The following is a 65,485-nucleotide window of genomic DNA, read 5'->3' as shown; positions in this document are numbered from 1 at the left end:
AGTGGGTGAAAGCCCAAAGCGTTCGTCTCCCAGACCCTGGGGGGTTTGGTGAGCTCCAAAAGTATAATAGGGGGAGGACTGCAATGGAGCCAGTTTGGCCCAGGAAGGCTGTACCCAGTGTTAGATGATGAGCTGCCCACTGGGAAGTCTAAAACTAGAGTGAATACGGACCGACAAATGGGGTAGCTTGGTAAAGTGTTCAAGAGCCAGCTCTAGTTCCCCCAGGAGATCGAGTGGCCGATGCTCCCAGTCCAAGTGTGGGTGGCACTACCTACTTGGATACCTGGCGTGGCTCAATGGAACCTCGCTCTAAACCCATGGCTAGAGCACCTAAAGGCGGAAGGTGGGGAGAGTACCCATGAGGCCCGCGTAGGGCTACGGTGTTCCGAAATGTTGTCCCAAAGTCCCAGACTGTGGAAAGGAAGAGGAGTAATCCTCTGGAGTAGAGACCAAGATATAGTCATGTGGCGAGGAAGTCCTAGAGGACTGTGGGACTTAGTGGTCAGGCTTGTGGGCCTCGATCCAGTGGCAGTATTGCGGCCAGAGCAGAAAGGGATTTGGTGGGGACCGGAAAAGGGATATTGGGGAAGGTTATTCCCCATGTCTGTGGGCATCCTAAGGATGCTAAGGAGTGGATCTGGGATGATCACTCATGGACGGATGGCCCAGTCTTGGAGAGACAGGATTACAATGCAGGTGGTGTTAGACCACCGATGTGACCAAGGTGAATGAGCATGGCCTAGCGTAACGGGCTCATATGTCGGTGGTACCTTGGGGTGTCGGTTATGGGATCGGACACGTGGAGCACTTGGACCAAGTGCAAAGGTTGAGTGGCATGGATGCCATTTTTGGGGCTAGCAAGCCCCAAGTCCTAAATGGGACTTATGGAGGTTGTGAATGAGACTCCTCTAAGTGGTCGGAGGTGCGGTTAAGTGAATAAAGTAGAATGGAAAAATTTGTCGCTTACAACTTGGTATCAGAGCTGTTCCTTAGTCTGACTTTTATTGGTGCTCAAGTATATCACCATTGATATTGCCATCAGAAGGTCCTAGGAGTGGGCCTATCCTTGAGGAGTAGCATGTTGAGAGGACATGGCTCTCCACTCAAGTTCATATGTGAACTTGGGCGCGATGTGGTGGATAGAAAAGGGGCCAGTAAGGGAACGACTTTGGGATCTTGGGAACAGTATAAGGGTGTCGCGAATGTGACTTCGGGTATCGAAAGATACTTGTCGACCAGTCCTTACGGGCACTCTTTCCTTACTGCCATGACGGTAGGAGGTCGGTACTGCTGGTTCCCTTTATTGGCCCCTCTTGTCCAAGTGTTAGTAAACTGGACTTAGCATCTGTACTTGGCCGGATGAGCATAAGGAAGGAATTCCTAAGTGTCTATTTAGCCAAGCATACTTGGCCCGGCTTGTTAGTTCTCTTTTGCTCTGTCTTGCACTGGCTTGGCAAGAACCCTCGCATATTGAGACTAGTCCCTCAATATCGCCGGATGATAGCTTACCGTGTCTGCCAAACACCCTCGCTATCACGCCCTTTGTGTTGGTCTCATTTCAGTCCCGAATGCTATTTATGGAAGGTGTCTAGATTAGCTCATTTGGCATATCTACGGAATATAGAGATCGGTCTGAACACAATGGTGTTCATCCCATGTCCAAATTCGCAATCTAAGGACATTCCATATTTAGTAAGTTTCGGACTTGTCCCAGAGACTAACTCCTGGTACTAAGGGAGGCTTGGGGTGAAAGCCCAAAGCGTGTGTCCCTCAAGGGGGGGGGGGGGGGCTGTGGGGGGTTCCAAATGTATAGTAGGGATAGTGGTTGGAATGCATGTCCGACCACCTGAGACATTAGTTTGGCTCCCGCTGGGCTGTGTCGCTCCTTGTTCTGCGTCCGGCTTGGGTCTAAGCCCAAGCTCCACGCTGCTCTAGTCGGTGGAGTACCCTCCTTCTCGCGTTAGGCCACCGGTATGCCAAAATTGTGCCAGACTCCGTCTGACACCATTTTGCGTGCAGGTGCTGGATACGGGGAGCTGGTGCTCGTGGGATTGTACCGGACCCTCGTTTCGTAGCGCAACGGGCTTGGAGTTCGGCTCCAAATTCAGGTGCGCTACAAAGGGTTTCCTCAGAGAGTTGAGGATGTGATCCAGATAAGCGTTTGACTTAGCAAACTGCTTGATGTAGTTGTGGTAAACAACTACAGTTGGGATCACGGGAAAGATGCGGACTCTAGAACAATAAAGGAGTCACAAGATTACCCTTATATAGTTGAGGCTGGTACTCATAAATTTGAGACTGAAATTGGTGACCGTGGGAGGTCAAATACAGAAGAGGACACAAGTCCTCGAAATGGTAGCTGGGGTTACCTCTAATAAATGCTGGAACAACCCAAGGAGTTGGGGGTGTACTTAAAGATGAGTTGCTATTTTCATCACATGGACAAATAGTCCTAAGGGGCAAACGTTAGCCCCAAGAAAATCATCAAGTGTCGGAGTAACACTTGCAAAGATTGTCCTTGTGAGTAGGACATGAATACAACAAGTTGTGTTCCAGCGAGTTGGCACCTCGAAGACTAAGACCTTGTAGGTTGTTGGATTAGGAAAGTCCAAAATGCTAGATGACTCAAGTGGAGTCAGGGAATGGTCCTAAGGGATTGGTTGAAGCATTTGGACTGATTTGTATGGTCTCCTATGAGGTATGGGTAGAATCATAAGATCCAAGTATGAGAACAGTAGGTATCTCATTGATGGCAGAATGTGCCATACTAAAGTTGTGGGAAAAATGTTCCCAGAAGAAAGCAACTTTGGCCTAGAGTTGGGTGCAAACACTATAGTGCGGTGCTAACGGATAGTTAGCATGAGGAACAACTATATTGGTCTTGGCAAAGACCTAAACACTAATAAGTAGTGTCATAAGAATAAGCTCGTGGGGCCAATGGTGTGGAGGCACCAAATATGCCAAGGTGTGATACCTTGAGGTTATGTTGGTGGGTTCATAAGAACCCCTTGCCAAGGGAATCTCAACGGAAATGGGAATGGCATAGCCTAAGCTGGAAGGCATGTGGTAGAGTGTGGTTGTCAAGACCCCCAACAAGATCAAGATTGGAAAATACAAAAGACAAAGAGAAAAGCTAGTGGAAACAAAGAAGAGGCCTTAGACTGGCGTTAATTTAGATTGTGGAGAAATGGAACAAGGCTAACCTATATATACTATAGGTTGATGAAGCTCCACCACTCTTGGATCGTGGATGGCCTAAATATAGCTGAGGTCAAGGAGGCACCACATCAATATCAGGAATGTGGCTCGAGACTTAGGAATCGTACAGGGAATCAGAGAGTCGGGAATAGGGAAGTGTCTCGAGAGTCAGGAATAGGGAAGTGTCTTGAGAATTAGGAATGTGGTCTACAAGTCAGGAATCCGGCGAGAGTCAGGAATGTGGCAAGAATTGGGGGATTCCTGATAGCACCCCCTCCTCAAGAACGAGTGGAACGAGGGTGTGAATGAGAACGACAAGAAGGATGAGATGAGCGGCGAGGGATGGGAGATGGAGAAAAAGAATGAGGACTGGGACGAGAAGGATAGCGGCGGTGGAAGTCCTAAACAAGGTCAGGAGAATGAATCAAGTTGTTTGCAGGTTCCCAAGTGCGTTCTTCAGGTCCGTAACCCTTCCAGTCGATCAGATAATAGAGTTTAGACAGTGAAATCTTGGAATCAAGGATGTCCTGAACCTCATACTCAAACCCATCCTCGAGCTGCACTGGTGGAGGTGGAGGAATGACCCGATTGGGAATAGGACTGGGAATATAAGGCTCAAGGAGAGAGGAGTGAAAAACAGGGTGAATTTGATATGAGGAGGGAAGTGCAAGGCGATAAGTGACAAGATTAATGATGGTAGTGATAGGGAAAGGACCGAGGCGTTTGAAATCAAGTTTTGGACAGGGCCTGGTGGTAGAGATATTTTGCCTGAGGAGCCAGACTTTATCCCTGATATTGTAAGGGGGACAATCCTGACGATGGACATTGGCAAATGTTTTATGAGATTCCTAAGCACAATGGAGGTGGAAGGAGATGGAGTTGTGGATTTCCTGGAGGTTGGAGACAAATGCCTCAGAGCGGGGATTTGAATGAGAGGATTCGGATGGAGAAGGAAGTGAGAGATTGAATTGAGGATTTCGGCCAGTTTGCAAAGAAGGGGGAAATTCGAAAAGAGGAGTGAACAGAGTTGTTATAGGAGAACTCAGCAAGGGGAAGGATATCGAATCAGTTATCGTGATGATAGTTGATGAAGCACCTCAAAAATTGTTCCAACGTCTGAATTGTTTGCTCGGACTGCCCATCAGTTTGAGGATGATATGCCAAAGAGAGGTTGGCCTTCACTCCAAGCCGCTGCAAAAACCGTTGCCAAAAATGAGAGATGAACTGAGGCCCCCGATCCGAAACCACATCTGTAGGAATCCCATGAAGTCGGAAAATTTCCCTGAATACCAATTTTGCCATGTCCTCGCCCGAAAACTCCTTGGTACATGGCAAGAAGTGCACCATCTTTGAGGAGCGATCCACCACGACTAAAATGCTGTTGAAGCCTTCAGAACTCGGAAGATCACTCAAAAAATCCATGGAGATGGATTCCCAAGGACCTGAAGGGACCGGAAGGGAACGAAGCAAACTTGAAGGACGGTGGCGAGGTACCTTATTTTGGGCGCAAGTGTCACAGGAGGTAACAAAAGCTTTGATGTAGTCGTCTATGTGAGGCCACCAAAAGTCCCATGCAACTAGCTCATAGGTTTTCGCAATGCCAAAGTGACTAGCAGTCGGGCTATTGTGGCACGCCATCAGAACCAACCTTTGAGCATCACCTTCAGGAACGTAAAGCTGCTCCCCACAGTATAATAAGCCATCTAGGAACTCAAACTCGTCAAATCACCGGCAGTCGGGAGTCACTGGGTGTCCAGCTTGAAGATGGGGAAAAATTTCGTTAGCGAGATCATCGGATTGAAGATCGTTTCTAATTGCATTCATCAAGGAGGAGTCCTGAGGGGCCAGGGAAATTGCCATAACTTGAAGCCAATCAGGACCGAGGATAACTTGATCCTGTTGATCGAAGGCAGGATTACCAGGCCTGAGACTGAGATAGGAGTGCCTTGAAAGAGCATCAGGAAGGCCTTGAAGCTTTCCAGTCTGTACTTGATAACAAAGTCAAACCGACTCAAGAATTGTGCCCACCTTGCTTGACGACGGCTTAAAACTCGGGAAGTGGCAAAGTACTCGAGATTTTTGTGATCCATCCAAATTGTTGTTTGATGGCCCGCCCCTCCAAGAAACGGCACCACTCTCCAAAGGAATCCACGATGGCAAGGAGCTCCTTGTCGTGGATTTTGTAATTGATCTCCGCAGGCTGGAATTTCCGAGAATGGAAAGCGACCGGATGAAGTTCTTGATCTGCTCCGAGTTGAGACAGCACAGCACCGATGGCAAAGTCAGAGGCGTCAGCCTCGATGAAGAAAGGTTGTGAGGAATCAGCATGGATCAAAACGGGTGCAGAACTGAAGGCTGCCTTGAGTGTGTCGAAGGCGTGCTGGGCAGTAGCAGACCAAGAGAAGGGAACATCCTTGCGAGTGAGATGCGTGAGAGGAAGGACAATGTCAGAGTAGTGATCAATGAATTTGCGGTAGAAGTTGGCGAAGCCAAGGAAAACCTGAACGTCCGACATTGATTGTGGAGGCTCCCACTCAAGAATAGTTTTGACTTTGGCAGGATCCATCGTGATACCCTCAGGAGTGACAATGTACCCAAGGAACTCCACAGACTATTGATCGAAGGAACATTTCTCAAGCTTCGCGTATAGGCCGTGTTCTCGCAGCTTCGCCAGCACCTTGCATACATGTTCGTCGTGCTCCTCCTGAGTTTTTGAGTAGATAAGGATGTCATCGAGGTAGACGATCACCATTTGATCAAGAAACTCCTAAAAGACGTCGTTCGCCATGTGTTGGAAAACTGCTGGAGCATTTGTCAAGCCAAATGGCATGACAGTGTACTCGAAGTGGCCATAGCGGGTTCGGAATGCAGTCTTCCATTCATCACCAGGCCGGATCCGGATCAGGTTGTATGTGCCACGGAGGTCAATCTTGGTGAAGAAGCGGGCACCGCCGAGGCGTTCCAACAGGTCCGAGATCAGGGGCAACGGATAACGGTTCCGAACAGTCACCTTGTTCAAACCTCGGTAATCGATGACTAGCCGCAAACTCCCATCCTTCTTCTTGACAAAGAAGACAAGCGCTCCAGCCGGGGATTGCGAATGCTGAATGTATCCCAAGGCAAGGTTCTCATCCACGTACTCTTTGAGGGCCTTAAGCTTGGACGGGGATAACCCGTAGATAGGCCCCCATGAAGGTGATGCTCCTTCTTGTAAATCAATGGGACAGTCATAAGGCCGATGAACAGGCAGTACACTAGCTTTTTTCTTGTCAAGAACATCCCCAAAATCATGATACTTCTTAGTAAGACTGACAGGAAAAACATGCAAAGCAAAAAGGAAAATAGGTTCTTCATGAAGGAGTTCTTTCATAGTGATTGTGGAGATAGGAGGAGGTGTACGACTAAATGGAATGATGAGACGAGGATACTGTCCAGTGTAAGATGGAAGAGAGGAAAAAGAAGAGGGTGAAAACTTCGTAGAGTCAGGAACAGAACCCCGATTTGAGTTTAGGGAACTTTTCCTGATTCAGACTCGATGAACAGCAGGGGAAGCCGTGGGAGATGGTGATGTGGGAGAGATGAGCTGTAATTCCTTCTAACAAATCTGAGGTTGATGTAGTTGGAACCAAGGAAGACCGAGCACCACAAAGGAGGACTTACTATTGATGATGTTGAAGGCGATATCGGTGACAGTGGACCCGATGTGTACTCGAACGGGCAACGTTTCCCTAAGTCCAGAAGATGGAGACACAAAATGCCCGCCAATGCCTTCAACCCTCAGATCCTGTATGGTAGGAGAAAGAGGAATGTGATGTCGGGCAACAAAGTCCGTGTCCATGAAGCAGGAAGTTGCACCCGAGTCCAGTAGCGCCAGAGCCTTGAGTCCTGATTGTCCGGTGAAAGAAAGGAGGCATGGGACACGGAAGTTGCGGGAATTGATGGTGGCTTTAATGAAAGGTGGTGAGGAGCTTGATAAAGAAGAAAAATGATTTTTATTCGGGGAGTCCAAATAGACAGCTCCTACTCTGTTTGGACAGGGTCGTTTCCCGACTACAACAGAGGTGGACTTTGAGGCAGAGTGAACTCGAGCAGACGGGGAGGCTTCTTGGGACACACAGCTGCTTTGTGATTAGGATCAGCACAGTAGAGGCAAAGATTATGAGATATTCGACGTTGCTTCTCAGCAGGACTCAACTTCCCTCTAATGAGTCGGGGAGTACCAGAAATATCCATCGGGACCGAAACAGTAGGTTCAGAAGTATGCCCCAAAGACTCAAGCTGGGATTCCTGAGTCTAGGACGGAAAAACAGTGGCACGGTGACTTTCCTGACGACGTTCAAATAGATGATTGTCACATCGAACAGCTTTGTTGATGGCGTCCGACAGGTCCTTGGGATCCTCCATGGTGAGCAACAAATCCTTGACACCGTTGTTGAGGCTGAAATGAAATTGGTCAATCAGAGCCCGCTCATCCCACTGAGTGTCCAAGGCAAGGAGTTGGAACTCTATAGCGTAGATCAAGGCAAGACGAGTCTCATCTTTGTGGTAGCAGCCCAAACCCGATCTGTCTCACCAAAACATGCTTCGAGCTTCTCTTTGAACAATTGAAGATCCATCAGCTCTGGAACCACGACCCCTTTCATGCTCTTCTCCAAAAGAGGAGAAAACCATGACAAAGCTGCATCTTCGAGCAACGTCCCAATCACGCTGATTTGAGACTCGGGAGTGGGGTACCGCCGATGTTGAAGTGCAAAGATCAGCTCCATTTGGTTCAGAAATCCGCGAAGCTCCGAACGCTTGCCTGAAAATTTCGCCGGGAAACTCACCTTCGGTTCAGGAACTTTGCTAGATCCTTGAGCCGAAAGTGAAGCAAGCTCCTGCTGCATGCGAAGAAGGGTCGCCTTCAGCTCAGTATTCTCAGACTGGATTTTTGCAAGGACTTCGGCAAAGAAATCAGGATGGCTTGGAGACTCCATCGGCAAAAAGAAAGAAAGAAAAAAAAAAAAAGGAAAAAAGACAAAGGCAATCAAACAATCAAAACGAGCTAAACCAAAAGCAAAAAACACAATCTGAATCAAACTATCAAGACCCCCAACAAGATCAAGATTGGAAAATGCAAAAGACAAAGAGAAAAGCTAGTGGAAACAAAGAAAAGGCCTTAGATTGGCGTTGATTCAGATTGTGGAGAAATGGAACAAGGCTAACCTATATATACTATAGGTTGATGAAGCTCCACCACTCTTGGATCGTGGACGGCCTAAATATAGCTGAGGTCGAGGAGGCACCACATCAATATCAGGAATGTGGCTCGAGACTTAGGAATCGTACAGGGAATCAGAAAGTCTCGAATAAGGAAGTGTCTCGAGAGTTAGGAATAGGGAAGTGTCTCGAGAGTCAGGAATAGGGAAGTGTCTTGAGAATCAGGAATGTGGTCTGCAGGTCAGGAATCCGGCGAGAGTCAGGAATGTGGCAAGAATTGGGGGATTCCTGACAGTGGTGACCAAAACAATGATGGAGGTGTGGAAGCACCAGCAATGAGTTGTAGGACTTGACAACTATTAGGCAAATAAGCAAAAGGTGCAAGATAATTGGTTAAACTGATAGAAGGTAAAAACTTCTTAATAGCATAAGAAAGTTAGATATACCCTTATGGGGGATAAATTGCTTATGTTGCGAAATAGTAAGTCAATGTCGTAAAAGGGAATGCTCATTGTCAAAGAGGCCATCATTTGGGACATCCAAACACTCTAGAACACCAAGAGGTGGTGTTTGATGTCACGAGAGCAATAGATAAGGCCCAAGGGACTAAGTCCCTAGCGAATAATGGATAGAAGGTGCTATCCAAATGTCCAAGGTTGCGAAGACGGGAGAAAACTGTCTACCTGAATTGGACAAAGCCAAAAAATGGAATTTTGGCAAGGCTAGTGATGGGCATATAAGGGCCAATAAGCAATAATATTAATCCCGGTGTGTGGGATTATAAAGTGAGCATACCTAGATTGAGGAACCACTCCCTAGGTTATCGGGTCAGTTCATCCCTAAGAATACTTGCTAAGGCATGATGGAAAGTGCAAAGCTATCCTCCTAGTCTTAAGGAAAATGACCGAAGGAAAGGTGTGAAGCCAAAAACAAGTAGTAAAGGGATAGAACCAAACCATAGGAATCGAAAGGTATAACCAAGGGTGGTTATGCCAATTGGGAGTGGAAAACCAAGTGGGGGCTCAAGTGTTTTGTTGCTAGCAACCGTGATGTCATGGAGAGTCTAAAATATGGAATTGTCCATGTTAGACTATATAGCAACTAAAAAGCTTGCGAAAAGAGAGGCCTTAACAAGCTAAGGGAAATAGTTCCTTCAAAAGTTTCTGAAGACGATTCTAGGTAGCTTAGTACCTAGAAAGCCAAGCGTAAATGGTTCCTAGAGCGTGCGAAATTAGAGTGGTGCAGCAGAAGCGTAGTCTTGAAGTTGGCCATGGGGCGAGGCTATCAAGGTTGGGGAAGTGGTTCCCGAGTGTTCAAAGAGAGGGCTTTGAACGAAAGTCGGTGGTTAAGGACTTTCACGCTTATGCATGAACTATATTACGGTGGCCGGATGACTTGCTAAGTGAGATTGGCAATTCAAGGGGACAAATCCCCTAGTTGAGGGTGCTAACTTCAAAAGGGGTAACCCATGGGACCGAGCATGGAAGAGTCCATGCATGATCACATATTTGTCAAGCAAGAGGACTTGGCAGTGCGGAGGAACTAGGTTCCTAAGCTGTGATCTATAGCGCGCTTTGACTATAAGTTGATGCACCAACATGGGGAGTCATGCCAGGCATCTTGGATGATGCCTTCCGTAGATGCATATATGAAGGTTGGGTTCGAGTCCCGACCCTCTAGTGCTTGGGTTTGAGTCCCAAATCATTAGGGCGTGGTGATGGTTTGGAATATGAGGACACTCATATTTTGGTGGTCATGGACTCTCAATGAGGAAATTGGCTTGGGCACACCGCCAAACAGGGGATGCCTTGGAGTCGTGATGCACGGTTAGATTGCTTAGAGTGAAAGCTTGGCATATCTAACTTGAACACTTTGGTGCAAAGGGCACCAAGGACGTGGTGAATGAGATGGGGACACCTAGTCTCAGTTGCTATGGATCCTTAGCTGGAAGGGCTGGCTTGGGTGCACCGCCAAGTGTGGGGGATGCCCCTAAGGTCATAGTCAACAACTTAGAAGGGTCTGGAAGACCTAGTTCCTATTGGTAGACCTATTAAGGGGTCAAGATGAGATCACTAAGTGATCTTATAGCTAAACAAGGACAAGGTCTTTGTTTGGGTTAAGGAATACGATTCCTAGTTCAAAGTGTTGATTTGAACTATTGATAATGGTGTGGTTTGGTCAAGGTGACTAAGTGGGAAGAACATCTAAGGGAAATGAGCTATGTCAATGATATGGCATAATAAGTCCGAGAAAAGTAGTCTCTATAAGAGATCCAAGGGAGGGTCTCAAAAGTTAGGCTGTGGATAGAGCCCATGGCAGAAAATATTAAAGAGACATATTAGGGGTGAACACCCTCTAGACTTGGCAAAGCAAAGTGCTTGTTATGGAACTGAAAGGAAACATTGAAAATGGAGGTAAGGATTCTATGTTGTTGGGTGCAATAATCAAGGATAGGAGCAAAAGATTAATGGCTAAGGAAAGAGCCATAAGAATCATGGGAAAGAATCCAAATGGCAAAGTTGGGTTGAGAACACTAATGTGTTGGGTGCTAACGGATTGTGGGAAAGGCAATGTTTCCCCAAGGATGGATTCCCAATCGCTTCGATTTGGAGAAAGTGGATGCTCCAAAGGGGGGAGCGGTAAGGTAGCCAAATAATAGGGCCGTGGGCAGCCCTAGCACCAATTATGATAACTGGAACTTAGTGCCCAAAGGTGGCACGATATCGAAGAGAGGATGATGGTACCCTCAAGTAAAGAACTTCCTAGGATAAGGAAGTGGAGTTGCACTATGTGCAACGTAAGGTGTCGGAGACACCTAGGAAATTGACTCGGAGAAGTCAAAATTAAAAGTTCCAAAGTGCAAAGGTTATGTCAATGGAATCTAAGACTACTCAAGAATGAGTAGTGGAATTGAGTTAAAGAGAGTGTCTCTAACGGGTTTAGCGAGAACTGAACCAATAAAAGGGAGCAAACCACCCTAGGTGGTCGAGTGAGTCTCTACGTTGGAAAGACTATACTCCTTAGAGGATGGACAAGGCATGGTGAGCCTTCGGGGTCAAACCATAGACAAATATTGGCTTGGTGCCAAGGATGGAAATGGTAATACCTGTGGGTGTTACTTTATAAAAGGGTTTACCGTTCGATGAGGACATCGAACTTCATCTATGGGTGGTGGAGTTGTGAGACACAAAATCCCTAGGCCCCAAAGTGAAGCCGAAAGGGCGCCACGTGGTAGTGGCTGAAGTGAAACCCAAACAAGCATAACACGTTTGGACTAAAAGCTCCAACTTGAAAAGGTCAAGAGTGGGAGTGGAACTCCCAACAAAGGGCTCGAGGAACAAGCACGGGGCAAGCCATGAGTGAGTCTCTAGAAAAGGGGACACAAGAGGACCAAAACATGACACGTGGAAGTGTCCAAGAAAGAGTCTGAGATGGACCCGAGATGGACCCGAGATGGAGTCTGAGATGGACCGAGATGGAGTCCGAGATGGAGTCCGAGAAGGACCCGAGAGGGAGTCCGAGGTCGAGACCGGGACCGAGCCTGAGCCCGAGTCTAAGTCCGAGTCTGAGTCCGAGTCCAAATCCGAGTCCGAGTTCGAGTCTGAGTGGGTGAAAGCCCAAAGCGTTCATCTCCCAGACCCTGGGGGGTTTGGTGAGCTCCAAAAGTATAGTAGGGGGAGGATTGCAGTGGAGCCAGTTTGGCCAAGAAAGGCCAGTTTGGCCCAGGAAGGCTGTACCCAGTGTTAGATGATGAGCTGCCCACTGGGAAGTCTAAAACTAGAGTGAACACGGACCGACAAGCAGGGTAGCTTGGTGAAGTGTTCAAGAGCCGGCTCTAGTTCCCCAGGGAGATCAACTGGCCAATGCTCCCAGTCCAAGTGTGGGTGGCACTACCTACTTGGATACCTAACGTGGCTCAATGGAACCTCGCTTTAAGCCCATAGCTAGAGCACCTAAAGGCGGAAGGCGGGGAGAGTACCCATGAGGCCCGCATAGGGCCACGGTGTTCCGAAATGTTGTCCCAAAGTCCCAGACTGTGGAAAGGAAGAGGAGTAATCCTTTGGAGTAGAGACCAAGGATACAGTCATGTGGCAAAGAAGTCCTAGAGGACCGTGGGACTTAGTGGTCAGGCCTGTGGGCCTCGATCCAGTGGCGGTGTTGGCGAATGCGGCCATGAGCAAAAAGGGATTTGGTGGGGACCGGAAAAGGGATATTGGGGAAGGCTATTCCCCATGTCTGTGGGCATCCTAAGGATGTTAAGGAGTGGATCTGGGATGATCACTCATGGACGGATGGCCCAATCTTGGAGAGACAGGATTGTAATGCAGGTGGTGTTAGACCACCAATGTGACCAAGGTGAATGAGCGTGGCCTAGCGTAACGGGCTCATATGTCAGTGGTACCTTGGGGTGTCGATCATGGGATCGGACACGTGGAGCACTTGGACCAAGTGTAAAGGTTGAGTGGCATGGATGCCATTTTTGGGGCTAGCAAGCCCTAAGTCCTGAATGGGACTTATAGAGGTTGTGAATGAGACTCCTCCAAGTGGTTAGAGGTGCGGTTAAGCGAATAAAGTAGAATAGAAAAATTTGTCACTTACAGAGGCTAGTAAATTTCCAAGTCTAGAATAAAAATTATAAAGGTTATAAGTGAAACTCCTTTAAGTGGTCAAAAGTGACTAAAGTAAAATAAAAAATTTAGTCACTTACAATGGGCCTTTTTCTTTTATATTTGAACTCTTATAGATCGTCTCTTGAGTTATTCCCTTTAATTGCTTGCAATCAATTGTGAGACACAAATCCCTAAGCCCAAAAGTGGAGTTGAAGGTATGCTATATGGTAGTCATTGAAGCAAAAGTCCAACAAGCATAACATGTTTAAACCAAAAGTTATAACTTAAAAAGTTGAGGGTAGGAATGGAATTCCGAATAAAGTGTTTGTGGAATGAGTGCAAAGCAATTGGTGAATAAGTCTTTAGAAAAGGGCACAAGAAGGACTAACACATGGCAAGTGTCGTGATATATGGAAGTGTTAGGGCTGAGTCCAATATAGAGTTTGAGAAGGGGAGTTTGAGATAAAGTTCAAGTAGGAATCTGAGATGGAGTTTGAGATGGAGTCCGAGTAGGAATCCGATATGGAGTCCAAGACAAAGTCTGAGAAGGAGTCCAAGATGGAATCTGATAAAGAGTCAGAGATAGAGTCAGAGCAAAAATCTAAGATAGAGTCTGAGAAGGAATCCAAGACCAAGACCAAGATTGAGATTAAAGTTAAGTCCAAATTTGAGTCCGAATCCAAGTCCAGAGGTGAAAGCCCAAAGCAATCATTTCCCAAACTATAAGCTCATGAGTTTAGACTTCTTAGGAGGTCACCTAACCCAATACTATTCAAACCCAAGGACACTTAACCTCAAATATCTCAAAACCCTTAGCCAATTGAAAAAGGGGGTCTTTCCCTTATTCTTATAAGGGAATAAGAATACTCCCTTATTCACTCTTATTCATGGGCTCTTTCCCTCTATATTTGAACCCTAGGATAGTAGAGGGATGACTCCAATGGAACCAATTTGGCCAAGAAAGGCTAATGTGACTAAGGAAGGGTATATCCATATGATGGTTGATGATATAACTACTGAGGAGTTTAAGGCTAAAGTGAATATGGATGAATATATAAGATAATCTAGTGAAATATTCAAGAGTCAAGTATAGCTCCCTCGGGAGATCGAATGGTCAATGCTCCCAATCCAAGTGTGGGTCACACTACCTGCTTGGATATCTAGTATAACTTATCAGAACCTCGCTCTAGCCACATGGTTAGGCACCTAGAGGCAAAAGGTGGGGAGAGTATCCACAAAACTCAAGTTGGGCCATAGTGTTTTGAAATATTGTTCTAAAGTCCTGGACTATAAAAAAGAAAAAGAGCAATCCTCTTGTGTAGTGACTAAAGATATAATCATGTGTCAAAAAAGTTCCAAAGGTCAATGGAATATAGTGGTCAAGCCTTCAAGCCTTAAATCAATGGCAGTGTTTGTGAGCACAACTATGGACAGAAAAGAATTTAATAAAGATCAAAGAAGGGATATTAGGGAAGGGTGTTCTTTATATATTTAAGCATTTTAAAGATGCTAAAGTGTGGTTATGGGATAAGCACTCATGGATGGATAACTTAATTTTTAGAAGACGAGACTATGGTATGGGTGGTCTTAATTATATCCAAAAAACAATCTTGATATTGCATTTTTTAACATTATCTTTGATTAAAAAATAAATGTAAGATTATAGCCGATAATATTCAGCTAAAAATTTAACATTACTTACATATTTAAAAAAACATTTTCTTTGTGTGAGGATCACAATAGCATCTTCTAGAGCTCTTTCAAGTGTTTCCACAACCAACCATAAATCTCTCCAATCCTTATTAAAATCTAAGCTTATGCACTCACACCACTAAGGATTCCAAAAACACTTTTTGAACACCGCTTTAACCTTCCCTGCCACCTCCTTCTCAAACAGATCTCTAAAAATCAGATCAAAATCCTTTGTCTTGTAGTGAAAATTTTATGCACCCAAATCAAAAGGAATATATTTTAGTCTTCTTACTCACCTTCCATTGTTTTTGGGGTTTGGATGGTACAAGCCCTAAATTGGTACAAATTTCCTTACTATTATATGTTAAAGGTAAGAAGCTAACATTTAGGCAAACCATACGTTCTACTTTATAATATTAGGTTTAATCTTCCCGACTTTAGCTATGGCGGACGAGGAGAGCTCCTCACGACCGCCTCGGCTGGAGGAAGGTCCTTTCAATCGAATCCTGGGCGCCACGGAGCACAATTGGTGCCGCGCGGTGGAAAGCGGCACGGGAATCACAGTCCTCGGCCTCTTGTTCTGCCGATCCGTGAATGTGGGCGTCTTCCAATGCGCGCTCGACGCCGTCCTGGCCAGGCATCCGCGCCTCCTCTCGCAGCTGGTGTGGATCGAGCCCGACAAGCCCGCCTTCCAGGTGAATGCCAATGCCACTGTAGCGATCCAGGAGCTAGCGCATGGCGACGACGATCCCGAAGATTGGCTGCTCCAGACGATCGAATCCGAGATGAATTCCAATCCCTGGACGGATCGCGACGCGCCAGTGCCGGTGTTCTTCGCTCGCCTCCACCGCCTGGGCGAGAAATCTCTCTTTGTCATCAGAGTCCACACCGCGGCGTGCGATAGAGCCGCGGCCGCGGTGATCATGTCCGAATTCCTCCATCGCCTGAGGGGTGATGACGAGCAAGAAGGAAAAGATGGCGATGGAGTGGAGGAGCTTGTCTCGATCGAGGACGCGATTCCCAGGGGCCAGGCGAACAAGCCCTTTTGGGCTCACGGCGTGGATTTGCTGGGCTACTCGCTGGGATCACTGCGCCATGCACTGCTTCCTTTTGACAACGTTGAAGAGCCCAGGAGAACGGAGCTCGTCCGAGCTTCTCTCAGCTTGGAGCACACCAAAAGCCTCACAAAGGTATGATCTTCTTCCATCCTTTTCGAGTTCTTCCCAGCTGTGATCTTCTTTGTTCCATAGTATTTTTTGCTTGGGTGTTCTCTTGGAGTTGCGAAGTTGAATTCCCTTCTTGGTTCATAGTTTTTCTTGCTGGTGTTCTTCTCTTGAGTTGCGTAGTTTTCTCGGATTTATCCTTGACTTCCAAGAGATTATCTTCTTGTTCCATGCTTTCATGTTCTATCATTCCTTCCTTGACTTCGAAGCTACGATCTTCTTGCTGCCTCTGCGAAACTCTCACTTGTCTCAGATAATTCGCGTCTCCACGATGTTGATGTTTTCTTCCTGGAAATAGTTACTTCCGAGCTTCTTTCCTTTTCGATCTTGTTTTCACTCCTGAATCGTTTTTCATAGTTTTGGTTGCTTGCTCGGGTGTTCTTCTCTTCAGTTGCGAAGCTTTTTTTGGCTCTATCATTTCTTCCAAGCTACGGTCTTCTCGTTTGTTCCTGGCAATAATTTCTTCCCAGCCTCTTTCTTCTTTCCATCTTGTTCTCACTCCTAGATCGTTTTTCTGTGCTTGTAGCGCTGCGTTCTCGAGAAAACCAACCTGTTTGGAGCTCTCGTCGCTGCTGGACTCAGGGCCACCACAATCTACAAGCAACTCGGCAATAGATCCGAGCACTTTGCGATCATCGGCCTCGTCGACTGCCGCAACCACATTGACTCGCTCTCACGATCCACTGCTGGTACGTTGTCAAACCAAAACTTCCTGTTCCCGTGACTTCGTTTTCCTTTCTAAAAGCCTGCTTTGCTCCATCCATCCAGGATTCTACCATTCGGCCATCTTGAACACGCATCACGTGAACCAAGACACGGGCTTCTGGGACCTGTCTAGGCGATGCTCCGACTCTTTTTCCAACGCCATAAAGAACCGCAAGCACTTCACCGACATGGGAGATATCAACTATCTCATGTTCCAGGCCTTGCAGCACCCGAACCTCACGCCTTCCGGGACCTTGAGGACGTCTCTCATGGTTGTCTTCCAGGATGTCATAGCTGACGAGTCGGAGGAGGAGACGAAACACACGCTTGGTCTGGAGGACTACGTCGGCTGTGCTTCCGTGCACGGAGTTGGACCCTCGCTTGCACTGTTTGATTCCATCCGGGACGGCTGCCTCCACTGCAATGTTGTTTATCCTGCTCCGCTGCACTCGCGCGAGCAAATACGCAAGGTCGTGGATGACATGATGGAAATTCTGAAGTCACAGCACGAAAGCTAAGTTAGGTGGGGTAAAAGAGTTTCAGACAGAAAACACCACTGAGTGCTTACCAATTCATCGTTGTCATACGTGACTTGTACTCTTCCTATTCCTGGTTGCCCAAGATTCAACGCAACGCCATACTTAAAGTGGAAGAGAAAGAGGAACACGTCAGGAATGAAAAGAAAACATTGAAAAGCCTTACATTGGAATAGAGAACTTGGTCTAGTTGGGAAGGGACTCCCAAAGTCCTGTGAGATCACAGTTCCCACCGGAAAGAACGATCCCAACGTTGGTGCAATGCTTGACAGCCGGATTCGAGCGGAACTTATCAGACAAAACCACCGCTAGACCGATGGCCCCGCTCGGCTCCACTACAACTTTGAGCCTCTCGTAGCACATCTTCATTGCTTCGATGATTGCGGAGTCGTCGACGGTCACGACTTCATCCACAAAATCACGAACGATGGGCCTAAAGGAAGCATTTTTAGACCTGGAAAGATATCACGTAACTGAAATACCAAGTGAGAGATCCAAGCGATGCTCGCAGTCCATCTGCTATGGTGCAAGTCTGTTTGTTCGTCTGCACTGAATTGGCTGCTTTGGAACGCGCGGCATCATCAGCACCGGTTGGCTCGGCGGCGATAATTTTAATCTCGGGCTTGATCGCTTTTGCAGCGATGGAAATACCAGATATCAAGCCACCACCTTCAAACGAAAGATGGAAAATTTAAGCTGGCTCAAAGAAGAAAAAACAAGGTTCATTACCACTTATCGGAGCGATGATCACATCGAGCTGCGGAACTTGCTCAAGAAACTCGAGAGCAACAGTGCCTTGACCACTGGAAAAGAAAACTCCAAGAACATCAGCGAGAAAGAAGATTGTCAAACTCACACCTGATAACTTGTGGATCGTTGAAAGGATGGACGAGAACCGCATTGGTTTTGCTCTTCACGGAGGCACACACGGCCTCTCTCGACTCAACGCTTGGATCGCACCACGAGATCTTCCCTCCATAGCGCTCCACATTCTCGACTTTACACTTTGGAGCATTTCGAGGCACGACGATGTGCGCTGGAATTCCTCGTAGCTTGGCCGCAAGAGCAAGCGCCGCCGCGTGGTTGCCACTGCAACGATCTAGAAACACTCAAGAACAAAAACTAAAAGAACATCGACAAGGAATGGAAGCTCGATCTTCTTACCTGCTGTGCGTCACGACTCCTCTCTCGGCTTGATCGTCCGAGAGAGAGAAGATCGCATTGGAGGCGCCTCTGATCTTAAATGCGCCACTGGAGGAAGAACCAAGAGGAGAACTCTACACTGGAAAAGCGAAAGAAAGGATTTTACCCGCGTTGGAATAGCTCGCATTTGAAGAACAAGCTCCTCCCGGCGAGCGCATCGAGCGACGACGACGTAATCACCTGAGTCACGCGGATTTGGCCCTGGATGCGATTCCTAGCTGCCTGGATCGAGTCGAGACTAGCAGCGTAATCCTCCACAGCCATGGTGGTGTCTTTAAACCCTAAAACCTTTTTCACTTTTAACCTTTTGAAATGTTAGGGCTCTTAAGACTTATCTGACCACACTTGCATTGATTTTTGAGCTCTCAAAAATGCCAACAAGCGACCTTGCGGCTTTTGTGTCGCAGCAGACTATCGCTCTTTTCGGATCTAAGTGCGTTTTTTTTATCTTTGTAGTGATGCATAGTAAGAAAAGGACAGCAATTGTGTTATACTTCTTTCCTCTTTCTCCCTCTTTCTTTGCAGCCTGCTCCTTTCGATCCTGCAGTGCCTCAATCACTTTCTGTCGGGGATGACCTGCTGCTCTTTTCTTAACTTTTTTCTCGGGCTCTCTATCTCTCTTCTTGGTTTCTTCCTATGGCGCTGGCTTCCCCCTCTTCTTGAGCTCCAGAGAGCAGTCGATGTCCTCGATCACGATGATCGCCTTGTTGGAAATCCCCATGAGCAGCTTCCTCAAGTCGGGCATTTCTCTTTACCTCAGTCAGCTCCATATCGTAGTCATCGTACTGCGTGTAGTTCGCTATGGCCGCGATGAGTGACGACTTCCCCGTCCCCGGAGGCCCATACAAGAGATACGCTTCCAAGCTCTCCCTACCCTGCTAAAGAACTTCTTGCTAGCCATGAACGACTCCAGGTCCTAGATGATCTTGTTTTTGAGCTCGGGATCCAGCGCCAGGCTCGTGGCGTCCATGTAACCCCAGTCGTCCGAGTTATGTTGGTGTAGAGCTGCCGGTCTTGGTTCTGTCGCTTCAAACTCTCGCCGAGCTTGATGACTTCCCTCATGTACTCCGGCAAGAGTATATACTTGTGCCTCCTGTGAACTTGGTTGGACAACGTACTCTCGGTGTGTTCCTCCGCTTCGATCGAAATAGCTGAAGCGTCCACTGGTGGAGGGCTCCATGACGTTGAAGACCCAGGAGAATGTGACGCCTTTGCACTTGTCCTCTAATGGCTCGCCCCTGGTGAGGTTGCGATTCGGCTTGCTAGTGGATCCTGTTTGGGTGTTGTTGCGGACGTACTCGGGGATCGAGAGCTCCGTCTCCCACCCCTTGGATGACACAGTTCTTTGAGCGTCGTGAGCGTCGCAGTCACGAGATTTTCTCTACAAGAAAATACGCGGGAGCTAGCTTCGTTGTGGCTTCATCTTCACGCCAACACCAAAATAAGAGCGACGCGTTACTCTCATTCTTGCAGCAGCAGCCGAGCAAGATGGCGATGGTATCACATCCGGATCTCTCATGGGCTCCATCATGATCCTCAACCAGATCGTTCCATGCCACGTCTGGTTCCTTCTGGAACCCAAGCTCAAGAGGTTTTGTCAAATTAAATGGCCTCACTAAAAACTTGTAGTAACCCATCCTTGTTTGAAATGCAGTTTTTGGAACATCTTTTAACTTGGCTCTGAAATGACTTCTTTGGCATAAACTTGTACGTGTCACCTAATGATGCTGAGGCTGCACAGTGGAGGGAAGTTCCTGAAGCCTTATGGCTCCGAGCAACAAATTTTGAAATTGGGATCGATGTCTTCTTCCATCGCATGTATATTATTACTACAAAAATCAAACATTAGCTTACTTACTTAACAATGTAAAAAGGGATATTAGTTATGTCACCTTTTGCTAAGCCTTTACGCTATTTAAATGCTCAAAAGGTTTAGGTTTTATTAATTTCAATGGAGAGCGAAAAAATGTTTATTGAGCATCTCTCAAGCCTCCCGGCTGAAGCTCAAGATTTGATAGTTGAAAAGTTTGTAGCACTGTGGGGACGGATACACTACCACAAAAACGAACGCGCTCTTGCCATCACCATGGAGACCAACTGGAAGGGCTACAACTTTGAAATCCAGCGCTGGGAGACTGGCATGGATGAAGACACCTTGCAAATGTTGTGCTCTTTGAGGATTTTGTGGCTGGCAGGCGTGTTTGACAAGGTGGAGGAGGTGAGATTTAGTATCTACAGAGTTGATCAACACCCAAAGGAGCATCCTTACATTTGGGAAGATGTCAACAAATTGCTATTTCCAGGCATGGAGCCTGAAATCTTCCAATACTTGGATAGTCGACAGGAAAATGAGTTGTGGATAGTTCCAGGAATGGAGGGATGGGAGGAGTCAATTCCATATCCAGGCCCGAAACAACGTCCAGATAGACTGCCCAGTGGCCGACCACATAGGCAACGAACAATAGAAGTGGAAATACCTTGGGAGGAGGAATCAAAAGTGTTGGTTTATGGATTGCTGGAATGAAAAAAACTTGGTTCCAAACGTTAAGGATAAAAGGACACACAATGTTACTATGGAGTGATTTTTAAAAAACGCTTAGCCTCACAAGAAAACATGGCTTCCTCTTGGTGAGCACTCCGGACCAGCTTCTTTGCCGTTTCTTTGCCAATAGTCACAGGCCATAGAGAAGAGAAAATGTCTCTCTTTTTCAGTTTTGGAGAGTTTTGATTTTCGGACGTGATGATGGTAATGGAAGATCTCCTCGTTGGAAGAGATTTTAGAAGTATAGAAAGCTGGATGACAACAAGCGAGCGTTGTTCCAGTTCTTCATCAAAAGATCGAGGATCTAAAGCATTGAAATTATAAAACTATGGTCAAGGATTTATTTCTCAAAGCAAAACTTGCAAAATATTGTTCGGCAAAAAATTGCAAAAAAATCTCTCTTGAGTCCATCAACCTTGCACTGGCTTGGGGCAAGAGCAAAGTCTCGCAACTGCACGTCCGGCCGCACTTGCAGAAGGGCTCGCCTGAGGCCACAGGTGCATGTCTCACACTTGCAGTTCTCACCGCATTCGCAGAAAACTCCGTCGTGGCCACTAGCACAGGATCAAAGGAGTTGCCAAACCAGCATTTAATCGATAGGAAAACAACCTTCGTCCAGCAGCACCCATTGCTGCACATCCGTGATCCAAGGATTTGTCGATCAATCAAGATCTATGGGCATGGATTCCCACAAGCACACCCCGCAGTGCAGCCGCAGGTGGGCGTGGTAGCAGCAGCGCCAGCAGCAGCGGTGGCCATTGCAAACAACAAAAGGTGAAGAATAAAAAAACATCTGTTAGAACAGTGAGGAACTTGATTGATACGCGCTTTTGCTAGACTGGATCATGCATTATGCAAGTACGCTGCCGCCTTTCATATGTTTCTTTTCTTCATCTGCGAGGAACCTCATGAGCCCATCGAAGCGAAGCTCCTCTTCAAGGAGTTTCGGGTTGTCGACCAGAGCCGTCAACGCATCGAGCAGCATGTGTACTCTTTGAAGTCGTGAGACAACCTGAAAACACGGATCAAAAAGCATGAACACGGCAGGAGAGACGTGAGCTTACAAATCAGACGCTTCAGATGCTCCGTCTTGGATAACGACTCGTCGTCATCTCCTTGCAGGTTGACACCCAACCTGAAAACCAAGCACACATGTACCTACGATTGGAACATTCACGTACGCGTTGAGAAGATCTCGAATCTTGGGAAATTGTGGACAATCGACGAGCTTTTCTGCAAAGAAAGGCGGAAGCGATCCACTGCCATGCCCTCCTCCCGCCTGAACGAACTCGAAGACCTCCTCGAAACATTGATGAAGCTTAGCCATCTCCCCCCTTCAGCAACATGGACGTAGGAAGCAGAGGAGAAGCCAATGATCTTAACCCAAGAAACTGGCTGCTGCTGCTTCCTCTTCTGAGGAGGATCTTGAGAGGCGTCAAGTCCCCGTCCAGCGACGAAGGTTGGCCTCTGAGTAGCTACTTGATGTTTAGCGTGCGAGACATACAAGCAGCACTTGCTCCTGCCTATGAGGCTCTTGCCAGGATTCACGCCAGGGGTCTCAGGCGAACATTGTCCCACACAAGAAGTCCCACGAGACTAGGCGTGGAGCGTGCCTGCAGTGTGTGGAGCGTCTTGTACGCGTCCACCTCTTAAGGAGGTACGTCTCCACGCCCAGAAGCCAGGGAGTAGTCAAGTCCCGCACCTTGAGAACCACCGGCTGCTGCTTGTACTTGGCGGAGACGACAGATGACTTAGCGTCTCTCTGCCACTTGCAAGAGACATCCTCCAAGTCTTCAAAGCTGAGATTCACCATGTCTTGAACGATTGAATGACATGACCTGTGCTGGACTTGAAGCTTTCCACCACTCGAGAATCCCTGGGCGTGAGCTTGGATAAGCTTAGCGCGTAATCACCAATCGACTGCTGTGGAGGTTCAGGTTCGTCTCTTGCCAGCTGAAGCAGAAAACCGAGTGCCGACCGGAGCGAACAGGTAAAGTTGGAGCGTGTCTCTTTGACTCATCTTGGCATACTGGATGGATCCAGCATCCACGACCACACCAAAACAAGCACCGGTGATCATCATGTACGTAAAAAGCCTCCTGTAACATGGATGAGTTCACGAACAAGGAAACCCAAGCCAGACCTTACAGCTTCTTCTACAGCATGATGGAAGTCGACAATTCCAACGATGAGAGGCCGATCTATTGCGCCCTTGACAAACAGGTCAGGCTGCCCGACTGTGTTGGTTCGAAAGCGGTAAGTGCTCTCCCCAGTCTGAACAGCAACCTTGAGATTGCCAGCAATTTCCAGCTCCTCCTCAAGATCCTTCTTTGCCCGCCCTGTAGGTGGATTGGACGTCAGCCACTCTTCCTTGAATTCCGCACAAAATAATCGCTGCTCCACCACCCTCCAATATCCCAAAACCCTAAGAAAATTCCGCGTTAATTTTCTTTAAACCCTAAAGATCTTTTTCCCCTTGGCACTTTTTTAACCCTTTGAAATGTTAGGGCTCTTCGATTATGGATCTTCCAGACGAGCTCTGGCAGCGAGTGATCCTTGGCGCCGTGGAGCGATCGCGGCTGGATTACAGGGATGTGTGTTTGATCTCGATGGCGTGCCGGGCGCTGCGACGCGTGAGTGAATTGGATTGCATTTGGAGGCTGCTTTGGGACCAGGAGCTGGGCAGCAGCAGTAGCATGACAGAAGGAGAGACAGCGGTGGCGTGGAAGAGGCGATTTGCAACAAGGTGAGCTTCTCCTAGCCTAGCTCTTGAGAAAATTTTCATTTTTTCTTCTCCAGGTATGGAAGGATCAAACTCTCCAGACAGAACGATTATAACCGGCGTATGCTGAGGATCCAGAGCCAGATCTTGCTGCTCCAGAGGGAGTACAAGACTTTGGCACGAGATTTTGTGCTTGAGAAGAGGAGAGTGGCATTAGCAAGTAGAGAACTAATCAGAGCAGACAATGCAAGGTAATGGCTTTGGATTGAGAAAGAAAGACCACTTATGTCAGTGCAGGCAAGCCTCGACTGCTCTTCAAATCTGGCAACCGCAAGCGGTAAGAACTCGACACCAGCAAGTGATACAGCAGCAGCAATTGGTGGATCCAGACAGTCACAGGCACAATCTCGAAATGGAGGTTAAAGTTTGCAGGGAACAAATGCAGAGGCTGCAAAGGAATCTTGTAAGTTTTCATGTGTAGAGACTGGCTTTTGACATTCCTCGAGCTTTTCACTGTACAGAACAGCAATAGAACGAAGCTTGCAAGGGCCGAAGAAGAACTCCGCTTGTTAAATTATCATCCAACCAAAGAGTGGGAAAAGAACAGAGGGTGTAAAAATTTATAGCCTGTTCATTCACTGAATAATCATTCTGTATCTACATGTATTTATTTCAAACGAAAGCTGTGGTATATATTGCCAAAGTTAATACAATTAAATTACGAAATTACTTTAAATAATAGTTAAATATCTATAGATTTGTGTCAGTAAAAATTGATTTAAATTCCAATGACCAAGATGGATTATAAAATTACCATATGGCAACATGTTAAATTAAAATTTGTTTAACAAATGTTAAACTATTAACAAAATATAATCATTTTATAATGAAAACCATAGTATCATGTATAATTAAAAGGAATAAAATTATCATATTTACAAGATCTATACATTTTTTTTTGCTATTGATCAAATATTAAACTATCTTTAAAATTCTAAATTACCTTTTAGAGGGAGACTTTGGACAAACACTACTAATTGTTAAAGTATAAATTTATTTTATATTTTGTAAAACTAATTAGATTATACCAAAATTTAAGAAAACTAACTTTAAAATAAATATAAGACTTACTGAAAATAAATCATTTGGTGCTTTAAATTGGTGGTAATAACTATTTAATTTACCAACTTTACAGTCTTATTATATAGCCTCTATTATCATTTTTTTTACCCATCATTGCTTCATATTTCAAATCCTTATAGTGCAGTTAACAAAGTAATATTTGCCCCACTTAATTGATATATCCCAATCAATGATATTGTAGTCTCTTAATTGCAAAGTGATATATGCACTTATGGTGTGATTATGTTGATATTGAACATCCAGAAAAAAATTTAGTTGAATTTTTTAATTCTATTACACCTTCTAGTCTTCCACCATACAAACTCTTACCTAAAAATGTTGTAATTCTTATTCTCTTAAGGAATATATCACTATGACACGTTATTCTAAAAAATGCTTTATCAATAGTTTTAGATTGTTAGATTGTGTTGTGGCCAATCAAAGGAGAGAAGACCTTACAACCCACGCATCACACTTAAGCTATTAAACATAGAAATCCCATTCAAGATAGAAAATAAAATTCAAAACACCATACCCCAAGGACATCTCGTGTTTCCAGACTCTTTTTAGTTTTACATTAAAGTATACAGCTTATACAAGATCTCTATAATATACAAAGAGGTCTTTTTAATGACCTTTGTAACTCATATTTGTATATTGATATGCATCTTAGCATTTGCTGGTATTTCTAGTATGAATTTAAAGAACCTCTAGGAGAAGATGGAATTTCAATGTTATAATCTGTTTTGACTGATAAAATTATGGGGCTAATACAATTATAGCCATGTAATTAGTAATTAGCTAGAAAATTGTTGTGAATTAGCCATTTAGATTAAAAAATGGATTATTTTTAGAATTATATAAAAAAAGGTTGCAACTGTTTTTGCATAGTCAGCTTAACTAATGTATCAAATGAATATAAAGAATGCTCTATGTATATTGTGTGGTCCCAAGAAAACAATGTTGTACAACTGAAAGAAAATAAGACCCTTCTTAAGAGTAAAAATTATTTTTTAAGGTTAACAGACCAACCTGTGAAATAATAAAACCAATATTTTAAAATAATATTCACTTTGTCCTTTATAGAAAAGAAACACATTTTAAGGGTATTTTAGAAATGCTCCCTTATTTTATCTATTGATGATTCCATCTTCTGTTTCTTAATAATGGGAGATTATACAATAGTTGGACAATACAAGAATATTTTATTTACATCCCTGAAAAAATGGGAGATGCGATAAATCCAATGATGAGCCCTTTTGTGGCCATTTAAACGTTAAATATTTTATTTATATTTTTTATCCTCAGTTGTGGACAAAGAAATGGTGTAATAAAAATCAATTTTCCTATGCGTTAGTGGCTGCCATGTTTCCTGACGAAAGCTAAACGGGTGAGATATTGCAGCTCCGCAGGATCATGGTGCCCTCGACTTGGATCCGAGCAGCGCTGAAACAAACGAGTACAATTAGCACAAGCAAATCCTCGAGAGCTTTCACGTAGCATGCCTGTAAGAAGCCCAGCATTTGCTCCTCGATCGTCCCAGCCATTGCCAAGGTTTCCACAAGCACTGGCCGAGTGGCTCCCATTCGATGAGCACGGCTCACAACTTGTTCCTCGATACTGCCAGGCACTCAAAACTTTAGAACATAAAAGCAAAAAGAATGAATCCTACTAAAGGCTGATTGAAAGAACCTGCGATCCCATATGGGTTCCATGAGAAAAACATGGGTGACGAAACTTAAGTCCAGTCCAAGAGCAGAGCTGCTATCCATCAAAAGGACGACGCATTTGGGGTTCTCTTGGAACGTTCTCAAGGATTTCATCTGATAGCATCCAGCTTCACAATAAGCAAACGTGAGAAAAAGAAAGGCTTTCTACCTTGCTTGCAGCAGGCATGGGACTGTACATTCCTGCATGCTCTATCCCTCCTTTGGTGAGCTGCGAAGAACACGAAAGTAAGATCGTAAGCCAAACTCGCGACAGCTCTTTACCTGCATTTCAATTGCACTTATATGCTCCAAAAACTGGGAAAACACGATGGCCTTTTCAGGCAGTTTCCCGTTTTCCTGTTGCAGGCCTCTCAGCCTTTCAACAAGATAAGAGACTTTACTGCTTGACGTTGCTTGCCATTCAGAATGCCAGTCTTCCTGCACAACCAAAAACCGTGAGCCAGCTACCTTTGAGTGACCATTCGCTTACTTGGATATAGGATGGTTGTAGCTCGATAAGATCTTGTGGAACTGGCCATTTCGGATTTGGATTCTCTGGACGAGCTTTCGGTGTCTGCATTTGGTACGGTTTTCCACATTCCGGTAAAATGCACCGTTCACAATCCAACGATACGCACGACAAGCACAAGAAGTGAAGACAAGGTGTTAAGATCGGAAGTCTACACCATTCTCCACACCTGCAAACGAAGTAATGGAATCAGTTAAAAGGAAAAAGATAAAACTTTAGTACCTGAAGCAGTTTCCTCCAAGCAGAAGAGAGCCCTTTATGAATCCATACTGGTCCGAGGTTGGATCCATGCCGTCCTGAACAAGCATCTCCATCGTTTCTTGGATATCTTGATTAGCATTCCGGACTTTGATGTGGCCCGCAACGCAGCAAGACAGCCGGACGTTTCTCAACGTAGTATTCTTGAGCTTCCACTGCTTCGGATTCAAGAGAGACTCGACGTGGTCGGGATCATTCCAGTCTGCCATGAGAAGATTTCTCCGGACCGTCTCCACGAGCTCGTTGTAGCTGGCAGCATGGTTGTCTGTAAATTCCACCAGCTTGACCTTCCGGACGCACGGAGGAATGGAGCTTAAGTCGGCCTTCCTTGCACTGATCATACACCTCCGGAGGAAGTCCACCAGACGGAGCCTGCCTTCCTCCAAGTGTGCTTCAAAGGGACGCAAAACTGCAGCATCCCAAAGCTTGATCTGGCTACCATAGAGCTCGTCATGGAGGAACCTCAGCATAGGATGAAGGTTGACGAGCTGACTGTATGGAGTATCCGGTGTAGGAGTTCCTGTGAGAACCCACCGACATGAAGCCCGCATATTGACGGCCATCTGAAGCTTGTTGGTGAGTGAGAAACTAGCTCCGAGCGTATGCCCCTCGTCCAGAATAATCCGAAACCAGTGTATTTGCATCAGCAGGCTGCTCTCCCTGCTGTTCCATTCAATGCTGAGCCGGTTGAACGTCGTGATGACAATGTCGTAATCCCACGCAAGGCTGTGCGACGTAGGAGCGTTTTTCGAGTCGAGGCAGGCATAAACTCGCAGCTGCTTGTCACTCGTGTGCCTCTGTATCTGAGTCTTCCAGTGCTCCACCAAGTTTGACGGAACCACGATCAAGGTTGCCTTTGAGAGGTATACCCGAGTGACTTCTTCCACGGGCTTTGATAGAGCACACTTGAGAGCTAACGTGTCGAGGTGAAAGCCCGTGAGTCCCTCCGGATACTGCCATTTCGGCACCTTCTTCTTGTCCTGCTTTGGGACGAGGCCGAAGGCCAGGAAGAACTCTTCGTACTCGTGCTCCGTCCGTCCTGTGACCGAGACCATTCTCAAGTGCTGCGGAACTGGGATACCCGAGCTTGCCATCTTTGTAAGCTCCAAAGAACGCAAATCTGCTAGCCAGTTCAATGCCTTCTTGGCCTCGGAGTTCAGTAACGCCGCACGGTCCTTCAGGATCGAAAAGAAAAACGACACGTTCCGCTCCAGGCCAGCCTCGCTGCCTTTCCTGTGAAAGCCTTCCAAGTGAGAAATACTGTCTTTCCCGTCCCATGATTCTTCCGGCGCTGAGCAGCTCTGATACTGAGGGTTCCTGTTCATCTTACAAAACCAGGCCGAACCATCCTGAGGAGAGCCACAACCGTGTGCCAGTTTACGCCATTTCTTACAGCCGTCGCATTGCACCCACACATCATCAGCTACTTCTGGCTGCTGTGATGCTGCTGCTGCTGCCCCGATATCCGCAACACCAGCTTCTTCGCTACCGTCACCATAGCTGTCCAAAAGCTTCCTCCTGATGCGCAAAGGCTCTAGTATAGAGTCGTCAGCCGCTGCCTTCCGCTTGCCAAACTCGCTTGGAGTTTCCGCTCCGAGCTGATATCTACGTCCCTTCATAGCCATGCATCGCTTCAGTAACGACATTCTCTGCGTCCCTGAGGTTGCTTCGTAGTATCCGATCTTCTCGCCCGACAGACTAGAAGACCAGCAAACTTCAGCACCCGGTGGAGGAGATGGAAAGATCCCCTGGCTCTTCAGTACAAGTGACAAAGCTGTGATGGTTTTTCCCAGTCCCGGCTCGTCGCAAAACAGGCCCCCACGGAAGTCGCTGAGCTCCGGCATCTCGATAGAAATCTCCCCGGTAACGCTGTTCAAAAAGAGGTGGAATCCATCTTCCGTCTGTAAATCCTTATGTATCGGGTTCCTGAAACGTTGTGGATTCGTCTCGCGGTGGAGCATCCACTGGACCGCCGCATTCTGGTGTGGAAACAGTCGAAGGTTCATACAAGGGACGATAAACCTCGTCAGTTCGCGGGTGTGCCGGCAAACCGCTGCAATGCTCAGTAAATCCCTGGGAAGGAGCCTGCTAAAGACGGACGTGAGGATCTCGTCGGGGAGATCCCACAAGCCACTGCACCGACGATCTTCATCACCAGCACAGACTAAGCTGGTGCCTACGAATCTCCTGCCTGCATCGCCGGCCGAGAGCGAGTTAAAAATCTCGTGAAGACTAAACCTCGTGTTCTTGACGGAAGTGGACACACTGGAGTGTAGAGAGCAGCCAACAACATGGCATTCCGAAAGGTTCCACACGTCTCGGTCATCGATCGAAGAACTTGAAGCTTCAAGCTCTTTCCTCCGGCTCCAATCGCAGCTGCAAGAAAAACGTAAAGTTTTTTCTTTTAGAATGGATCGCCAAAACTATAAAACTTCTTAGAGCTAAGAACGATGCTAAGAAACACCAAGACCTATGCTTACCTCAAGTGGCCCATGGCGAAAGCACTGGCACTGCCACCCTTCCAGCTGCTAAGCGTGATAAAATGCCGCAAAGGAAAGAACACATCGATGAGTACCACCGCACGAACCACGGCCCCTTTCTGGACAACCTTGACAACGCGGCCCCGGAATTTCAAGCCGTTCATGGAAGCCACTCTCTGGAGCTGCGAGACAATGCTTGGAATCGTGACGCTAGAGCTGCCCCGCCGCTTCCCTGAGCTGCTGCGACACTTTTCCGAGCTCCGCGACGTGGAATCCGGAGTGGCGGGATCGATCAGCACGGATTCTTCCGCGATTGCGGCTGGAATCGCGTGAAAGGCGTCAATCGCAATGGTAGCGTTGGCGCCCTGGCCAGTTAATTCACACTCGGCTCCCACGAGGCTGGAAAACCTACATTCGTCTGGCGCCTCCTGGACGCCATCGCGGCACTGGACTAGCTCGCCGAAATCTTCACCGCTGTTGGAGCAGCAATCCGGGGGAATGCTGCTCTGATCATGGAGGAGAGGATCGGATTCCACGGCGGTGAGGAGGAACCCGCAGTGCTTGTAATCGGCGCCTTCATCGCGAGAGGAGAACTGGGAGGAAGCTATACCTCGCGAATTGCCCGATCGCTTCCTCTTCTGGCCACGCCGCGAGGCCGCCATCGCTCTCGCACAGAAAACCCTAAAATATATGGTAGATGAGATTCTTTAAAGCGAGCGAATTCTTCGCGGGGGTTTTTTGTGCTGAAAAGAAAGAAAGTAATTCATAGAAGAGCGCTCACGCCGTGGCCAGATTCTCAGGCGCTGGGTGCTGTTCTTCCCATTGCTTGGGCGTCAAGGCCTTGCGGATGGAGAGGGCGTGGATGTCTTTGAGCTCCTCAGCCAGCGCCGCGTTCACTAGGCGATGGCGCTCCAGCAGCCTCTTGCCCTCGAAATTCGAAGACGCGATCTCGATGTCGAAGCTAGCCCCACATCTACAATCCAAGAGAAACATTAGGGAAGGCCAGAGAATTCTCTCACAGATCATCGCCGCGCGCTTACCCTCCGGATGTATCGATGACGACCTGGAAGGAAAATCGCGAGAAATTGAAAAGTGAGAACCAGCCGCGAGGATCAGGAGGCGAGAACTAGTAAGAACTTGGGCTTACCAGATGGGTCGGGGTGAGCTTGGCCTTGAGCGTTTCCTCCACGCCCTCCTTGGTCACTCCCATGGCGAGATTGGCGATAATGGCGTTTTCTAGTCGCGGAACCGTCCGATACGATCCAATCGCACGGCTGGATCCCTCCTCTGCGCGGTTGTAAAGTATTAAAAAGATATGTAAATGTATATATAATTTTAAAATATTTCAAATTTTTATTAAACATTTTTTAAAAATTTGGTAAGCCTGATTTTTATATTTTAAACATTTTGTGATTTTATTATTTTTCTTTCATGATTACAATGTTTTTTTTCAAATCCTCAATTTAAAACAAAGATTAATAAGTGTGTAGTTTTAATTTTCAATAAAGGTTATTAAAGATTTTATTTTCTCATAAGGGACAAAAAAATTAAAACATTATCTAAAATAAGTTTATTATTCATGATTGTTTTAAAAATACTTTCTTGAGATAAATAATTTTGTTATGAATAGAAAATTTAATTAATTCACTATAATGGTGAGTATTAAGAAAACGAAAACTAAATGTAATTTGAACTCATTTGAAAGGCAGTAAAAGAGAGATGATGACAGTTGATTATAGTTGGGATGTTATTTAAGATAGCATTCTTGAAAAAGAAAAGATTAAAACTAAAAAACAAAAACAAAAAAAACATTTACTGTCCAAGAGTGACTCAAAACATGTTTTTGGTTGCATTAGTGAATTCTGATTTGACACTATTTGGTAGAAATCAGATATTTAATTTCATTCGTTAATATATTTGTTGCACATTCTTTAAACGCACGCCCTTTAGATAAGGGGGAAAGGTTGCATTTATGGGTAAAAAAAACCAAAAAGAAAACTTTTGCATTTATTACAACAAAAGAAAAAAAAATTATTTTACATATAAATACAAGAAAAAATACTTTGTGATAAACTAATCCGTCATCAATTATATATTATTTATTAAAAAGGCTCTCTCTATAATGCTAAACTCATAACAAACACCATCTGTATAAGAAAGGTTTACAAGGAAAGATCATTTAATTGATATTAATACAATTTATAACAGTTATTTCAATTAGTTATACATTCTTTAAGAAAAATATTATAATTTTAATTTGGATAGTATATATATAAACACTTTAATAAAAATTAATGTAATAATAATAATAAAAATATTAATAACATACTTTGCTGTAAACATCTTAAAGAAACAATTTGTAAAACTTTTAGCATTATTAATATTATATATATTTTAGATAAAAAATAGAATTTCAAAAAATATTTCACAAGGGTAATGACGATGCTGAAATTAAATTTTAAAAATTAGAAACTATTTTTTATTAAATTTATGAAACGTATAATTTTATTTATAAATTTCAATACTTTTATTTACTTTTGAAGAGTGCACTTTAATTATAAATGTAATTATAGTTTATGAATTTGTTAATAGTCATTTAAATTTAACATTGTAATATAAATGTATTAATATCATTTAAATATTAGTAAAGAAGTAGAAAAATATTGGCACTTATTGTTTTTAAAAGTCATAAAAGAGGAAAAACGTTTTACCTTATTTTTTCTTTATACTCAATAATAACAAAATAATTCTAAGGCATTATTCTCTTTATTATTTGTAAAATTAATTAATTAAATAACTAAATTTATATAAAAATTTGCTATGCATTGCATGTAGCAATGTTTTGTTTGTTTAATAGTAGTGTTATTCTTATTTTTTAATCCAATTGATCGAATAAAGTTAACAATTATAAGAATGTTTGTAATTGATAAATACAAGATTAATCTTATTGAATATATAGATGATGTAATAAAAAAGAATATACTAGATAGGGTTTAAGAAAGTTTATACATTATAAACATGTTTAAAATTATAAATACAAAATTAACAACCATTAGATGGTAGAATATCCTAAAATATTCAAACATATTCTTGGTATATTCACTACCATCCCAGTCCGTTTACAAGTTTGCTTATGCAAACCAAAAACATCATCTCTAAAGTTTTAACATATTTAACCATGTTTGGATATAGATTAAAATTAAATTCAGCATTTTCTTATAAGGCTACATTGTTTTAGTGATTATTGTTAAAGTAGTAACCTAATTTAAGTCATAAAAGCAGTTAAAAAATGTATCCTAAAGTTATATAAAACTCCCTTTTAGTAATAAAATAGATATTAAAAAAGAAGTTTAAAAGTTTGTAGTTTTGGCCAAATGCTAATGTTAAGAATTCAAATTCTATGGAAAACAAGTCTCAGAGAGGCAGTGTTAGAATCTCTACACCAGTTTCTAGGATGAGCACAGTGTGCTCAAACTGTGCTGCATAGCTACCATCCTTAGTTACTGCCGTCCAACCATCGTTCCAAATCTGATACTCCGTTCCTCCAGTCGTTAAAATGGGTTCTGCGAGATCAGAGCATAGACGTGAGAGCTATTAAACGAGAGAGTTTTTTTCCTTCTTTCTTGTCTTGCCTATAGTGAATGTTTCTCCCACTTGCATTTTTCCAGGAATTCTATTGCCTGGAAGGATGAAACTTAAGAAACTTTGGAGCTGCGAAAGAAGAAAACGCTTACGGTAAGGTATGATCGCTGGAGCGGAATGGAAGTATCTGCCAATACCATGACCGAGAAAGTCTCGAACGATGCCATAGTTGTAGCGATCGGCAATTTCACTAGGAAGAAGAATAAAAAGATCCTGTGAGGCAACAAAGATAACACTTTTATTTACTTGATTGTTTCTCCAATGAGTCTGTAGTCAACTCCAGGGCCACAGATAGAAATCGCCATGGTTAAACACTCTCGAGTTACCTAGAAAAGATCAGAAGAAACACAAATAATATCGATTTGGAAAAGTAAAAATGGAAAGAGCTTACATCCACCAGCTGTTTGAGCTCGTCGTCGACATTGCCACAAAGAAACGTCTTCGATGTGTCGCCGTGAAATCCCTGCAACAAGGAAATCAATCAAAGCTAACAATCCTGGAAAAACTAGAAGTGGAAACCTTACGCTTCTGTACACCGTGACATCGATGTTTATGATATCGCCATCCTAAAGCAGCAGCTGGAGTAAGAGAAGCTTGATCTGCGAAGAAGAAAACAGAAAGAGAAAAAGAGATCTTGCCTCCAACGGACGGGAATCCGGGATTCCATGACATATAACATCGTTTACTGAAGTGCAAATGCTCTTTGGAAATCGCGCATATCTGAGCGGAGAGGGATACGCTCCGGAGTTCATGATCAACTTGTGAGCTTGCCTGTCAATGTAATCGGTCGTGACCCCTGGCTTTTGAAGGAAAACAATCAGACTTCCTTTTTCTTTCTGAGAGAAATCTAGCGGTGAATGTTACCTTGACAAGAGTTCCAGCGTATTCCAAGACCTGAGCAGCCAACCGGCACGAAGTTCTCATGGATTTTCGGTCGTGCTCATCGTGCACCTGAGGCTCGAGTGGCTGCTCTGGAGTTCCTCGCACAGTTTCTCGCGCGTACATAGGCCTCTTTGTGTTTTTCGGTAGAGCCAACTCTCGTGAGATCACCCCTGGCTTGACTCTCTTTCGTTGCTTGTTTGGTATGACGATCCTAGAAAAGAGAAAGAAAAAGAAAAAGATCATGCTACCATTCGGCTAGAAAGAATCAAAGCTTGAAAAACGAAGATTTGTGTTAACGCAAAATGGCAAGAACTTCTCTAGAATTACACTACATACGATGCCAAGAAGAGATAGAACAACGAGGAAGAAGCTTATAACACGATGGATAGACATGAAATGCCAACGCGGCTTACCTGCTATTGAGATTTTCAGCAACATCGAGCGAGCCTGCGAGGAAAAAGAAAATCAAATCCATTGCACAAACCGAGGCACAGATCGATCAAACCCGAGCCCGGCGAAGATTGCGAGAAAAAGGCCACATTTGCCCGTCGAAAGAGCGAAGAGAGGCGTCTCCGCAGCATCACACCAAGCTTTAAACCCTAAACCCCCTACAAGGAATCGAGCTTGAAATCCCATAGTTTTTTTGCTGTGAAAATCTCCACTCTAGCAAGATCGATCGATCGGTAAAAAAGTTTTGGGAGCTCTCGATCGAGTTTACTTGGGGTTCTTTCTGGACGTATCTTGAGCTCCACGAAATCTCCAACCAAAGATTTTCTAGAGAATATATAAGGAATTTTAGTAGAAGCTGAGTAGGGCAAGCTCTTCTTGCATGGCGCTCCTCTCCAAAATATTGCGATGGAGGGCGCGATCGCGCGCGCGATTCAGCTCTTCGGCATCCGGCGCCACCGCTGCCGCGGCCGCCGAGGAAGAATCTGTGGTGCGGGAGCGGCAGCCAGCGGGATCAGCAGCGGGCAAAGGTGAGAGCTCGATCGATCCTATTCCGCATCCGAATGCTTCTTTCTTGCATGGCGCAGCTAGGTCTTTTCTTCCCGGCGCTACAGTCGCGACACTGGCGATGGTCGCAGTGCTGCAAGGAAAGAGAATTTACGAGGAGAAACAGGTGGATTTTTTTCGATGGTAGCCTGTGATGTGACAATGCTGATGGATGGTTTACTTTGTTTCTAGATGGAGCTTGCGATACAAAAGGGAATCGAGCCAGAGTTTTCCCCAGACACCAAGGTACACTAGAAGAGTTTCCGGGTTTTTGGAAAGGTCTAAGGTTCCTACATTTTCTTTCTTGTTTTCCAGGCCTCGTTTCTACGACTGTTGCCACTGCGCTTCATCTCTCGTGTCTGGGGATCGATCTCGTCTATTGTGAGTCAGGTTTCATGCATTGTTTATGTTTCTTATTTTTTTCTTCTCTTAGAACTTGCCTACGTGGTCACGACCTTATGTGTACAAGGGCTGGGCTCGAGCGTTTCACACAGGTATATGTACAAGACTTGCGAAAAACTTAACTTAAATGTGTTGTTCAGACCTGGACGAGGTACCTCTGTCTCTGGAGGAGTACTCCTCGCTTCGCGAGTTTTTTGCCAGAGGACTGAAAGCAGGAGCACGGCCGATCGACACTCGAGAAAACTGTATGGTAAGTCTATCTTGTCTTATTGTTTTCCTGCTGATAGCTGAATTCTCATAATGCACAGCTGAGCCCTGTGGATGGCATAGTCACGAGGTATGGCCGTGTTGCGCAACCGGGAGCGAAGGTAGAGCAAGTGAAAGGATTTACGTACTCGCTGTCTGCTCTCCTTGGCTTTGAACCGAATCCGATAAAGACTGCAGCGGCACCAGAAGAAAAGAAATCGTCCCGAAGTATATTTACATTCTGGCGCTCACCAGGCACTGACAAGCGGCCCAAGGAAGTGAGGTAAGGTAAGGTACCTTCGTTTTTTGTGTGATGTTTGGATGCCTTTATCTTTCCAGGCCCCCTCGCGCACTTTTCTATTGCGTTTTGTATCTGGGCCCTGGAGATTATCACCGCGTGCATTCTCCTTCCAACTGGTGCATAGAGAATCGGCGTCACTTCTCAGGTACAAGTTTGAATGCCTTTCAAGCTGGGTGCATTTTAAAGTGCTTTTCTCCATTTCCAATTGTCCAGGAGATCTGTATCCTGTCAATGCGCGTGCCGCCAGGACAATTAAGAATCTCTATGTTGTCAATGAGCGAGTAAGTTGCAGTACTGTGCAGCAGATATGAGTCTGATCACGTCTCTTTCGTCCAGATTGTGCTGGAAGGGGAATGGCAGGAGGGACTCATGTCCATGGCTTTAGTCGGAGCAACGAACTGTGGCTCGATTGAGGTAAGATATGATTCGTGTGTATCAAGTTCTATATAGCTTCTCTTGACTAAATCTTTTGCTTGACAACAGCTAAAGTTCGAGCCAGATTTGAAGACAAACACGACCAAGGCAGAGTCGTCAATCAAAGAAAACTGTGGCTACTGCATAAGAAAGGGTGACGAGGCAAGTCATTATTTTTGTGGAGATCCTCTTGAGAGCCTCTTTATGTTTCAGGTAGCCACGTTCAACCTTGGATCAACTGTGGTGATGGTGTTTGAGGCTCCAGGGGAAGTGGAAGATCTTTTCAAGGTCCTCGACAATCCTTACCAGGGCTTTAACTTCACAGTCGAGAAGGGCCAGAGGATCAAAATGGGCCAAGCGCTCGGTCAGTGGTAACCAGGTAACTTGATACAAATTTTGCTAGACAGGACTGTGAATAGCTAGCTAGCTATCTCATGCGAGTGAAGTGCTTCTAAACTCTCAAACAAATCTGGTTTCTAGTGCGCCTCTATTCCTGCTCCTGACGATTTCCTGCGAATTTCAGAGACGTATTGCTGCCTGAAAGTGTAGATTTGAGAAGAGTGAAGCTCTGGAAGAACAAAAGAAAAGAGAGAGAGAGAGAGAGAGAGAGATTCTACCTGATGGGATGATCATCTTGAGGTCGGTTATAAGGTGTCCAAATGGGAGCTCCAACGAAAAGCCTCATCGCCTACCAAGTAAAAAAACTTTGAGCAAATGGAAGTGAAAAGAAGATCAAAGAAAACCTTGATGTAGTTTGTCTCGTCGTTTGTGAAGCGATGGTAACTACCGGCAGGCAAGACGATCATGTCGCCCTTTTCGACCCAGATCCGGATCCAGCGATCATCGGAGTCTCGCACATCAAAGTAGCCTGCCACAAGAAAGAATGAAAGAAGTAAAGCTCTCAAGAGAAATCGCGATTCTAGTACCACTTCCGTCCAGACAGTAGCGAATTTCTTCGTCAGTGTGGATGTGCTCCTCGTAGAAGGTCTTGATTTTGTGCTCGTAATTCGGCAGCTTGTCGGGGCTGACAGTGATGAAATCCTGCGCGTGGAGAGAGATTATAGAACTTAGAGAGAAAAGAAAAGATAGCAAAATATGTCTACTTCGTAATCGTAGCCACGCTCCTCGCGGAGCTTCTTGAGCTGGGGATCCGTCTCGTACTCGTCGGCATTCATCACCCAATGCAAAACCCCCAATTCTGCAGGACCTTCGGATCAATCACCACAACCAAGAAAAGAGGAGAAGAATTTCTGCCGCCATACCTGAGAGATGCTCCTCGCTCACATATTGCGGAGGATCCAGATGGTGAGGAAGCCTCTGATCCTCGCAAGAGCTGTCCATGTACCAGGCCTTCATCGCTTCGATGGATCAAGAGGCCTGGAAAGAGAAAAACCACAGGGAATTCATCAAGCCCAAGAAAGCAGCGAAGCCGCCAAAACATACCAATCAAGGAAGCAGTCGAGGTACCATTTGACACAAAAGCCTGTTTATAAACAAAATGGGCATACTCACGGGATATTCGGGCTCAAAATCCCAGCCACCCAAGTAGCAGTCAAAGCCATGCCACGTCACTGTCAAGCAAGGCCTCCCACCTGACTGTGAAAAGGAGCTCAATTTATAATCGAACTTGTTTGTATGCGTAAGATAAAAGAGCTGATTTGCTTATATCAGGTGGCGCCGAGGAAGGGCAACACGGACCAAGGAGATGAGGTGAGGAGCACTGGAGACCAGGATTGACAATGGCAACCAGGCAATGGACGCTTTAGTCTCTGAAGACGTGGCTCAAGATGCAGATGCCATTGGGGCGAGCAAAGGTGCAACACTTATTGGTGCAGCATTTCTAAATATTTCGGTCTCATACTTTATAGAAGTGCAGCATTTCGAAATATTTCGGTCTCATGCTTTATAGAGGTAGACGCATTACAAGATAAACAAATAGATAGATAGATGTTTTTAAAGTTTGTGCAAGACACCCCAAGTTGGGCAAGACTTTGTAAACAGTATATGAATGAATGGATATCTAATTCGACAGCCACTTCAAAACACTTACTACTAGTGCACATAGATAAACAGATTCAATGCAACACTTATTTGGGCAAGACTTTGTAAACAGTATATGAATGAATGAATATTTAATTCTCAGAACACGTACTAGTGCACATAGATAAATAGATGTTTTTAAATATTTGGGCAAGACTTTGTAAACCGTATACGAAAATGAATGAATATTTTACTACTCCATAAACACTTACTGGTGCACCTCATGCCAGGCATAGTAAACAGTATCCGAATGAATGAATATCTAATCCCACAGCCACTGTTATCCTTTGAGTAGATTGAGACAGAAGGCACAAAGCCATGCAAAAAAAAGAAGAAACGGAGTACTCAGCAATCTCTTGTCTTGTTGTTTTGTTTGGGTCTCACTCCTTGAGCTGGGCAAGCTCGGCCTTGAGCTGCTCCATCTTCATCCCCATGGCTCTCTGGACGCCACCTTTTTCTTCCGGGCTCAATTTGGCGAGGAGCGCTTGGTACTTGTCAAGCACCGCCTGCACCGCCACTCTAGCGGTCTCGGCCTCCTCGTTGAAATACACCGTCTCTTTCGACTCCGAGGCCAGCTCAATCTCTTCCCTGGCCTCGGCGAACTTGGAATTGATATCATCCAGCTCCTTGTTGTGATTCTTCTCGCTCAATGTCGAGTAGAAGTACCTGGAGCGCGAGAATGATCCAGGTTCCCTCTCGATCGATGATGATCCGCGCAGCGCAACAAAATGGCGGCGCCGTGCGATTCCGGGAGAGATTTTGGCGAGATGTTGCGGAGAGAAGCTTACCAGGGCGGCGGCGGACGAGCGATGGCGCAGGAGAGACGTTAAAACCCTAATCGCCATAGCTGACGAGGCTGACTGGTGCCAGCGTGTAACTTGGCCGTCGATGACTTCCAATTTAGGGTTCTTCGGGAGAGAAGCTATTGTCCCTGGAATTTCCAGCAATTTCTTGCAGTTCGGGGCAAATGCAGAGGCTAGAGATGCCGCTCTTGGACACTCCTAGTCCGAGGATTTCTTGCAGAGCATCGTTCTTGGAGCTTGCAAGGCGCCACATTCTCGACTGGATTGTGGTCGTGTTCCTTGGCGGGGCATTCTATGGGCTCCATGTCCTCCATCCTTTCCAGAGATTTGTGGGGAAGTACATGCTGGACGATCTGCGATATCCCATGAAATCCAGCACGGTTTCCTTTGTTTACGTTCCGGTAAAGCACTTTTTTCTCTTGCGAACGCTTTGGTGTAGTGATGGAAGTTTTGGTAGTCTCTTTTGATCAGGTGATCTCCCTGGCAGTTCCTGCTCTCATTTTTCTATGTTTCCACGCTTACAAAAGAGATCCTCGCGATCTTCACCATGCTCTACTGGGTAAGTTTTTCTTGGTTTTTCTTCTCTCTCTTCTTACACTTGTTTTCTCAATGCTACGATCCAGGGCTGGCTTTCTCACTCGCTATTGCTGGTGTTGTGACAAATGCGATCAAGGTGTCTGTTGGTCGGCCTCGACCGGATTTCTTCTGGCGATGCTTTCCGGATGGAGTCGAGGTATGTAGCAGTTTCTTTTCCAATGACACCTTTGTGATTGTTTTCTCGATTCAGATCTATACAGCAATTGGCGAAGTTCTCTGCACTGGTGACGAGGCTGTGATCAGAGATGGACACAAAAGCTTTCCAAGTGGCCATGCCTCGTGTAAGCGACTTCTTTATTGTGTATATTCTAGTTTATTTGACTTCTCTGGCAGGGTGTTTCGCAGGACTGGGCTACCTGTCTCTCTATTTTGCTGGAAAGCTTCAGCTGTTTGATCACCGTCGAGAAGGACAAATGTGGAAGTTTTTAATTCCATTTGCGCCGCTTGCCGTCGCAGCCTACGTTTCCATTTCTCGCCTGGAAGACTACAAACACCACTGGGAGGACGTGTGCGTTGCCGCTTTGATAGGTACCTTGGCTTACACAAGTTACGATCATTGAATAGTTTTTTTTCTTTGACAACAGGAATGACAAGTGCTACATTGTGCTATGGGCAACATTTTCCATCTGTTTTTGGAGCTCCCGATTGTAAGTTCTCTCCTGCCTTCCAACATGACCGATCTTAACTCGTACTCGTACAGCTCAGGGAACTTACTCGCAGCTAACTCAGCAACCATCATCCCCACGCAACAAAGTCTTGGAGGATAATCCTCCATTACCACCAGAGAGTTCCAACGTTTAAACGACACATACTACTTACCGACACTTACTATCGATTAACGGGTTTGAACAAACGCTCAAAACAACGTAAGTTCTTTGAGCATTTGGCAAGTTTAACATTAGCAGGTAACTAAGTTTGACATTAACAGGTAACTAGTAGTGTTTTTCCGATCCAACCGAGACACCATCTCTGCTGCTCGAGCTGCCAAGACAACTTCTCTATGCATCTTGCAAGAGCCCAACAACGATTCCCAGTCACCAACGTCAGGAACAAAGGGCATGTTGACAATAATCTCCTCGGCACCTTTGAGCTGCCCGGCTCTTCCCAGGATATCCACCATCGCTCGAAAGTGCTCCTTGGTTGGAGATAGTTCTCGCTCAGAAACCATAAATCTAAAGAATTTCCGGCCTTCCTCAACAAGACCCAAGTGGCTGCAAGCGTTCAAAATGTGAGTGAGCAACACTTGGCAGGAATCCAGCCCTTCAAGGTTCAAGCGTTGGAAGAGATCAACGGCTTGGCTCCCAAGTCCAAAGTGCGCATGCGCTGCCACCATTGACGTCCATATCACAGCATTTAAACAGGGTACCCCGTCGAAGATTCCTCTTGCTTTGCAAAGATGCCCACTCTGGGCATATGCTGCAAGAATAACAGCCCAAGACACCGACGTCCGCTCGACCATGTTGTCAAACAATATCTGTGACGTGTCCAGGTCTCCAGCAGCCACGTATGCTATGATCACCGTTGTCCATGTCACCACATCTTTGTCCGGCATTGAAAGCAGCAACTCTTTTGCTTGATCAAGATGCCCATTCAAGGCATATGCCGCAAGCATAGCATTCCATGTCACAAGATTCTGCACAGGCATCTTGTCGAACAAACACTTTGCGTGCTCTACTTTGAAAGAATCGACATATGCACTGATCATTGTGTTATACGCGATTACGTCGTGATCCCTCATCGAATCAAACATTCTCTTTGCACGGTCTAAATCTCCGACTTGGGCATGAGCTTGGATCATCGTCGTACAAATCTCTGTGTTTAAGGTTGGAATTCGATCTATCAGTGCCATTCCGGCTTCTACTTGGCCATGTTTCGCGTATGCAGCGATCATCGCCGTGATCGAAACCTCATTTTGCTCGGGCATGGAATCAAAGATGATTTTAGCATCGCCCACCATGCCAGTTTTGCCGAGAATCGCCACCATGCTCGTCCAGGACACGACATTTCTTTCAGGCATTCTATCAAACACGGCTCTAGCCCCCTCAAGGTGGCCGCTATGAGCGTAGGCGATGATCATGGCCGTCCACGTCACCACATCCGTGGACGGCATCCGGTCGAACAACCCCTTTGCTTCTTCCAGATTCCCTATCTCGGCATATGCCGCCAGCAAGGTTGTCCAGAGTACCACGTCTCTGTCGGGAGCCAGTTGAAAACATTCCCGCGCATATTCCACACTGCCGTTGTTTACAGCGGCTGTGATTAGCATATTCCATGACACGGAATCTCTGGCTGGCATGTCCTGGAAGATCTTTCTACATTCTTTCAGATGCCCTGTCCGCGAATATGCCTGGAGCATAGTATTCCAAGTGACTAGATTCCTCTCCGGGGCATTGTCAAATATCACCTTGGCCTCGTGTAAGTTTCCCTGCTTAGCATAAGCTGTCAAAATGGCTGTGACAGCAATTACGTTGGTCTCGGGCATTTTTTCGAGAAGCGTCCATGATTTCTCCAATTCGCCATTCTGGACAAATGCCACCACAACAATGCTCCAGGAGAAAAGATTGGGTTGTGCGATTGAATCGAACACTTGAAGTGCTTCGCCAAGGCTGCCAAGTTTGCCATACATTTGGACGAGCAGGTTGGAGATATACTTGTTTTTGGAGAGCCTGCTCTTGTGTATGCTCCAGTGAACTCGACTTGCAGTGGCTACATCTCTAGTGTTTCTTACGAGCTCTGCAACGCGATGCTTCTCATTCTCAAAGCTTGCACTGTAAAGCCCTGCTTCATTCGTGGCAGCCAAAGAGCAAAGTAAAGTTTTCATGCAAATTCAACAGCTTTAAAAATATTGTTTTAATTCAAAATGTATTAAACTATTTAATATTAAACCCTGTTTTAGACTCTTAAATATTTAAATCAAGGAATCAGAGTGGCGCAGCACAGGTCGGAGGATCGAAACCTCCCTCTGATACCATTTAGTTTTCTGTTTTTCTAATTTCGAAAATGCGGACTGGCGCTTGTTTACAGCGTTCCAGAAGCCATAGCTCACGACTGGAAGCCGCTACAAGAGAAAACTCTGAGAAGTGTAGCCAGGCTGCTCCGTCCAGAGGGACTCCAGGATGGACTAGTTGTGCTGGCCAAGGAACTTGGAACTAGCTGGTCGATGACTAGAACTTGCGCGGATGTTTCTCATCCAAGACGTGACTCTTTGAAACTTTCAGAGATATGACGAAGAACGGTAGATGATGAATTGACTAAGTTTGTCTACTCGCGGAAGCTTCATGTCGCTGGTAAGTGCCTTGTTTTTTTTTATCCATTCTCAGAAACAAAGTTTTTCCTTTTCCACAACCGCAGCTATGGCTTTTGTGGAGCACTTGGTCCTCCTAAGGCTGAAGAAGGAGTTATCAAATTCTCAAGAAGAAGAATTGCTACACGCGCTCAACAGTCTCAAGAGCCTGGATGGCATTCTCTACTTCAGAGCTGCCAGGATTGCGGAGATCAGCGGTACGTTTTCATTTACTCACGCCCTCTACGCCAGGTTCTCCGGGAAAGAAGCTCTTGCGCACTACTTGCCACATCCCGAGCATCTCAAAGTTGTGGAGATGGGCAGGCAAATATGCGACGACTACTTCGTGCTCGACTGGGAGACCAACGATGCCTCTCAAGTGGGAGACGGCCCCAAAGTCTTCATGGTTGTGAAGCTCAAAGACGGGGTTGATTCACATGTGCTCCTGGAAGTGGCTTCCGTGTGTGCAAAGCAGGCTTCTCAGGGGAGATTTGTCAGTGCTGGTTCCGATTTTTCGAAGCGGGGCAGCGGTTTTGATTTTGGATATCTGCTGGGAACTTGCAGCGATTGTCCTCCTGACCAACATGCTACTGCTCTTAAGCATCTGCAAGACGAGCTTACGTTCCTCCAGGGAGCGAGCGATTCTTTCTTGGAGAGCTCTTTTGTCGTCCAGTGTTGACAAAGATTACTATGTAAATTATGGAGGAAATATGGGATTTAATTAATTTCTGGTATGCGCACCGCCTCCGTCTGTGGTTCTCCTCCGGCCTTTTGAGGATCCTTGAGTGGCTTGCAAAGATCCAAGGACGCGGACTTGGCCACCTGGATCTGCGTCCGGAGCTTGTGCTTCGCAGCATACATCTTCGCCAGCGACAATCGAAACAAGTAGCTCGCACATCTCCGCTCGGTTTGTCGAGTGCTGGTACAAGTCGGCCAGCGCTCGCAAGATCTTGTTGACGAGCATTGTTGTGAACCTGGTCCTCGTGAAAGAGCCGCATGCATGGAAACGTGTTGTCTTTGTCGTCGAGAACGCCTACTCGCTTCAAGCTCTGGACGGCGTGCTCCGCAGCGCCGTCCACGCAGAAGACGATCTTCTCCACTTTCGAAACCGTTCCTCTCTTGTTTGAGGACGGCTCCCATTTCGTTTTCAACTTCTTGGTCTGGAAAAAATGGTGGCCGAGGAACAGCGTCGGCGTTGAGATCGCCTCAGGTGCTCCAAAATCCGGCTCGCGATGATACTTTTGCTTGCAGAAGACTCTACACTTCTCCTCGAAGCTCAAAACGTCGTCTCTTATGCCTCTGACCGAGATAAGGAAGTGAGCTCCAAAGCGGACGTACTCCATTTTCCTAGCATTGTTTGGCTTCTCCTGCTCGTCGGTGCTAAAGTTTAAACCGACGGACGGATCGTGAGGCCGACGGAACAGCTCGGCCTGCTTTTCCTTCCAGGAGTCGAGCTCGCTTAGATAAACGTTGGCCAGAAACGGACCGAGCTTGTTGCATCCCCAGTCGGGAGTTCTTTGAGCCTCTGCCGGAGCAAATCCCAGAACCACCTCCAGCCACAACGGAGTCCTTCTCGGCTCAAACTCCAGGAACTTTCTTTTTGTCGGATTCAATCTCTTAAACTGAGGCACGACCAGAGGAGCACGTGTCTTCATCCCCTTGATGATCAGCTCGCCAACTTTGTCGTCCTGGATCACATTGCGTAGAACCCGGTTGAAGAGCTCGGCCTGTGGATAATCGAAGAGCTTGGAGAGATCTCCTTTCACAGTCCACGAGACATCACCAAAGTTACTGTGGATGAATCGCAGGCACTCACGAGCACCTCTTCCCGCCCTATATCCAAACGATCTTCTCAAGAACTTGGCCTCATATATCAGCTCCAAAACCATGAGTAGAATCCTGGAAGCTCTTCTCGTCCACCTCCGTGGCCTCTATAGCCGTTTTGTGTGGAGGACAAACGTACACAACTTTCGTCCCACCCCAGCGATAGCAATTCGCACACACTGCTTCCACGAGAAGCTCTAGCGTTTCCAGAGTTTTGGGAGGGAGAGAGCTCACGGGACTCCATATCTGGTAGTTGCAGATCTAGAGGTTGGGATTTCTCAAGAGCCTGCCCAAGCAATGATGCTTCTTGTCCCTATGCTGTTGGAAGCTCCAAATCATGGTTGGTCTCGATTGTTCCATGGTTTGCTTAATTGTGAGTGTAATCAATTTGACAGTTATCAAAATCTTATTATGTTAATATTAATATATAGCATTATAATTATACACTTGACTTTATATCATCCTTTCTTCTTGGAATGCTGGAAGATAGTTAGTTAGGGTTTTTTCATGGATAAGCTAGGATCTAGAAGAATTTCAAGAGGAGGCATTGATGGATTTATAGGTGGTGTTAATTGTTTTTAATCCCTTTGTACGAAGTGTTTCAATTGTTACACATGCATAATTTCTAGAGAATTTACTTGTTGGACGTTATGCCAAACTTTATAAACTTGTGATCTAACTTACTGCAACATTTGATATGGTCCCTTTCATTAAGCAAGGAGAACCACATACTATAAGGTTGGGAAAACAAATTAATGCCAAGTCATCCACTTTGTACTCCATAGATGGATAATGATTAAAGTTGTAATGCCATTGTTGTCCCATTTATACATGGCCTAGTTGCTTGGAAGATTTTGTTTGAATAAGTGGAAGTGCTTGTTAAATATTAATCTTAAAACTTAACATCAACATCTCGTAGTAGTTGTGAAGGTAAACTCAACTCCGTTAGTAGTATCAATAAAAGTTTATATAGTGAAGCATCAATAGAATTTTGCACATTTGTGACATATACATACTAAAGAGATGACAAATAACCATCTCAATCCAAATATTGAAAATTCATATACTTCACGATCATATCTTTAATAGTCCAAACAAGCTGTTCTACTAAACCATTTGATTATGGATGATAAACACTTGTGAAATTTTAACATATCCCCAACCAAAATGTTAAAATATAAAATGCCTCAATTATAAATATGGAACCATTGTTTGAAAGAATTCATTCCAGATAGAAATGTTAAAACACCATTTGATTGAGGAGGAAATATTCAACAATAATTATAGATGCATTAGCAAGAGCACCAACTTCCACCTAGCAAATTAAGTAATTAGAAGCAATAATGACATATTTATTACCAACAATTGATTGTAAAAAAGGCTCCATTAAATCAAATGCCACCAATTCAAATAAATGGAAAACTATAATTGACTTCAAATGTCCTTTTGTAGCATAAGGGTGAGTATTCACCAAAAATAATTATGCAGCATAAGGGGGAGTATTACAAGCTTAGCACCAAAAATAATTATGCATATACTGGATAATACACATTTCCAATTAATAGAAAGACATATGCAACTTTTCGATCACATGATAATGGAAGAGAGTTTGAGTGTGCTAGGTATAATAAAACTCTCATGAAATAAATTTTTTAACTAAATTTATTTAAAAATTGTGAGTTACAATTATTTTATGTCCCAAGCTCACAAGAATATTAGAAATTAAATACTGGTAATCTTGGAGAAAATGGATGTATATTAATACTTCAAACTGATGGTAATTTAGTTTTATATAAAATAAATAAATTTTCTTTATAGTCAAGTGATAAATATTATAAATTTAATTCTAGCTTTACAAGATGATGGGAATTTTGTTGTATATCATAGTTTAATTTGATATGCAGTATGGCATATTAAATATAATTTTAAAATTAATAAATAAAAAAATAAATTCATTTTATAAAGTCCAAGTGTACAGTTACGATGCCGTATACTAATATTATGCTTTATTTCGTTAAAGTGGAACATTTCATTATCCCACCTATGGTGTGTGGCCACATGCTATTTTTATAACAACAATAAAAAATTGAAGTTTTAGCTTTATAATTTATAAATTAAAAATTTTTCATATGATTTTGTGTTATAATATTGTGAAATATAAAAAATAAATTAAAAAACTGATAGAAATATTAATAAATATTAATTAAGTACTAGGAAATGGCATGTGGACACATGCTAATTAATATCCCACTTTACTGAATAAATTCCACTTTAACGAAATAAAGTATTATTAGCATAGTGGGATTTTGGCAGTTGTCGAATTGGTTTTAATCTGAACCATTCGCTCTTATATATAAGCTACGGTTTTTGGGCTAATTGAGATGCACATTTTTTGTATTCCCTTTCCATATTCCAATCACTCACATTGGTGGAGATGAGGGGCATTTCCTTTCTTTTGTTCTTTCCTTTCAGGATTCTAGTTTAGATTTAGCTTTTCCATTCTCTAGATCTCCTTTTCCTTCTAGTTTTCTTTCATTTCCTTTCTTTTGCTCTTTTCTTTTCATTCATCTTCATGGTAGAGCAACAGTCTCCTCCTCTAACTCTAGAGCAGCAGTTGGTGCAATTGCTTGATGCCATGCACTTTGCAACTGAACAACCAAACTCAGTTGATGGCAGCATTCATGGCACGTGGTACAACTCCTTCAGCTCTTGGTGCCAATCCTCCTGTTTGGCCAAAGTTATTTCGTGGGAATCCTGGGGATGATGTGTACCATTGGTTCGATCACTTCATGGTGAATGCCACATATCATTCTTGGGATGATGCTCAACGTTTACATGAGTTTCCCACATGTCTCTAAGGGATGGTGCTGTAATGGTACAATGGTTTGAGTGCAACCATTTGTAGGGATTGGAGTGTTCTCCCGGACGTCTTCAAATGCGCATTTAGACATGCTGATGATTGTGATGATGCCTTTCAATAATTATATCGTCTTCATCAAGGGCCATCTGAGTTAGTGATGCAATTTGGCATTCGTTTGTGGGCGATGATCTTGTTCCAATGGAGGTTGATGCTACTGTTGCTCGAGTTCAAGACAAAGGCGAGGATGTGGTCATAGCCGTGATGTTCACTACTGGGCGTGTGATGAAGTTGGTCATATTTATCGGTGTTGTCAGCATTTTCCGGATTGGCGACCTCCATTTCCTGGGTGAAGACTTTGGCGTCAACAACGTCCTGTTGGTGTTATTGCACTGGAAGGTCTAGACACCGAGGTGCATCTGGAAAACGAGGAGTCACACAAGTAACAGAGGGACCTTGCATGAATAAGTTAGTGACTCCTCTATTTTTCTTTCAGAGTATCATCAAGAGGTTCACTCGGCATTAGTTCATCCAGTGTTTACTTTCCAAGCTCATTTTTATAATAAGAGGTCTCCTTTTATCCTATCCATGTTAGTTGATACAGATTTAAGTTTATCTTTTATTGCTCGACCTGTTGCCACATGTTACTGTCTACATTTGCATCATGCGGCAGAGCTAGTTTTCATTCTTTATGGCAACGGTTGTACGCATGTGCATGGGATGAGGTGGACTTAGTGGTGTGTGTGGGTGATCTCAAGCTTGGGTTGCAGTCATTGCAGGTGGTGCCGAGTCAAACTTTTGACCTCATCCTTGGTATGGATTGGTTGCAATGCAATCATGCCAAGTGTGACTTTGAGGCTTTTCCCCCTTCTCTCATACTTCTTTATATTTCATCCATTCCTGTCATTTCCGTACTTCTTTGTCCCTCTGCTTTTACCTTTGCTTCCATTACTTTTGTCCCCCCATTATTTCCTCCTATGTTTCTGTCTTGTTCTGCTCTTTCCTTTTCTGATCCCTTCGACAATCTTTGTGCTATAGCAATTAACCGGCTCATGAAGGAGTATTCTAATCTTTTTGAATTTAACCTATTGTCCGGGGCCAAGATTGCCACCCATCATCCGATTCCAACTAGGGATGCTCATCCAATCAAGGTTCCTGTTCGTCATTGGTCACCCAAAGAGATCAAGATTTTACGTGAAAACATCAAGGAGATATTGAAGAAGGGTGTTATTCGAAAGTTGTGGAGTCCTTGGGCATATGAACTTCATCTTGTGACGAAGCCTGATGAGAGTATTCATTTCTGCATTGACTATCGTCCATTAAATGAAGTGATGATCCCGGATGTGTACCCTCTTCCTCACACTGCTGATCTTTTGGATTGTCTGTGGCGAAGTCATTGGTCCACCAAGCTAGATCTTGCTTCTAAGTACTGGCAAGTATCAATGGCTGAAAAAGATATTTCTAAGAATACTTTTTGTACACTGTTTGGTTTGTACGAGTTCTTGGTGATGCCATTTGGTTTGAAGAATACTTTAACAACTTTCCAGCGGATGACAAATGAGGTTCTTTGTGATATACCAGATGTGATTGTTGACTTCATTGATGATGTTTTGATCCACTCAAAGGGGACATAGGAAGAGCATATTCGTGATGTTTGTAAAATGTTAAATTGGCTATGAAGCTCTATTTCGTTAAAGTGGGAATTGTCATTATCCCACTTGTAAAATAAGGTTTCCAAACCTTTATATAGTATATAAATATAACAAAATTCAACTGCATTGAGGCACATACCATTTTATTTTAAACAAGGAAATGTCTACTCAATCACTTCTCCTCCCCCTGCCACTGCTTCACCTCTCTCTTCTCCTTGTCATCGTCGTTCAATTTCTTTTCATCCTTTTAATATTGGCTCAGTTGCTCCGAGTCTAGGTGGAGCCCAAGTCCCCATTCAATCTTTACTTTCCCCTTATTAATAAAACAACTTCGTAGACTTCCAATAACATGCTGTAACACTTCTAGTATAATGCAAATCCTCTCAAAGAATTGTCTTTTAATATTAATACAATGGCATGGAACCCCATGCCATAATAAGTTACATTTTTAAATAAATACATGCCATCTCAGATTGTTATTTTTTGCCTCTAACGCCTATACAATAATCTTGGAATTTCATCACTCTCCACACTATCAGGATTTAAACCCAATAGTAATGCCATCTCTTCTCTAATACGTCCACGCTCATGTTTAGTGGTCGAAGAACCCATCCGGTTGAGCAGATTATGGAGATGTGGATAGTGCTTGGCTAGACAATATACATGCCATAAATGATGACTAGTGTCTGTCCAATCAAATGGCTTCTGATATACCGTTCCATCTGCCATTTGGTTGATTTCTGCAGCCACCTCCTGGACTGGCCGGTTCTCTATCACCATCGCTCCAAGCTGTTTTGCAAGGTCCCCCAAAACATATGGTTTCTTCTCCCTAGTTTCTATACTGCAAGAGATGGGGTGCACTGCATATGTGTGCGTGTTCGCTGCAGTTTTAATTGGCGAGTCATCGATGATGAGGATTTCACTTGACCTAGCAGTCCGGTTCATTACTACAGCCTCTGGCTTGACGAAGATGGGCTTGCTACCCCTCACATGGACCATAGTCAAGCAATCCTCTTGCATTAGGAGAAAGTCAAATGGTAATATTACTCGCGTCTGATCGTGCATCATCTGTAGCAACGTTAATGCATTGTGGGGCATCATGGATGTCCAAACTCCCAATTGCAAATTGAACCCGGCCCTCTGTTTTAAGTGTCGCATGGTCATTATTAGATCCCACAGTTTCTCCCGTGTGATTAATGTGAATCTGTCTCTTTTGACCAACTTGCGACCGCAGGCTTTGGAGGGTGCAGTGACATTCGAGGACGAGCCACGCTCATGGGAGAAAAGGACACCGTTCAGATCAAAAACGATACAGTACCTTCGCCGTGACTCTGAAATGAAATGCGTCAGCATAAAAAATGGTACAAATCAATTTTACCATCTACAATATTAGCGAATGGTGCTCCCGATGGTCGTTGAGAGGGTTTTGGTCGAGGAAACGTGAAGGGCGGAAATACTCTCCTCTGCAATGTGGGGTCAATCGCATCCGATGGCGTGTGGGCAGATGCCATTTCAGCTGTAGACTCTGGTACAACTGGCTCAACAGTGGCATGGGGTGGTTCCGATGGCGTGTGATCACACGCCATTTCAGCTGGTGCCTCCGTTGGCAAAGTGGACGGGGCGGTGTAGGGAGGTTCCAACGGCGCGTAGTCAGACGATTGGGCACACGTTGAGTCTGTTGGAAATGGGGATACGACCGGCTCAGTGGCTGGGGCGGCCTCATGCGGGTCCAATGGCACCTGGTCACCGTCAGTTGGATACGTGGACAAGATTGACTCAGTGGTATGGGCAGCATCAAGTGGAGCGTGGTCAGCTTGCTTGGTGTTGATATGGATAGTAGCCTCCACCAGCTTTGATGACTCTTGTAGGCAAGTAGAGTCCACTGGCGGATCCATATGCATGTCCAAATATCTCCCTTCGATTGAGATGGTATCCTCCCGTGCTACTAAAAACAAACTCATTAGCACATTGAATTGACTATACTGTATTTACCATCAACTGCTATTGAGGAACTAGGACTAATATCACTTGGGCGCACTGCTGATTCTAAAGGATTGGACATACGTTTCGACCCTTGCTTGGCACTATCCTTCCTCGACACTAAAGGCTAGAGTTTGTAAATTCAACTGAATAATCTCTACTTACCATTTGCTCTGCGACCTACATGGACAATGTTAGAAATGGTAAAAGGTTAGGAATGGATGTACTATTATTTACCTGATGGTTTGTCTTGTATGACCTTCCTCCGCTGCTCTTTGGCCACCTCAGGCTGGCCATCGTCGTTATTGTGATCGTCACCATTGTGAGGACCATCCAAGTCCTCTTCGTCCTCCTCTTTTTCGTCCTCCTCTTCTTTGTCCTCCTCTTCGTCCTTCTGCTCTTCCTGCTCATTATCTTTCTCTGGCTCCTCATCCCCCTCCTGCATTTCTTCCATAGGCTGCTCAAGCTGGATGGCTTGTTCTTCCAGGACCATCTTGGGAAAATCATCTGGCCGAGTCTCCATCTCAAAATACAAGACATCCATAGCCTGTTTTAGTGCGTGACCTAGGACCGTATCCTCACCTGACTGTCTTAACATGGTTTCTGCACGTTCTTGCACCCTTCGAAGACGATGAAATGAGAAAAACGTGGCCCTGACTTGAAAAGCATCCCTCATCCATTGTACCTCTCCATTGAGATTGGGGAAGGGGAGTCCGCCATAGGAATCTGAGTCAGGAGGTGGTGACTGCCTGCTTTCACTCAGCCCTTGATCTGCAATGAATGGCATGAGCACACACGCCATAACCGCGAGGCATTACCTATCATCTTTTCGTTGCCCTTCTTCCTTTTCGAATCAAACGCCTCTGATCCCGACGACTGTCCAACGTGCTTTCGCTTTTTATGACCACTGTCAGTTTGAGCTTGGCTGGTGCTTGCCTGTTTTGCCTTTGAAGAAGTGTCTCTTGCAAGGAATGGCATGAGACCACACGCCATTGCAAATATAATTTGTACCTCCTTTTTTCCTATTGCTTGTCTGTTTGTCCTTCTTCGACGCACCTTCAGTGCGCTTTTCAGTCCTCGTGTCTGAATATTCACAACGATCTATAATCAAAATGGCGTGAGGCCTCACGTGACCTTACCTTGTGCAGGTTGTGAGCTCGGCCTAACATGGGTATCTTCAACAGTAGCTGTTAACGCCGTTTCAGCATCTGGGGGTGGCCACGCTCCTGCATACAGAGCTTGTGAGATAACATTTAAACTTAAAGTGCGTACTCACCAGGTTCGCAGAGAAGATACTGTTTTTCTTTGGCAACTGTAATTATATGCTCCATTGAAGTCACCTCTTCAATGGAGTTTGTCACCGCAACACACGGGACACCCTTGAGTAGTGCGGCTCGAAAGAATAGTCCGCCGCAGTTGTACTCGACAACGCATTTGCCCTTGGAGTCGGAAGCAGGTGACCCACCTGCTATTGCATTGAAGACCCAGCTGAGCATTTCCCATGCTGCACCTAGAGCTTTCTTTGGATTCGAAAGCTCCATAGCCGTCTTCAGTTCCTCAGGCACGGGTAAATTGACCTCCTTCAGATCAATTCGATCGGCCTTGTCGAGCGAAGCTGGGAAGTCACTCCAGTCCCACTCTGCTGCAAGACCAATAACAAGGGCGAGTGTGAAGATGCGGACATTCGTCGGTATCTTCTTCTTAGCCATTATCCCATGGATCTCCCGCATCTCCTTGCCTTTCAACCGAGCCTTCACCTCGTTCAAGGCCTTCCAGAACCTGTGATAGGATTCGGAGTCGTAGTTCATATAGTGGACTGAAGATTCCACCTCCGCAAGTCCCACCATTAAGTCAATGATGGAGCTGACTTCGTCTGCATGAGTGATCTCCTCGTTTGTGAAGTCCATCACACAAAAGATGTTCTTGACCTGCTCATCTCCGCAGGAAACGATGCTCCTCCACCTTTGATCCTCATCCGAATTCAAGTATACCCGGTAAGGTTCTCGATAGGCCTCTGCTGCGGGGTTGAGCTGTTTCTGAAGCCGGCGGTCGACATCACTCTTAATGAAATTTGGATACTGATCCAACTTCTCAGCTTTACTTTTCGTGGCATCCCGCAGCAGATCGATGAACTTGGGGGCCCCCTTCACGTACTCGTCGATGTCTTCATTTGACAAATCCAGCGCTTCCATCATCTCTTGCGTGGTGTCGATGCTCACCCTCTCCATGGCCACTTGCTCGAAGATCCAATCCTTCAATAGCGCACAAGCTCTCAGAGTCATGCATAAGTCCTCGTATGTCACAATATGGCCGGGAGTCATTTTGGTCTTGTTGAAGACTACCTCACCACGTAGAAGAGCATTAGCCACTGTCAGAAGGTCGTCGTCGTCTAGAGACCGCGAGAAACGCAAAGCGTTGAGCTTCAAATCATTGGGCTTCTTGCCGTCCTCCACACCCATTGAGTTTAGTAACTCCCCGTCATGGTACCTCCTCAGCACATCTACCCATTTGTCAAAAACAACTTTTGTCGCGAGTAGAATGTTATGGATGCTGAGTGTGTCATTGACCCCCAGTGTTTTCGAGAGAAGACTCAAGAATTCCTACAATGGAAATGGCGTGAGGCCACATGCTATGCCACATGCAACGAGGCTTACCTGCAAGGCGCTAGTTGCTAGTGCACGTCCTTGTCCTGGTTTTTGTGGCTTCTTCAGTTGAACCCAGAGCTTCCGTGTTCGTGCCAATGTCTCGTGTAGACCCGATTTGTAGCACGTTTCTTGCTTGACATTCTGCGCGTGGGAGATGTATATGATAGATCGGAGGGGTGAGTTGCCATTTATCAGGTGGACAACTCTTGTCTTGAAGACTTTCTTCACCTCCTCGCCCACCATAATATCCACAACTATCTCTTGCATCGCCAAGCTAGAATGCTGCCCGGAGACGGCATAGAACCGGATGTTCTGATCGTCCAACACCTTCCTATTGATCAAGTCTGGAAACCTCGTCTCGCCCTTCATTGTTCGGTAGTAGGGGATCACATCTGCGATGTCGGGTGTTACTGGACTTGCCAGCATCTTCTGCTTCAGTTTCTCCACCCACTCATCAGATACTAGCTTGTGGTTGTATTTGCTTTGGATGTCGATACAGCTCACGTCGATTGTATATACTTTGTTGGAATAGTAACAAGTACTATTATCTGCGACGATTTTTGTTGCCTCTTCTTGCTCTTTCTGCTCTTTGCGGCTCTTCTTTTTGGTGGGTGTAGTGTTCGAACCCGAGGCAATGGCATCACCGAGTAGCTTCTTTTTTGGAGGAGAGTCGGACGTCGGCTTGAGCTTGACCACCCTTTTCTGCTTCGGGGTAGTTTCCAGATCGACCCCCTTCCCCTTCGCTTCGCGAACTGGAGGCACTCTCAACGGCTCAATGTTGGAATATAGTTTTTGAACATTGCCGTAGGTGAGGTCCGTGGATTCCATGTGATCTTCATAGACCCGCAGCATCTTTGAAATTGTGGGCCTCCTGGACAACCTCTCCCTAGCTCCCTCTAGGAATTCGTCATAGCTGCTACCCCCCTCCGGGAAGCCGCTAGGATGTGCAAGGTGGATCTTGAAGGCAGACGCTGTCTCTACCACAAGTGCCAATCCATATTCTTGCATGGAACTGCATGGAGTGTCTGTCACTTGGATGAGGATCCCCATGCATTCTTTTCTCCCACCATCTGTGTTGTACAGCCTCAGATCCTCGCCTTCCATCCCGAAAGTCCAACTGGTGAGCTCCTCCCCCTTCTCTGCATCCACATTGACAGTGGCTGGAAGAAGAATGCAATTCCTCGCCTGTTCAGAAATGCACAACAATTAGAGCTGACAGATGAAAAGCTAGCAGCTGGAAATAACGTGAGGCCACACGCCATTCACCACTGCATCAGATGTCTTGAGGCTGCATCCTAAGATGGCATGAGGCTACACGCCATCTATAACCGGACTGCACTCGAGAGCCCAATCGGTGCATGCCAATGTTGCTACTGAATGGCATGTGGCCTCATGCCATTTTCTACTTGGCCTAAAAGACTTACCATTTGAAGCCGAATGGAGGCGTGACAACCGGACTCGCTAGCGAATGTGCACTGTGTGTGCAGCGGATCGTAGCAGCAAGGCTACTCTGCCACTTACAGTTGGAGAGTGGCGTTGAAATCTCCCGGGACGCCAAGTGGGCTGCGTGGAGTGGGCGGCGGAGTTGGCGGCGAAGTTACAAACTGGGTGTGTCTTGAAGTGGACGCCGATGCACACGAGCGCGATGCGAGCGCGAGTGTGATGCAAGTGCGAGTGGACGCCGATGCACACGAGAAACCTGTAGAGAAGTGGGAGCGCGATGCGAGCGCGAGTGTGCGAGCGCGAGTACGAAGCAAAATGCAAAACCTAACCTCACACGCGCGAAATGTCACGACGGTTGGTAATCCTGCCACGTCATCATTCCTTGGACTTGGGCGCCACCATTAATTTCTGGATCGCCGCGTGCATGCGTGAAATCCAAAAGAAATCCGCAACGTCATCATTCCTCGGACTGCATGCATGCGAAATCCAAAAGAAAGATCATGATTGGGATATCATTTAATACCCTCGCTATATTTATACCATGCATGATTGGATATTCCAAAGCATCTTGTATTTCCAAAAATGCCAGATGTTTAGCTAAATAAATTGTCAGAGGATTTGATGTGACGTTCAAGCGTGTGGGCTCATGCAATTTTGATCCCAAAAAATGCACCAAAAAATGCTCGGCGTCATCTGGCGTTATCTCTTGAATGGCGTGGGGCCGCATGCCATTTTCAGGGGCACATAGGAGTATATTCCTAGAATATTCTAACACGCGCAAGATTGTTTTGAGTTTTCTGGAGATCCAACCGTTAGATCGCAACTAGATTTTACAGAATGGTATACAATGTCCTTCTTGATGACCCTGCAAAGAAGCATCTTGATCGGACACCACATGAGACCACACAAGCCTTACAATGTTTCAGGGGCATTTGCCATAGATCCGACCGTTATTTTGCTCCAAGATTCTACAGTTTGTTGTGCATTGACCTTTCCATCGACACTGCAAAGGGACATCACAATCAGATGTGGGATCATAAGAAACCAACTTCACTAACTCTGGTTTCACCAAGATCTACGTAAGGAGTTATGAAATGAAAGGACCCTCTCTATTGAAATGTGTTTATGGTCCTAGGGGCATTGTGACATATCAAAGGATTTTGCATCAAGTTCTGTATTTGCATGTTTATCAAGCTACTGAATTGCTAAACCCTAAACCCTAACCCTAAACATGTGGCAAATGCTGCGTGAAGAAAGATGCCCTTTCTGGGCAAATGTTGTAAGAGGCAGATGCCGAGCAGATGTATCTCAGGCTAGCGAAGGGGACAAATGAAAGCTAGCTATAAACATGACGGGATGCAAATAGATTACTAGGCTGGTCCTGCGAAAATCAAAAACCATAATTGAAAACATTGAAAATGCAAAAAGAAAGGTTTATAATATTTTTGAATTTTAAGCAACCAAAGGAATGTGTAGGGCATGTGTTTGTAAGTTTAAAAATGCCTCAACCACTTAAATTCCCAAGTAAATAAAGTTGTTTCTATTTTTGGTACAGGTAAACTTTATAGCATGTGGGCTTATGCAATTTTGAACCCAAAAATGCACCAAAAAATGCTCGACTAGCATTATTCTTTGAATGGCGTGTGGCCTTATATTGCCATAAATGGACATACACACACAGCATAATTATTCCTTTACACGGCGAATAATCTTGGCGCGGATCGCTGACATGGCATGGCAAAGTTCGAATCACTGACATGGCACAGCTGGATCGAGGCAAGGACATGATGTGACAAAGTTCAACCTCCGACAGCAAAGTCTAGAAGCTACTTAGTTTGAAATTTGTCAGAGGAATCATAAGATCTGGTTTGTCAGAGGATTTGATGTGACGTTCAAGCGTGTGTTATTTTTGAATTCTCGAACTCATTCCTAAGTCTATCATTTTTGTGCGCCGTGTTCTTGGTTCCGCTGAGCGCAGTGAGCGCTGCTTGTGTAAGCGGTGTTGTGAGCTGTGGTTTATGCGTCTACAAGCGGTTGCGGCATTGCGAGCGCCATTGCGAGCGGCAGTTTATGCGAGTGGCAGTTTGTGCGAGCGGCGCTACAAGCAGTTGCGGTGTTGCGAGCGGCACTGTCTTTGGTGTGGCTACCGCTTCCTCTTGATATTCGGCACTTGTGCTTCCTGGTATATTCACCATGGAATGGTTTAGGACCACATTTAGAAATGGCATGAGGCCACATGACATCTTGGGCTCTTGCAATTTCATGGCTAGCGTATTGTCATGTATGTTATTACTTGCCTGCAGCTGTGTGTATATCAAGATGGCATGAGGCCTCATGCCAATTTTGTGAATGCGAAATTTCACGTAGGTGTCAATAGCATGTTTGAATAATGGCATGTGGCCTCATGCTATTTGGTATGTTATGATTTAGGCCATTTTCCAATCATTTTTTGTATGGTCTTAACTTCTTTTCTGCACTTTCAGAATGGCCTTCAAGGTTGGGGAAAAGGTTTACATTTTGAATGGTGGGAAGAGAGTTGCAAAAGGGACCCTTGTGTCTATGGATCGGAACTTTGTTATACACTGTCAAAGGCTTGGGGAAGGCAATGCTACTGTATCAGTAGAGACTGTCTTCGATGGGAATGTGGTCGCTATTGAATGAGGAGAGATGGTCGTCGGGGTAAATGTTGTTGTTGCCTTGAAAAATCTGCAGAAGAAAGCAGATGTTGGGGACAGCGCAAGTGCGACACATGTTCCCTCCGTGGATCTTAAGAACCGTGCTACATGGATTCAGGCAAAGGTGTTTCTAAACAACCCCGAGGGGGAGGTGGTAGCTGAGGGCTTAGCCACAGTTGTCGATCCAAGAGATGCGGTTGCTAATCAAGAATTGGGCTGGGATGATATTGGAGTTGCGATTTTAGAGGCTGTTGACATAGAAGAAAACAGTCTGATTATTGAAAGCATTGTGCGGTGGAAATTGAGGCATTTAGTGTTTGAGAATGTGAAGAATTCACAATCAAACACCACTACAACTGATGACAGAACATCTCTTCATGGGAAAAGAAAGTACACCTTCCTAAAGCGCAGCCAAAGGGATCTGAGCAACGAACCGAAAAGGCAGAAAATGGCGATGGAGGTTCGAATGGTCTCGACAGTTGCTTGTTGCAAGAGGAGGTGCTGTCAACATGCTGATTGGGATGCTATTGAAGAGGAGAGAGCAAGATACAAGACATTGTCCTGGAAGGCAGCTCGCAATTTTGTGTATGAGGCATTACGGTCATCTGTTGATGCTTCAGAATATCAGGTGGGGGGCATGGTCTTCCAGAGGGGTTTGGTCTGCATGAAGGCATGGAGAATCATTTATGGAGTCCCTCGAAGCACATTCTACAGAATCAAAATTGAGTTTGAGGAACAAAGGGTTCAACAGGCAGTCCATGGGAACAACGGTACGCACAAAACCAAGGGTCATGTTGTATATGGAGAGGCAATCTTCAAGAGGTTTGTCGAGACATGTAGCGAGTAGCAACCACATAAAACCCGCCTCTTGGAAGATGGAACACGAGACACCCAACGAGTTCTCCCTTCCATGTATACCAAGGGGGCTATATTGAAATATGTGAATCGGGAACTCTAGAGTAATGGCTACAGGAAGCTGAGCCAATCTAGATTTAGTAGATTGTGGAGCAACAGGTTCAGGGATGTGAGTATAGGAAAGTACTCCAACTTTTCAAAGTGTGACGAGTGCACTGCTATCAAAATGGCTTTGTCGAAGAATTCTTGCAGCGCAAGAGTGAGAGACATTGGTTAGAAGGCGGCTCGACCACAACATCGAGCAGAGAAGCTGCAGGACTGCATATTATTATAACAAGATTCTCTCCATGGAGAGACCTGACTCTTACCTCTGCATCATCCACGACAAAATGGACCAGAAAAAGACGTGCTTACCTCGACTCAATCCTGCCCCCAAGGCAATCTCTTCATCCATGCAGCTGCCTGTGTCTCTGTTTGGCATAATCGCTCATGGGCATGGTGCCCAGAACTATGGGAACTTCTTTGTACCTCTATGGGGTGGCGGGGGTGCAAACATGATGATTGCGTCCCTAGCAAAACACTTAAGGTCTTTGCAAAGTGCGCAGACTGAGCTGAACGGCCAACCCTTGCATAAGGCCTTTGTCGATCGAACCCCATACAGGGTTCAGCTGGAAGAGGAGCAAAGGCTTGCAGTATTGCATGGGGCCCTATGCCATCCTAGTGAATATGTTGGCCGTCAGATTGTAGGGTTATCACGTGAGGCCTCATGCCATTCCGACGAGGCTGGTCACCCGGTGAATGCACAGCCTCATCCAAACAAAGCAGAATCTCAAGGAAGTTCTTGCGGCCGATGTGGCCTTCCACCCCATCTTCTGCTCCAAACAGACAATGCTGGTAGTGAGAACAAAAACATGTACGTCTTCGCGTACTTGGCGATGCTTGTTGCCAAAGGCATATTTGAAACGGTTACACTTGGCTTTCTCATGGTTGGGCACACTCATGAAGACGTCGATGCTATGTTCAGTCACCTGGCAAAGTCCCTCCGGCGATCCAATGTCCTCACCCTCCCACAACTCTACGATGAATTCCAAAATTGCATCAAATGCACTGTTGAAGCTGCACTTGTGACAAAGGTTCCAGACTTTAAGGGGTTTGTAAGAGGCTACATCAGGGATGGATCCGAAACGCTGATTGGCCACTCCAAGCCTCTTCAGTTTCATTTCAACATGCGTGACAGTGCTCTAGTGATAAGGTACAAGATGAGAGAATGGGACACACTGTGGCTGCCAGTGGACGGCATTGAACTCTTCAAGAGAGATCCCATAACTGGGGAACCTATGATTCCTCAGGGTTCCCCACGGCCGATGCACCCGGATGGACTCAAAGACCAGGAAAGTATAGTGGCCGGGATTAGACAGCATATTGCCTTCTGGAAGAGGGGGTTGGTGTTTGGTGGAGAATCCTATTTTAAGAGGTGCAAGCCTTTGCTCGAATACTGGGAGAAGATTATATCTGCTATCCAAAATGGGCCGGTTGTATATGAAGAATTGGAAGAGTCCTTTTGGCCAGAACCCAGAGCACCAGATAGTAGCGGAACAATGTCCTCTGGAAATGCAGTGACAGATAACGATGTTGAGGATCACTATTGTGGGCTGAGGAACAAGAAGCCAGATTCAGCATTCAATCCAGTACAGGTCTGCAAAGGAATGGTCGTGCTTGTCAGACCCAGTATTAAAAAACAAATGATATGGGTGGGGCGTTGCATCACTGATGCAGAGGAGGACACGGAAACTAACTCCTTCAATGTAACTGTGGAGTGGTTCAAGCCAAGTTCCGGATATACGAAGGATTGCCTAGAAAAGATATGGGTGCTGAATCCAAGGGATCCCAGCATGAGCATATCGGTGGATAATGTTGTGCATGGTTGGATGCGGAAGCAGAGTGCCACCATCACCTTGCCAGACCATGCAATAGATGCAGCAAGAGCATTCATAACCCGGGTTCAAGGTGAGATTCATTAATATTCCTTTACTAAGTTTCTAATGTATTTTATTTCAAAGTGAACAATCCGAATCTGAATCAGAGGAGGCGTGATGGCATGTGGCCCGTTGCACTAGTATATCTTAATACCGGTTTGAGAAATAGAATGGCATGTGCCCTCAGGCCTTTTACTAAATCACCTTTGAAAGAAATGCAAGCCTCTATGTCGTAAAAAAAAGGTACTAAAGAAATTCCTTAATAATATGAATGTTATTTAGTTTCATGAAAATACACTAAGGGTCAAATGAGTTAAATGACTTCTCCAGACTAGCAATGCCTCTTGCTACACCTTCACAATTAGATTCGTCCCAGATATGTCTAGCCCCTGGACAAAAAACATATAATTTCACGTCATTTTCAAATACTTGAAAATTTGTACCTAGTCCCATTTTATTGAATAAATCCCACTTTAATGAAATAGAGCTTTATGGGACGTTGGTTTAAAGCTGAAGTGGTTGAAGTGCATGTTTGGGTCCAAGGATACGACTTATCTTAGGTACCATATTTTTCGTGAAAGTTTGTAAGTTGATCCTGACAAACTTGTGACTATTCTAAAGTTTTCTACTCCAAAGTGTGTGAATGATGTGCAACACTTCTTAGGCAAGATGCAGTATCTCGGTCGTTTTGTGGATCATCTTTCTGATCGCACTACACTGTTGCAAGCGTTGCTAAAGTCATCAACATCATTTTTCATCTGGTCTCTAGATTGTGAGTGGGCATTTGTGGATCTCAAAGAGCTGTTGATGACTCTTCCAGTTTTGGCATATCTTGACTACACTCGACCTTTTATTTTACACATGGATGCTTCAAATATTGGTCTTGGAGGTGTGTCGATGCAAGAAAGCTTGAGTGTTCCTGGTCAGTGCCATCCCATTGCGTATATCAACCATACATTATAACCAGCGGAGGTGAACTACTCCATGACAGAGAAGGAATGTTTAGCAGCAGTTTGGGGTTTTGAGAAATTTCATGCATATCTACATGGTTCTTAGACATTACTTAAAGATGATCATGTTGCCGTTACTTCATTATTAAAGCAAAAGAACTTGGTTGGTCATACTTCTCAGTGGGTTTTGAAGCTTCATATATATAATTTTGATGTTGTTCATCGCCCTGGGAGTTCTATGGCTGATGCTAATGCTCTTTCTTGAGCTTCTCTTCCTTCTCCACTTTCTTCTCATATTTTTTATGAACCTATTATTCTAGCGTCTGTAGATTTTCTAGACGAGGATTTTGTGCCGTCGGTAGTTGCTGTATTTGACGTTCAATATCCATAAGATGCAAAGCAAAATCTACCTTTTCTTGAGGAAGTTCACGAGGCTCAAAAGATTGAGCTATGGATTTGAAAGCTTTGAGATGGGTTTGAGAATCCTGCATCACTTGCTAATGACTTGCCATTCTAGCATTTACATTCTTAGAATCGCTTTGAAGATGGCCTTCTTTATTTTGTGGGGATGGATTCTGATGATTCTTTATGACTGGTGATGCCTTCCGTCTTTATTCCATGGTTTCTCTATGCCTTAATTCCCCTATTCTAGGCGGGCATATAGGACATCATCGTGTGACTGAGAAGCTACATAGGTCTTTCTATTAGCTGGAGATACGACTTGATGTTATCTAGTATGTGCGTAGTTGCGTTTGGTGCTAAGATAGGAATACTCCCCCTCATATCGCAGAAGGATGGTTGGAGTCAATTGTAGTTTCCCATCCATTTTAGTTGGTAGCGTTTGATCTTATAGGACTTTTTCCACGATCGATTGTTGGCAATGAATATGTTATTATTGCTTTTAACTACTTAACTCATTGGGTGGAAGTTGGTGCTTTTGCAAGTGCCTTTGCAACTATTGTTGGATACTTCTTTCTCAATTGAGTGATGTTTCAACATTCTTGTCTGGAGCAAATTCTTTCAGATAATGGTTCTGCACTTATGGTTGAGGCATTTCATGTTTTGATGTCTCGGTTGGGGATACGCCACACTTTCACAAATGCTTATCATCCACAGTCAGATGGTTTGGTAGAACGGCTCATTTGGACATTCAAAAGAATGATCGCGAAGTATGTGAACTTAAAGCATTCGAATTGGGATGGATATTTCCCATCTCTTTGGTATGCATATATCACAGGGGTGCAGAGTTCTGTTGGTGCTTCACTATATAAACTTCTATATAGTCATGATCCAATATTACCAATGAAGCTGAGTTTACATTCCCGATTACCACATGCTACCGATGCTAGGTCGTGGGATCAGTATTTCATGAGCATTCTTCCATTTGTCCAAGCAAAGTCTGCCGAATACTTATGCCACATACAAATGGGACAATGACGGTGCTACAACTCCCATCATCGACCACATGCGGAGTATAAAATGGATGACTTAGTATTAATCCGTTTTCCCCATCTTACGGTACGTGGTTTATATAAGGGGCTCCTTGCTTAATTGAAAGGACTATATCGGGTGTTGCGGCAAGTTGATCACAAGTTTATAAGGTTCGGCATGACATCTAGCAGGTCGATCCTCTAGAAATTGTGCATATGCAACAGTTGAAATGCTTCATACAAAAAGATTAGGAACAATTAATACCACTTACAGATCCACTGATGCCTCCTCTTGACGTTCCTCTAGATCCTGGCCCATTTACACGAGAACCCGGATGGTCTTCCATCATTCCAAGAGGAGGGGATGATGTGAGGTCCAAGTGTATGGTTATAATGCCATATATTAATATTAGTGTAGTGGGATTTTGGTAGTTATTGAATTGGTTTCAATTTGGACCACTCACTCCTATATATAAGCTAATTGAGATGCACATTTTCTGTATTTCCTTTCCATATTCCAAACACTTACAATTTTAAGTTGTTAAAATAATAATAATTTAAATATAATAATTTATATTAATAATTATTCTTTCTATTTTAATATAATATATTTAATTAATTTTAAAATTACATTAATCTTATTATTTATATACTTCTAAACATATCTCAATTTTGATGTTTCATACCATTTAAAAAGTGTTTTGCCATTCATAGAATGGTGATTTGTTATTGGATATTTTGAAAGAAAATTTAAATGAAAAATAAAGTTTCGTATTGAAATATAGTGTTATTATAAAACCATAAATTTCTTATAAGTTTTACCTATAATCTTGTAGTGATAAATACTGTTAATGAAGAGTTAAAAATAATGTATTACATCAAGCAATCAATTCATATAGTATTATTGTATTAAAGTTTTTGTAATAATATTAAGTATATCTATTATACATATTATATATATGTATAATAAGTATATTTATAAAAAATCATTAAAATTGAATGTATATTACACTTTAAAGTCTATATGTTTTAGTAGAGTCTCAAAGTGAAAAGTAAATCTGAAACAAATATTTGAAAATAGAAAAATATGACCATTATTCAAAGTTAAGATATACTTCTAAGTGCTTGAACTTTCTATCCATATTAATCACTGTTATTTAACATTAGCTTTTAAATGTTACATTAATGTGATATAATGTAAAAATTAGTTTCTTTTTTTATGAATGCCATAAAATTACAATTATATTTATTATATATTTCAACTTAAAACACCAATTAAGTACCTAATTATAATTATATATAAGTTTTATATATATATATATATATATATATATATATATATATATATATATATATATATATATATATATATAGATAAAGTTGCAGTTTGTTTTAGGTTTTTTAAATATAAGAATTTACACTCTTTAAATTTTACACTTTAAAGTATAATTTGCTACAAAATATACACATTTAAAAGTTGATCAATATGATAAGTAATAGTGTACATTTATAAGTAGATATGATTGAGTCTACTAGAATAATTAAACTATTCAATTTTTATATATACATATCCTATATCTTCTAATTGTTTAATAGATAAAATAAAATCATTTGTTTTTTCTGCAATATTCAGATGTTTCACCTCTATAATGGTGTTGGTGTCATGTTTATACAGGTAATTTAAAGTTGAGTGAAAATGCTAAAAGGCCTTTTTCATTTATATTTTTCATGTTGAACTTAAATGGGATGTATATGAATGTAAAATTTCAGTTTATTCATCATCAATCATCAATTTAGAGTAGAATAAAATTTATTGTAGTTGCTCACTCTTTTAGAGTAATTATGGTTCTTTTTTCATCTTTAATGG

The 65,485-nt window shown here is 44.5% G+C and overlaps 13 protein-coding genes across 13 annotated transcripts; 5 read left to right on the top strand and 8 right to left on the bottom strand.

Moving 5' to 3' along the window:
* Positions 1-15,094: 15,094 nt before the first annotated feature.
* LOC9634627 lies at positions 15,095-17,328 on the top strand. The gene is made up of 3 exons (XM_002965876.2): positions 15,095-15,889; positions 16,449-16,611; positions 16,691-17,328. Exons 1-3 carry the CDS (start codon positions 15,143-15,145, stop codon positions 17,143-17,145), a joined length of 1,365 nt encoding a protein of 454 aa, XP_002965922.1. The 5' UTR covers positions 15,095-15,142; the 3' UTR covers positions 17,146-17,328.
* Positions 17,208-18,654, bottom strand: LOC9634626 (serine racemase). The gene is made up of 7 exons (XM_002965528.2): positions 18,473-18,654; positions 18,328-18,414; positions 18,022-18,252; positions 17,893-17,966; positions 17,646-17,832; positions 17,330-17,596; positions 17,208-17,267 (listed from the first exon to the last, which is right to left on the bottom strand). Exons 1-6 carry the CDS (start codon positions 18,628-18,630, stop codon positions 17,350-17,352), a joined length of 984 nt encoding a protein of 327 aa, XP_002965574.1. The 5' UTR covers positions 18,631-18,654; the 3' UTR covers positions 17,208-17,267; positions 17,330-17,349.
* Positions 18,655-23,425: 4,771 nt separating this feature from the next.
* Positions 23,426-24,323, top strand: LOC9634625 (F-box protein SKIP24). Its single transcript, XM_024670567.1, has 4 exons — positions 23,426-23,654; positions 23,708-23,881; positions 23,928-24,093; positions 24,152-24,323. The coding sequence occupies exons 1-4, from the start codon at positions 23,428-23,430 to the stop codon at positions 24,254-24,256; spliced, it is 672 nt and encodes a 223-aa protein (XP_024526335.1). The 5' UTR covers positions 23,426-23,427; the 3' UTR covers positions 24,257-24,323.
* Positions 24,324-25,999: 1,676 nt separating this feature from the next.
* Positions 26,000-30,415, bottom strand: LOC9634624 (F-box protein At3g54460). Its single transcript, XM_002965526.2, has 8 exons — positions 29,729-30,415; positions 27,213-29,624; positions 26,952-27,159; positions 26,744-26,899; positions 26,631-26,690; positions 26,445-26,575; positions 26,258-26,372; positions 26,000-26,198 (listed from the first exon to the last, which is right to left on the bottom strand). The coding sequence occupies exons 1-8, from the start codon at positions 30,388-30,390 to the stop codon at positions 26,106-26,108; spliced, it is 3,837 nt and encodes a 1,278-aa protein (XP_002965572.2). The 5' UTR covers positions 30,391-30,415; the 3' UTR covers positions 26,000-26,105.
* On the bottom strand, positions 30,416-31,015 carry LOC9634623 (protein BOLA2). The gene is made up of 3 exons (XM_002965525.2): positions 30,876-31,015; positions 30,769-30,791; positions 30,416-30,701 (listed from the first exon to the last, which is right to left on the bottom strand). Exons 1-3 carry the CDS (start codon positions 30,936-30,938, stop codon positions 30,506-30,508), a joined length of 282 nt encoding a protein of 93 aa, XP_002965571.1. The 5' UTR covers positions 30,939-31,015; the 3' UTR covers positions 30,416-30,505.
* A 2,077-nt stretch (positions 31,016-33,092) lies between these two features.
* On the bottom strand, positions 33,093-34,861 carry LOC9635987 (methionine aminopeptidase 1D, chloroplastic/mitochondrial). The gene is made up of 10 exons (XM_024670507.1): positions 34,758-34,861; positions 34,666-34,699; positions 34,235-34,463; positions 34,009-34,170; positions 33,895-33,936; positions 33,762-33,833; positions 33,617-33,696; positions 33,463-33,560; positions 33,361-33,408; positions 33,093-33,291 (listed from the first exon to the last, which is right to left on the bottom strand). Exons 1-10 carry the CDS (start codon positions 34,831-34,833, stop codon positions 33,143-33,145), a joined length of 990 nt encoding a protein of 329 aa, XP_024526275.1. The 5' UTR covers positions 34,834-34,861; the 3' UTR covers positions 33,093-33,142.
* A 211-nt stretch (positions 34,862-35,072) lies between these two features.
* LOC9634622 (phosphatidylserine decarboxylase proenzyme 1, mitochondrial) lies at positions 35,073-37,096 on the top strand. Its single transcript, XM_024670441.1, has 12 exons — positions 35,073-35,229; positions 35,287-35,372; positions 35,438-35,491; positions 35,561-35,626; positions 35,679-35,739; positions 35,788-35,897; positions 35,956-36,176; positions 36,233-36,339; positions 36,408-36,475; positions 36,531-36,608; positions 36,678-36,770; positions 36,822-37,096. Exons 1-12 carry the CDS (start codon positions 35,082-35,084, stop codon positions 36,981-36,983), a joined length of 1,254 nt encoding a protein of 417 aa, XP_024526209.1. The 5' UTR covers positions 35,073-35,081; the 3' UTR covers positions 36,984-37,096.
* LOC9634621 (1,2-dihydroxy-3-keto-5-methylthiopentene dioxygenase 1) lies at positions 36,974-38,083 on the bottom strand. Its single transcript, XM_024670442.1, has 7 exons — positions 38,052-38,083; positions 37,871-37,985; positions 37,712-37,806; positions 37,535-37,649; positions 37,352-37,476; positions 37,226-37,296; positions 36,974-37,145 (listed from the first exon to the last, which is right to left on the bottom strand). Exons 2-7 carry the CDS (start codon positions 37,962-37,964, stop codon positions 37,085-37,087), a joined length of 561 nt encoding a protein of 186 aa, XP_024526210.1. The 5' UTR covers positions 37,965-37,985; positions 38,052-38,083; the 3' UTR covers positions 36,974-37,084.
* A 737-nt stretch (positions 38,084-38,820) lies between these two features.
* On the bottom strand, positions 38,821-39,530 carry LOC9635986. The gene has a single exon (XM_002965522.3). The coding sequence runs from the start codon at positions 39,491-39,493 to the stop codon at positions 39,029-39,031; it is 465 nt and encodes a 154-aa protein (XP_002965568.2). The 5' UTR covers positions 39,494-39,530; the 3' UTR covers positions 38,821-39,028.
* Positions 39,531-39,576: 46 nt separating this feature from the next.
* On the top strand, positions 39,577-40,876 carry LOC9635985 (lipid phosphate phosphatase 2). The gene is made up of 7 exons (XM_002965872.2): positions 39,577-39,852; positions 39,923-40,010; positions 40,075-40,184; positions 40,239-40,329; positions 40,382-40,576; positions 40,633-40,695; positions 40,749-40,876. Exons 1-7 carry the CDS (start codon positions 39,616-39,618, stop codon positions 40,847-40,849), a joined length of 885 nt encoding a protein of 294 aa, XP_002965918.2. The 5' UTR covers positions 39,577-39,615; the 3' UTR covers positions 40,850-40,876.
* A 70-nt stretch (positions 40,877-40,946) lies between these two features.
* LOC112344976 (pentatricopeptide repeat-containing protein At1g62260, mitochondrial-like) lies at positions 40,947-42,674 on the bottom strand. Its single transcript, XM_024670732.1, has one exon. It carries the CDS (start codon positions 42,672-42,674, stop codon positions 40,947-40,949), a length of 1,728 nt encoding a protein of 575 aa, XP_024526500.1.
* Positions 42,675-42,791: 117 nt separating this feature from the next.
* On the top strand, positions 42,792-44,065 carry LOC112344975 (stress-response A/B barrel domain-containing protein DABB1-like). The gene is made up of 3 exons (XM_024670731.1): positions 42,792-42,856; positions 43,073-43,229; positions 43,369-44,065. Exons 1-3 carry the CDS (start codon positions 42,792-42,794, stop codon positions 44,008-44,010), a joined length of 864 nt encoding a protein of 287 aa, XP_024526499.1. The 3' UTR covers positions 44,011-44,065.
* On the bottom strand, positions 44,049-45,220 carry LOC112344974 (nuclear intron maturase 2, mitochondrial-like). The gene is made up of 2 exons (XM_024670730.1): positions 44,306-45,220; positions 44,049-44,192 (listed from the first exon to the last, which is right to left on the bottom strand). The coding sequence occupies exons 1-2, from the start codon at positions 45,218-45,220 to the stop codon at positions 44,049-44,051; spliced, it is 1,059 nt and encodes a 352-aa protein (XP_024526498.1).
* Positions 45,221-65,485: the final 20,265 nt, after the last annotated feature.

This window comes from Selaginella moellendorffii, unplaced genomic scaffold (assembly GCF_000143415.4).
Source record: "Selaginella moellendorffii unplaced genomic scaffold, v1.0 SELMOscaffold_6, whole genome shotgun sequence".
Lineage (NCBI taxonomy): Eukaryota > Viridiplantae > Streptophyta > Lycopodiopsida > Selaginellales > Selaginellaceae > Selaginella > Selaginella moellendorffii.
The sequence above is the reverse complement of the archived record's forward strand: the minus strand, read 5'-3'. Positions and strand labels throughout refer to the sequence as shown.

What these genes read in the sequence shown, in the direction of transcription:
- LOC9634625 (XM_024670567.1), top strand. Translation starts at nt 23,428, where the DNA reads ATGGATCTTCCAGACGAGCTCTGGCAGCGAGTGATCCTTGGCGCCGTG. An exon ending in AAGAGGCGATTTGCAACAAG is followed by an intron (nt 23,655 to 23,707) that starts GTGAGCTTCTCC and finishes TTTCTTCTCCAG; the next exon opens with GTATGGAAGGATCAAACTCT. An exon ending in ATCAGAGCAGACAATGCAAG is followed by an intron (nt 23,882 to 23,927) that starts GTAATGGCTTTG and finishes ATGTCAGTGCAG; the next exon opens with GCAAGCCTCGACTGCTCTTC.
- LOC9634622 (XM_024670441.1), top strand. Translation starts at nt 35,082, where the DNA reads ATGGCGCTCCTCTCCAAAATATTGCGATGGAGGGCGCGATCGCGCGCG. An exon ending in AAGCGGCCCAAGGAAGTGAG is followed by an intron (nt 36,177 to 36,232) that starts GTAAGGTAAGGT and finishes TTATCTTTCCAG; the next exon opens with GCCCCCTCGCGCACTTTTCT. An exon ending in GAATCGGCGTCACTTCTCAG is followed by an intron (nt 36,340 to 36,407) that starts GTACAAGTTTGA and finishes CCAATTGTCCAG; the next exon opens with GAGATCTGTATCCTGTCAAT.
- LOC112344976 (XM_024670732.1), bottom strand. Translation starts at nt 42,674, where the DNA reads ATGTATGGCAAACTTGGCAGCCTTGGCGAAGCACTTCAAGTGTTCGAT.
- LOC9634626 (XM_002965528.2), bottom strand. Translation starts at nt 18,630, where the DNA reads ATGGCTGTGGAGGATTACGCTGCTAGTCTCGACTCGATCCAGGCAGCT. An exon ending in GGAGTCGTGACGCACAGCAG is followed by an intron (nt 18,253 to 18,327) that starts GTAAGAAGATCG and finishes AGATCGTTGCAG; the next exon opens with TGGCAACCACGCGGCGGCGC. An exon ending in AACGATCCACAAGTTATCAG is followed by an intron (nt 17,967 to 18,021) that starts GTGTGAGTTTGA and finishes TTTCTTTTCCAG; the next exon opens with TGGTCAAGGCACTGTTGCTC.
- LOC9635987 (XM_024670507.1), bottom strand. Translation starts at nt 34,833, where the DNA reads ATGCTGCGGAGACGCCTCTCTTCGCTCTTTCGACGGGCAAATGTGGCC. An exon ending in AGCTCAAACAGCTGGTGGAT is followed by an intron (nt 33,697 to 33,761) that starts GTAAGCTCTTTC and finishes GATCTTTTCTAG; the next exon opens with GTAACTCGAGAGTGTTTAAC. An exon ending in CTCATTGGAGAAACAATCAA is followed by an intron (nt 33,561 to 33,616) that starts GTAAATAAAAGT and finishes TCTTCTTCCTAG; the next exon opens with TGAAATTGCCGATCGCTACA.
- LOC9634627 (XM_002965876.2), top strand. Translation starts at nt 15,143, where the DNA reads ATGGCGGACGAGGAGAGCTCCTCACGACCGCCTCGGCTGGAGGAAGGT. An exon ending in ACACCAAAAGCCTCACAAAG is followed by an intron (nt 15,890 to 16,448) that starts GTATGATCTTCT and finishes CTGTGCTTGTAG; the next exon opens with CGCTGCGTTCTCGAGAAAAC. An exon ending in GCTCTCACGATCCACTGCTG is followed by an intron (nt 16,612 to 16,690) that starts GTACGTTGTCAA and finishes CCATCCATCCAG; the next exon opens with GATTCTACCATTCGGCCATC.
- LOC9634623 (XM_002965525.2), bottom strand. Translation starts at nt 30,938, where the DNA reads ATGGGAGTGACCAAGGAGGGCGTGGAGGAAACGCTCAAGGCCAAGCTC. An exon ending in AGCTCACCCCGACCCATCTG is followed by an intron (nt 30,792 to 30,875) that starts GTAAGCCCAAGT and finishes TTTTCCTTCCAG; the next exon opens with GTCGTCATCGATACATCCGG. An exon ending in GTCATCGATACATCCGGAGG is followed by an intron (nt 30,702 to 30,768) that starts GTAAGCGCGCGG and finishes CTTGGATTGTAG; the next exon opens with ATGTGGGGCTAGCTTCGACA.
- LOC112344974 (XM_024670730.1), bottom strand. Translation starts at nt 45,220, where the DNA reads ATGGTTTTGGAGCTGATATATGAGGCCAAGTTCTTGAGAAGATCGTTT. An exon ending in GGCTCTTTCACGAGGACCAG is followed by an intron (nt 44,193 to 44,305) that starts GTTCACAACAAT and finishes TCGCTGGCGAAG; the next exon opens with ATGTATGCTGCGAAGCACAA.
- LOC9634624 (XM_002965526.2), bottom strand. Translation starts at nt 30,390, where the DNA reads ATGGCGGCCTCGCGGCGTGGCCAGAAGAGGAAGCGATCGGGCAATTCG. An exon ending in CTTGGAGGAAACTGCTTCAG is followed by an intron (nt 27,160 to 27,212) that starts GTACTAAAGTTT and finishes CTTCGTTTGCAG; the next exon opens with GTGTGGAGAATGGTGTAGAC. An exon ending in TACAACCATCCTATATCCAA is followed by an intron (nt 26,900 to 26,951) that starts GTAAGCGAATGG and finishes TTGGTTGTGCAG; the next exon opens with GAAGACTGGCATTCTGAATG.
- LOC9634621 (XM_024670442.1), bottom strand. Translation starts at nt 37,964, where the DNA reads ATGAAGGCCTGGTACATGGACAGCTCTTGCGAGGATCAGAGGCTTCCT. An exon ending in CTACTGTCTGGACGGAAGTG is followed by an intron (nt 37,477 to 37,534) that starts GTACTAGAATCG and finishes TTCTTGTGGCAG; the next exon opens with GCTACTTTGATGTGCGAGAC. An exon ending in CAAGATGATCATCCCATCAG is followed by an intron (nt 37,146 to 37,225) that starts GTAGAATCTCTC and finishes CTACACTTTCAG; the next exon opens with GCAGCAATACGTCTCTGAAA.
- LOC9635986 (XM_002965522.3), bottom strand. Translation starts at nt 39,493, where the DNA reads ATGGCGATTAGGGTTTTAACGTCTCTCCTGCGCCATCGCTCGTCCGCC.
- LOC112344975 (XM_024670731.1), top strand. Translation starts at nt 42,792, where the DNA reads ATGCTTCTCATTCTCAAAGCTTGCACTGTAAAGCCCTGCTTCATTCGT. An exon ending in CGTGGCAGCCAAAGAGCAAA is followed by an intron (nt 42,857 to 43,072) that starts GTAAAGTTTTCA and finishes GCTTGTTTACAG; the next exon opens with CGTTCCAGAAGCCATAGCTC. An exon ending in TGACTAGAACTTGCGCGGAT is followed by an intron (nt 43,230 to 43,368) that starts GTTTCTCATCCA and finishes ATCCATTCTCAG; the next exon opens with AAACAAAGTTTTTCCTTTTC.
- LOC9635985 (XM_002965872.2), top strand. Translation starts at nt 39,616, where the DNA reads ATGCAGAGGCTAGAGATGCCGCTCTTGGACACTCCTAGTCCGAGGATT. An exon ending in GCTTTCCGGATGGAGTCGAG is followed by an intron (nt 40,185 to 40,238) that starts GTATGTAGCAGT and finishes TTCTCGATTCAG; the next exon opens with ATCTATACAGCAATTGGCGA. An exon ending in TGTTTTTGGAGCTCCCGATT is followed by an intron (nt 40,696 to 40,748) that starts GTAAGTTCTCTC and finishes GTACTCGTACAG; the next exon opens with CTCAGGGAACTTACTCGCAG.